This window comes from Eschrichtius robustus, chromosome 11, assembly GCF_028021215.1.
Source record: "Eschrichtius robustus isolate mEscRob2 chromosome 11, mEscRob2.pri, whole genome shotgun sequence".
NCBI lineage: Eukaryota > Metazoa > Chordata > Mammalia > Artiodactyla > Eschrichtiidae > Eschrichtius > Eschrichtius robustus.
In genome coordinates, this window is record NC_090834.1 from 107325688 (window position 1) to 107394644 (window position 68957).

At 53.2% G+C, this 68957-nt stretch overlaps 3 protein-coding genes across 5 annotated transcripts in view; 2 read left to right on the forward strand and 1 right to left on the reverse strand.

Annotated features, from left to right (window-relative positions):
- TIGD3 (tigger transposable element derived 3) overlaps positions 1-630 on the forward strand; it is a 2892-nt gene extending 2262 nt beyond the window's left edge. The window contains exon 2 of the mRNA XM_068555719.1: positions 1-630. This exon is cut by the window's left edge and continues 1125 nt beyond it. Coding sequence (XP_068411820.1) covers positions 1-307 — 307 coding nt within the window. The 3' untranslated portion in view covers positions 308-630.
- A 9546-nt stretch (positions 631-10176) lies between these two features.
- Positions 10177-15520, reverse strand: SLC25A45 (solute carrier family 25 member 45). 3 transcript variants are annotated; one of them, XM_068555670.1, is made up of 6 exons: positions 15402-15520; positions 13955-13997; positions 13693-13765; positions 13191-13369; positions 10665-10930; positions 10177-10513 (listed from the first exon to the last, which is right to left on the reverse strand). In XM_068555670.1, the coding sequence occupies exons 1-6, from the start codon at positions 15436-15438 to the stop codon at positions 10245-10247; spliced, it is 867 nt and encodes a 288-aa protein (XP_068411771.1). In that variant the 5' UTR covers positions 15439-15520; the 3' UTR covers positions 10177-10244. The 3 variants fall into 3 exon arrangements, with proteins under 3 accessions (XP_068411771.1, XP_068411773.1, XP_068411772.1); XM_068555672.1 differs by lacking the exon at positions 13191-13369 and having other exon boundaries at positions 10665-10923; XM_068555671.1 differs by lacking the exon at positions 13693-13765 and having other exon boundaries at positions 13954-13997.
- A 4834-nt stretch (positions 15521-20354) lies between these two features.
- On the forward strand, positions 20355-42991 carry FRMD8 (FERM domain containing 8). Its single transcript, XM_068555837.1, has 11 exons — positions 20355-20479; positions 20784-20868; positions 22316-22483; positions 25204-25305; positions 25659-25717; positions 25847-26013; positions 28495-28719; positions 31131-31254; positions 32177-32320; positions 38342-38546; positions 41215-42991. Exons 2-11 carry the CDS (start codon positions 20784-20786, stop codon positions 41331-41333), a joined length of 1398 nt encoding a protein of 465 aa, XP_068411938.1. The 5' UTR covers positions 20355-20479; the 3' UTR covers positions 41334-42991.
- Positions 42992-68957: the final 25966 nt, after the last annotated feature.

Below are 68957 nucleotides of genomic sequence, written 5' to 3' on the forward strand. Positions count from 1 at the left end.
GCCCCTGGCCCCGCACACAGCCTCGGAGATGCCACCCGTCCCCGGTGGGCTGAGCCTCGAGGAGTTTTCCCGCTTTGTGGACCTGGAGGGTGAGGAGCCTGTGTCTGGAGGGTGCAAAGAGGAGGTGGGCACTGAAGACCAGGAGGGGGGCGGAGAGGACGGCTTCGAGCCCCTGCCCACCAAAGCTGACGCGCTCCGGGCTCTGGGCACGTTGAGGAGGTGGTTTGAGTGCAATGGCACCGCCCCTGAGCTATTTGAAAATTTCTACGCCTGTGAGGAGGAGGTGGAGCGACTCTGCTGCCTGTGAAGGGCCCTTCCAGCCGGAACCCCCTCCTCTCCTGTTTCCCATGGAAACGCCCTCTCTCAGAAGGCAGATGGGGGGCTGGTCTCTTTCCCGTGGAAATGGAGCTTTTGTGAAAGGTGTTGAAGGGAGACAAGTTGGGAGACTAAGTCTAAGCTCTGAGCGAAAGTTCTCCAAGCCCCGAGAAGAGGGTCTAAAGATGGGGTGTCAGGGAGTGAAGCTAGGCTGCATAGTTTCTGAACCTCTGTGGAGTCAGGGACTTGGGAAGGTGGAATTCGGGCTTTACAGACAGGTCGATCCCTTGAATTCTGTGTTAAAAACAGTTCTGCTTCTGGAAATAAAGTTTTTAATCAGAAAAGAGGCCAGGGTGTTATTTTCATGGGAGAAGGGTGAAAACTTTCAACTCAGATTTTTAAAATTGATTGCTGAGGGTTGCTGCAACGCGGCTGTCCGGAGCTGTCTGCGGATGACCAGTAGTGAACCTCTTCTGGCAGGAGGGACTCCCAGGACGTGGGGACTCCTCATGGGCAAACAGGCAGATCCCAAGTATTGCCCAGGACATTCTGCCGCTCTGATTTCTCTCTCAGATTGTCATGGTAGGGGTGGTGTCTGAGGAAGGAAGGGACAGGCTAGGGACTTTCTAGGGGAACAAAAAGGAGCCAGGGGAATTCCTTGGTGGTCCAGTGGTTAGGACTCTGCACTCTCGCTGCTGAGAGGGCGAGGGTTGGGTTCGATCCCTGGTCACGGAACTAAGATCCTGCAAGCCGAGTGGCCAAAAAAAAGGAGCCAGAATTTGGAATAGCCATTCATTTTTTCTTTTCATTCATGTGATCATTTCACAACATCTCTTCAGCAAGGCCTCCTGCATGACAAGGTTGCAAAGATGGTGTCCTTGCCAGGCAGGACCTTGCAGACAGTGACAGTGGAGTGTGATTAAGGGTCGTCATAAAGGCGTGTGCACAGTGCTGTGGCCCTGGGGAGCCTTGGGAGGAGGTGAGCTTTGAGCTACAGCAGAAAGACAGACAGAGGAGTGGGAAGGATAGTCCTGGCAAGGAGGATAGGGCGGCAGGCGAGGAGGCAGCAGTCCCGAGAGAGCACGGGGAGGCCCGGGAAGCAGGAGGCGCCTGTAGCCCACGAAGCCTGGTGGTGGGGCACCCCCAAAGGGTTTCACTCATGGTGGGGACAGGTCATTTGTGAGGTTCTAGAACACTGAGATGTGGAGGGTGGGTCAAAGACGTGAGACCTAGAGGCAGAGAAACTCCCACTGGTCCCAGTGACAGATGGGGAGGCCTGAGCCAGATCACGCACGGGAGCAGGATGGGAAGAGGATGGCTTACCTGGAAAGGACCAGGACTTTGGACGCAGACAGACTCTGGCTGCTGAGGAGTGCAGCTCCCCGCCAAAATCCTACATGAGGCCTTTCAGGCCGACCACAGGAATCACAAGCCAGGGCGGTGTGGTTTTCTGGGGAGCATCACAGTCAAAGACTCAGACCAGCCCGGGGACCTCCTCATGCGGCCTCAGCTCAGGCGCTTTCTAGGGGCTTCGCCAGCACCTCCTTACTGGGGGCGTGGGCTGAGACCCTTCCTCCTCTTTGATGTAGTACCTTTCACTCCCAATGCTTCTCTCCCTCCCTTCCCCCACTCCCCACCCCACTCCCACAGTCCATAAAGAGGCAGGAGACCGTGTCATCTGACCCTCCCCAGTGCTGTTCCATTGGGGAAAATGGACGCCTGGGGAGCTGGTGCCTCTTTCTGCCTCTCGGACAGTAGCGGTCAGTGAGGTCAGTGAATAAAGACCGACCGTTCTTTCAGGTTGGCTCATCGTCCTCGCTGACCACCTCAACACCTGGCAGCCCGACAGTGAGACAAAGGTGTGTCATTGTCCGCTCACTTGTAAACAGTTCTGAAGCTGCCTGCTGGCTTTCCATTTCTGCCTAAGGTCCCAAATCATTCAGCCTTTCCTCACAGAGTCTGCTTTCCTACCTGTATTCTTTTTCTTTCTTTTTTTTTTTTTTTGGCTGTGCTGGGTCTTCGTTGCAGGCTTCTTTAGTTGTGGCACACGGGCTGCAGAGCTCGCAGGCTCAGTAGTTGCAGTGTGTGGGCTTAGTTGCCCCGAGGGCTGTGGGATCTTAGTTCCCCGACCAGGGCTCAAACCTGCATCCCCTGCATTGGAAGGCGGATTCTTAACCACTGGACCACCAGGGAAGTCCCACGTGTATTCATTCAAATTGTCCTTTTTCTGAAGTCATTCCAGTTCTGACATATCTCTTTTTAAATGTTGAAGCCAAAAGTTACATGATCTCTAAAGGCCTGACCAAAGCAACCAAGGGGCAGATAAGCAATCTGTTCTCAGGTGTCGTATTCCTGTTGGAGGAGCCGGATAAGGCAAAGGGTTTTCCCGCTGACTTCTTTCCAGAGCTTGTTTTTTAAAGCCACCAGTCCCCCCCAAAAAGGGAATTCCCTGGCAGTCCAATGGTTAGGACTTGGCGCTCTCTCAGCCTGGGCCCCAGGTTCGATCACTGATCAGGGAACTAAGATCCCGCAAGCCATGCAGCGCGGCCATAAAGAAAAAGCCACCAGTCATCTCTTCTTTTCTTGCATTGATATCGCGTATCGTAGTTACATTTTGGTGGGTGGCTCCATGGGCTCATTCAAGCCGTATTTACTGAACGCTTTGCTTGTGGAGCAGGTCCTGTTCTGGGACCTGAAGCTAGTGCTGAACAAGACAGAGAGGATCCTCCTCGCTAAACCCTTCCTTTCTGGTAGAGGGGATAAAGAAAAGACAAGTAAAGAAATAAACACGGTGATTTTGGACAGCAGTAAGTGCCAAGATGAAAATAAAACAACCATGTCCTAGAGAGTGACTGGGAGAGGGGAATCAGGGAAATGTTGGGGGGAGTTGTGACTGATAAGAAGGGAACACCCATTCTTCCAAAGGAAGTGTTCTCTGCAAAGGGAACAGCAGGTACAAATATCTAAGGTTAGAAACCGCTTGACAGGTTTAAGAAACAGAAAATGAGAGAAGACCAAGCAGAGGAGGAGGGCAGAGAAGTGGGCAGGGGCCTCTGAGCTGGCAGCACTTACATTTCATTGGAAGTGAGACAGGAAGATTCTTTTTTTGGGGGGGGGAGAGTGGGGAGATTTAGACAAAGGAGGAACATGATATGTTTTATGTTTGAAAAAATCTAATTCTAGTTGCTGCGTGAAGAATACATGGCGAGGTAGGGAGCAAAAGTAGAAACCGGAAAACCAAGTAAGTTAGGGAGCTACTGCGGTTGGTGGGGCTTCCTCATGCACTGGGCATAAGGTGTAAGGAGCCAGAGGAGGCGAAGAGGACTTCGGCTATTCCCAACAGACCTAATTTGTTTTATCAAGGTCAGGCAGTCCTATCCAATTTTGCAGGTGTTGCCACATGCAAAATGGGGGACAAAGAAATTATGTGCATTATTTCAGTTGATTTGTAAGTTCCTATGTTCAGAAGGCATTCAAGGCTCCAGGGCAGCAAAGATGCATAAGACACAGTCCCTGTTCCCAAGAGGCAGAAATAATATGGGTCAGTCATGAGAATTAAACAAATTAATATTTATAAAATGTTTACTACTTGCCAGGCACTATTTTAAGCACTATATATAGGTTAGATATTATTGTTATTATTATATTCATCAGCAGCATCAGTCTTGAGAAGATGATGAACGGGATCCAGAGAGCCCCAAAGCAGAAAGATTGGTTCCCCATCTTCTTTTATCTCTGCATTGCCCTCTAATTTCTCCCATTCTACCTCCCAATTCTCTTCAGCTGTGACAATTCTTTTTCTTTCTTTTTTTTTTTTTTAAATATACGTAATCAGGGAATTCCCTGGTGGTCCAGTGGTTAGGACTTGGCGCTTTCATTGCTGTGGCTCGGGTTTAATCCCTGGTTAGGGAACTAAGATCCCACAAGCTGTGCAGCACAGCCAAAAAAAGAAAAAGAAAAAAAGAAAAAAAAAATATATATATAGTCATTTTTATACTGTCTTGTTTCTTCTCTTTTAATTCTTTTATATATTTAGATCTTTTGTGCACGGTTATTTTACATTCTGTATCTGATAAATCTAACATCTGAAATCTTTGGGGAGATAAATCTGTTGCTTTTGTTTCTCCTGAATTCATGGTGGCTCTTTTTTCCTTGTGGCTCTGGTCGCTTTTTTGTCGTGGGAATTTTTTTATTGGTTGCATTTAATCCCTGGAAAACCTGAAGATCCTGATTTGGGGGGCGCTCCTTTAGAAAAGCCTGTAGTTACTCCTTCCAGACACAAGGTGGCACTACCGTCATGATAAATTAATTTCTGGCGGGGGAAGGTGTCCCAGAGCTGAAGGACAGTGTGGTAGCAGGTACCGTGGTTCACAGGAGCCCATCTTATTCTTAATTTTTTCCCACCACAGGGAGAGGCAGTTTTCTTTGTAGGTTCCCTTTACTGGTGGGTGGAGGTTTTCTGGTCTACTCTTTCACTAAAGGTATAGCCCCTTCCAGGATCTTGACTTAATTTATGAATCTTGGGTTCAGCTACCTTAATGTCTGGGCCAAAGTCTAGTCTTCTGTGTGTTTCTTTAATCTTCAAGGTTGCAGTGTTAGCATTTGCCCCAAGGGCTGCACAGTTCCAACATGCGGTTTACACTCACTTCCTTGTTTTGAAGGGGTCTTTGGGAAGTTCCCTTACTTCTTGCAAATTTAGCAATGGTTTTAAAATCATGTTATAATGGTTTGGAATCTAGTTGCTTTAGACACATGTAGCCCTCGTGTCACTATACATGTAAATTAGTCTCCTGCAATTTCTCCTACTGTGATCGGTGCTGTAAAAATAAGTATAACATTCGATGACACGAATCCAATGAGACGCTATTTAACATGTTTGCCCAAGTTATAAACCCTTTACGTGGGACTTCCCTGGTGGCGCAGTGGTTAAGAATCCGCCTGCCAACTCAGGGGACAGTGGGTCGAGCCCTGGTCTGGGAAGATCCCACATAACGCGGAGCAACTAAGCCCACGAGCCACAACTACTGAGCCCGCGTGCCACAGCTACTGAAGCCCTCGTGCCTAGAGCCTGTGCTCCGCAACAAAGAGAAGCCACCACAATGAGAAGCCCGCACACGGCAACAAAGAGTAGCCCCCACTCACTGCAACTAGAGAAAGTCCGTGCACAGCAACAAAGACCCAACGCAGCCAAAAAATAAATAAATAAATAAATAAATGTATTTAAAAAAAAAAACCTTTACATGTGACCCTCAGACACCACCTCCATTTTCAACCTCAAAGCAGGTTCATTTACTATTTCCTCGCTCTCAGGGACTCCTCTCTGAGTCTCAAATAATGATGACCTCTAATAACATCTATTAATTCCTTAAGGAATTTAACAGGCGTAATCTGAGACCCTGCTGATGTAAAAACATCTGGCTTTTTAAAATATCTTCGGCCATTTCCTGCGTGATCTTTGTTTGTCTTTCCATCCTCCTTTCCAAGAGGAGTGAGTTGTTTTCTCACTAATCATGCCACGCTTAACCCTCACCTCACTGCAGCACTGTTCTCCGGGCCCAGCTAGCAGCCCTTGCCATAGGCCAGTGGAAGCAACTCAGGCATGGGACTGCACGGCCCGAGGGGTTCCGGCCATTGTCTCTGGTTCTAATGAGGTGCATAAAGAAAAGGAGCTCCAGCCCCTGCACAGATGCCTCTGGACAGAACCAGAGAGAGGAGACAGAAACCCATGCCCAGCAGTGCAAAGGCAAGCTTACAGGCGTCATTTCTGCCCCCAAAAGGATTTAATTAGAACAAAATCAAGGGCTTCCCTGGTGGCTCAGTGGTTGAGAATCTGCCTGCTAATGCAGGGGACATGGGTTCGAGCCCTGGTCTGGGAAGATTCCACATGCCGCGAAGCAACTAGGCCCGTGAGCCACAACTACTGAACCTGCGCGTCTGGAGCCTGTGCTCCGCAACAAGAGAGGCCACGTTAGTGAAGAGGCCCGCGCACCGCGATGAAGAGTGGCCCCTGCTTGCCACAACTAGAGAAAGCCCTTGCACAGAAACAAAGACCCAACACAGCCAAAAATAAAAATATTTTTAAAATAAATAAATAAAAGATTACTATAAAAAAACCAAAAAAACAAAATCAATAAAGGATTTTTAAATGTTATTCTCTTGCTAACTGGTAATGTGGTGAGAAATGACAAACTACAGAGGACCACTCTGACCTCCTGATCCCTCCTTGCCCCGTTTCTAAGAGCCACCTTCTGTTTCACATGCATACTGTTTGCTCCCTTTGAACCAGCCACCAGCTCCCCCGAGATGTTCCAGTAACTGCTCCCCAGCACTGCGGTGTCTGGCCTAAAATCCCTGGCACCATGATGGTCCTGGACTGGCCACTGGGGCCCAAAGATGGACCAGTTGGAAGGGATCTCAGGGGAAAATGGGGCACAGAAAGGGCAGTGACTGTCTCAGACAGACCCTGTTCTTTCACACCAGGAACATAGGCTTCCTGGATCTGTGCAGGAGTGGAGGCCACCAGAACTGGAGTCTGAGTCACTTCCATCAGACTCATAACTTCCTCAGCTAGAATGGGCAGTGTATCTCTTCTATTAGAAGCATCCAGGGACTTCCCTGGTGGTCCAGTGGGTAAGACTCCATGCTCCCAATGCAGGGGGCCCGTGTTTGATCCCTGGTGGGAGAACTAGACCCTGCATGCCACAACTAAGAGTCCGCATGCTGGAACTAAGAAGTTTGCATGCCTCAATAAAGCTCCCGCGTGCTGCAACTAAGACCCAGCGCAGCCAAAATAAATAAATAAAATAAATAATAAATATTTTTAAAAAAGAAGCATCCAGAACACGATTTCTTTTTTTTTTCTTTAACATCTTTATTGAAGTATAATTGCTTTACAATGGTGTGTTATTTTCTGCTTTATAACAAAGTGAATCAGCTATACGTATACATATATCCCCGTATCTCCTCCTTCTTGCGTCTCCCTCCTACCCTCCCTATCCCACCCCTCTAGGTGGTCACAAAGCACTGAGCTGATCTCCCTGTGCTATGCGGCTGCTTCCCACTAGCTATCTATTTTACATTTGGTAGTATATATAAGTCCATGCCACTCTCACATCGTCCCAGCTTACCCTTCCCCCTCTCCGTGTCCTCAAGTCCATTCTCTACATCTTTATTCTCTGAATCTTTATTCCTGTCCTGCCCCTAGGTTCTTCATAACCAATTTTTTTTTTTTTTTTTTTTTAGATTCCATATATATGTGTTAGCATATGGTAATTGTTTTTCTCTTTCTGACTTACTTCACTCTGTATGACAGACTCTAGGTCCATCCACCTCACTACAAATAACTCAATTTCATTTCTTTTTATGGCTGGGTAATATTCCATTGTATATATGTGCCACATCTTCTTTATCCATTCATCTGTCGATGGACACTTAGGTTGCTTCCATGTCCTGGCTATTGTAAATAGAGCTGCAATGAACATTGTGGTACATGACTCTTTTTGAATTATGGTTTTCTCAGGGTGCATGCCCAGTAGTGGGATTGCTAGGTCGTATGGTAGTTCTATTTTTAGTTTTTTAAGGAGCCTCCATACTGTTCTCCATAGTGGCTGTATCAATCTACATTCCCAGCCACAGTGCAAGAGGGTTCCCTTTTCTCCACACCCTCTCCAGCATCTATTGTTTGTAGATTTTTTTCTTTTTCTTTCTTTCTTTTTTTTGGCTACGTTGGGTCTTTTTTGTTGCTGCGCGTAGGCTTTCTCTAGTTGCGGTGAGCAGGGGCTACTCTTTGTTGCGGTGCCTGGGCTTCTCATTGCGGTGGCTTCTCTTGTTGCGGAGTGCGGGCTCTAGGCGTGAGGGCTTCAGTAGCTGTGGCACACGGGCTCAGTGGTCGTGGCTCGCGGGCTCTAGAGTGCAGGCTCAGTAGTTGTGGCGCACGGGCTTAGTTGCTCCACAGTGTGTGGGATCTTCCCAGACCAGGGCCCGAACCCGTGTCCCCTGCATTGGCAGGTGGATTCTTGACCACTGCGCCGCCAGGGAAGTCCTGCTTGTAGATTTTTTGATGATGGCCATTCTGACCGGTGTGAGATGATATCTCATTGTAGTTTTGATTTGCATTTCTCTAATGATTAATGATGTTGAGCATTCTTTCATGTGTTTGTTGGCAATCTGTATATCTTCTTTGGAGAAATGTCTGTTTAGGTCTTCTGCCCATTTTTGGATTGGGTTGTTTGTTCTTTTGTTATTGAGCTGCATGAGCTGGCAAGCGTCACTTTTGCTCACATTTCTCTAGCAAGAACCCAAGCACAAGTTCCCACTGAGGGGAACGTAGCCTCGCTCTGCAGCCACGTGCCCTGCGGCCACGCTATGACGATGGAAGAAGGGAAGAATGCCACCGTCTGTGACACACGATCCAGTAAACAAGAGCTCCGAGGAGTACGTGGGGAGGCTGAGGCTGTACGTCGAGCCCGCGTGAAATTGAACTTAGGTGACTCATGGGGGACTGTCACAAGCCCCCGGCAGAGCAGAGTAGCAGAGCAACGAGGCTCTGGAGGTGGAGGTTCAGATGCATCCAGGCGAGCTGTGTGACATACCAGCCGTGCGACCTGGGGTGGGTTACATACTGTCCCTGAGCCAAGGCCACCTCCTGTGTAAACTGTGATGATAACACCGTGATGGTTTTTATATGGAGTCCCAGTAAGTGGCAGGAATTCCAGGCATTCAGGTCACCATGAGGGGGGCCCAGTTTGATCTCAGACCACATCAGGACGTGAGTGGGTACAAACTCTGCTCACATTATTGCCAATTAAGTGAACAATTTCAGCCAGTTTTTAATTCCCATTTAGCAGTTAAGATGGGTAAAGAAAACAAGTGCCATTGATGGGCAAGGCAGACACTACTGCACTGGAGACCCCGAGAGGGGCCCGGACAGGCCAACCTCTCAATGGAGACAGGGGTGTGGTGATTGGATTCGGGGCCAGAGGTCAGGAGTGCACTTCATTTAACAAGCACTTGCTGGGCTGCTTCAAGCACTGGGCTCCGTGCTGGGAAACGATCAGAAGTATGACCCCTGACCTCAGGGAGCACCCAGTCTAATTGGGAGCTGAGAAGTAAACCCACAACCATAATAAAGCACAGGCGAAGGCTATGATCAAGGCATGCGGGCGAGCGGAGAGGTCTGCAAACCCCAGGGTCAGCTCTGGGCAGGAGGAGGCGAGCAGAGGAAGGGCTCCAGGAGACAGTGCTCAGCCTGGGTTGGAGCCGCTCAGCCCCAGGGATGGGGGAGTCACCCTGCAGGCACTGCCCACTGCTGGCCCAGAGGGAACGGACCTTCTGGGTGGGAGGCGAGGGCACAGCTTGTTCAGGGACCTCAAGCAGGACTTGGCTGCCTGAGAACAGAGGGAGAAGCAAGCTGGGGGGAAGGGGAGGCCGGGAGGAGGGGGAGTTTGGGCTTTTTCCTGAGGGTGACGAGCCACTGAAGGATTCTGGACTAGAGGAGACCGGGCTACCCTCAAGTCATGCGGGGAGAGGCTGGAAAGGAAGTGAAGGGAGAGGCAGGTGAGGATGTGTCACCAGAATCCGGGGAGCTAGGTGGTCAGCACCAGGCAGCCAAGCAGAAGTTCTGCGAGTGTGTGGGCTGGAATGTCACCAGCGCCGCTGGCTGTGAGTTTACTTCACAGACTCAGGAAGCAAAGGAATCAAGGCACGTGCTGCTGGGAGGCCCACGCCAGCCTTGGAATCTGGGTGGAGTCCAGGTCCCCAGGCCTCCTGCTCCCCGAGGCGTCTCCCCGGCCCCTCTGCGTGCTGGAGGTGCCTTGATAAAGAGGGGCTCAGCCTCTCGCATCAGAGTCACTAGCTGGTGCTTTCAACTTGGCCTCCAATCTGGGCAGGTGGGCGGTGGTCTCACTGGGGAGCTCGTCACCCAGCCAGGCTCATCCCTGGGAGTGGAGGGGGTACTCGTAGCTGAGGAAGGTGGCGGCTTTGACAGGAAAGGCACGGGCACTGTTGATGCCGAGCCCCCGGAAGAAGACCCCCAGCCCTTCCCGCCGGGCGCTGCTCACCATGCAGTCCAGCAGCCCCCGGTGCACCCTCTGCCTCAGCCCCGCCATCTGCATCCGGGGCTTGATCACGTCTAAGGGGGTAGCTGTGACCCAGGAGGTGACGCCGGCAGAGCCCCCTGCCACCAGCACTGTGCCCGAGCCTGGGGTAGAGGAACTGGGGGGGAGGGGGTCAGACTGAGGAACGAAGCATCCTCCCGCATCCGCAGGCTGCCTCCCCATCCTCCAGGGCTCAGTCCAGCTCCCCTCCCCCACTCCTCTCTGTCCTCCACCCTCTCATGCCCCTTCGCTTACTGGGGTTCTGGCCATCCGGCGTGAATTGGCGACACAGCCATTCATAGGTGACGAAATAGATTCCCAGGGTGGGGTTGTCCCGCAGCGTCAGGGCCCAGGCTCCCCGGAACAGCCCCCGGGGCCCCTCGGCCTGGAAGATGGAGGCCGCGCAGTGCACGGGCCCCCGGTACTGGGGTGGGGGGCTCCCTGACTTCCCCTTGGGCTCTGTCTGGTTTTGTAGCCAGACTTTGATGAGGTCAAAAGGGGCCAAGCAGTAGGCCTGTAGGGAAAGAAGCATGAAGGGCCTGGGTGGAGCTTTGGACGGGAACAGTCCCTCCCTCTGATCTCAACGGCGGGGGGGGGGGGGGGGGAAGGCAGCAGGCAGCCAGGGCAGCATGTTCCTTCAGAATCTCGCCCGCTCTCAGCCTCTCCCACGTGCAGTGGGCGATGGGCCAGAGCCCCCTCCCTTAGCATCAGGCCCCTGCCAGCAAGGGACACTGCCTCTCCCCTCAGCCGAACTTGCTGGCATGCACGCGGTGCTTAAGAAAGGGAGTTCCCTGGCAGTCCAGTGGTTAGGACTCGGTGCTTTCATTTCAGTGGCTCAGGATCAAAAAAAAAAAAAAAGGATTCAGTCTTTCAGTCTGTGCCCACGAAACAGCAGGGGACTGACCCCTCCCCAGGGTTAAGGAGGGCACCTCAACTTCATAGATTCCCCCTTCCCCACCTCCTGCAGGACACCTCTCAGAGGCCCCTGGGTGGAGAAGCGCCTCTCGCAAACCCCCAAGCGCTAGTGTCCCAACAGAAGGTGGGTGACAGGGTGGGATCTGCGGGTCCTTGAACTTTATCACCTGGCTGGGGCAGACAGGACACAGATTCGGGGTCATGTTAGTGCTGGGGACGTGGAGGGAGGTTGTGGGGAGGGGCCGAGGTGTGGGTCAGGGACACAACTAGGTCAAGATCAGCTGTGAAAGTTCAGGTGAGAACTGAGGTCCAAGCTGAGGTTAGCATATCATTTATGGGCTTATGTGGTTTTTGTTTTTTTCTTTCGTGGAAGGTACACAAGTTCAGTTCCTCAGCCCTGGAGATGGCTGATGGCAGTGGAGGCTGGCGGTTGGCTCCGGTGATCTTTAGAGGGTGGCAGTTTGCTTATTTCCTCCCCTGCAGGAAGGGCAGTGGGTTGGGGTCCCCCCTGTGAGATGGCGCCCTGATGGCACCCTCCCAGCAGAGCCTGCGGGCAGTGCTGAGCTGAGGGCTGCTCCAGGGGGTAAGCTCCTGGGGGTGAGTAAATGGCTGGGCGGGCTACAGCCCCTCCCCTCCCCATCCTGTGCCCACAGGGGCAGTGGGGACATCAGACATTGCTGCTCTGTACAACAGTGTCAGCCTTAGCCGAGTCAGAAGCAACTTTTGTACACAAAAGAGGTTGTCATTCCCTGGCCCGTGCTACAGAGTCTTCCTTGCCACCTCCACGTGAAAATACATTTTCCGTTCCAAGACGCTGTTAACCAGAGCCGTGCGCTTGGTGGCAAATGGGGCTCCAGCCGGTCCCTGGACCCCATCCCCATCAGTGACCCGACAGGCCCCAGTTCTGCCATCTGTTCTGCTTTCCAAGGAGCCAGAGGGGAGGAGGACGGAGGAGCTGGGCCCGGCTGAGCCTAACTCAGGCCACTTAGCCTGGGGGCTCCTTCTCTTCGTTGTTTTTGTGGGGTGCAGGTCTCAGGGCTTGGGAAATATGCAGGCATGAGCCCCACACAAGGGGCAGAAGCAAAGCCAGGGCCTTTTGGGTCTCATGAATGATTAATTCATTTAGTGAGCTCCTAACTCTGTCCTTTGTCCTTGCTCTCTGCCTTGGTACGTGTACAGGAGCATCAGGGCAGGTGTCGAGTAGAGGGCGACCTAGGGCCCTGGCTGGATTGTGGGATGGAGCCAGGTGCACGCCCTCTGCCTCTGAGCTCAGGCCCCCACTTAGCTGGGGATCCCCCTGGTGCCTGGAGGCCCCTCTTCCCTCCACCCCACCCCTCGAAAGCCCAGTCCTTAAGCACTGAGAACAAAGACCAGAACCAAATGATTAGAGTCACTTTATTATAACACCCTGAGCCTCTCCCAGCGAGATCTGTGGACAGGCCCCGGGTGAGGCTCACAGATGGAAGCAGACCCCTCCAGAGGTGGGCAAGCCCTGCCAGCCTCAGAGGGTGGCATCAACTGCTTCTCCATCACGTCCTCTTGGCACTGTCTCCCCCCCACCCCAGCTCTCTCTACCTTCTGCCCCCTCTGTTCTCCATGACCCTCCCCTACAGACCTGCAGCCTGGAAGGCCACAGCTCAGCCAGTCAGGGTCCCGGGGAGCAGCCAGGAGCAGGCAATTCTCCCACAGCAACTCGTGTTCCCCTCGGGAAGGCCTGGGGTCTGCAGCCGTGGGTCGCCAGAGGGGCCTGGGAGGGAAAGGAGTGAACTGGCCATCACCGTGCCTGTGCCTGTGTATGTGACCACGAGCGCGTGCGCTTGCCCCAGTGTGTGCACGTGTCCCCATGCCGCCCCCTCACCTGCAGGAACGCCCCCTGCGCAGCCAGCTATGAAGACGTGCGTATAGCTGGGCAGCTGGGCCCACCGCTCCTGGTGGGAGGCGGCCGTCAGTGCCAGCAGGGCGTTGCTGTAGACCCCGAACAGGACAGAGCTGACCACAGCTATGCTGGAGATGGGGAAGCCCATTCCCTTGAAGAAGCCCAGGAGCTGCAGAGAGACACGGGATACTAGCTGGGTGGGTGCTGTGGGAGCCTCACCCTTGCCCTTTCTGGGCCTGGCAGGGCCTCCTCTGGCTGGAAACTGCTCCTGGGCCCGGCCACAGGGAGGTGGAAGCAGGCTAAGGCTGGGGGTGGCCTCAGCTCCACTTTGGGGGCATTAAGCTACTGCTCAGCCCCCCAGGGGCTCCAGATTTGGGTCTTCTTTCTCTCTTCCATGGTCAGAGTTCTGTGGGCGGGGAGGGGAGAAGGAAGCTGGCACCGACTACCCAGAGGTCTCCCGCCCCAAAGCCCCCCAAAAAGCCAGCCACCCACCGACTCGTGGCGGTAAGTCTTGGCCATACAATCAACGATGCCCCAGTATGTGGTCTGGGTCTGCAGCCGCACCCGGACAGGGAGGACAGAGCAGGTGGGCAGGCTGGGCATCCTGCCCAGCTCATCCCTCGGCCCCTCTGAGCGGGATGCCAGCAGGGCAGGAGAAGCGGAAGAGAGCCTCCGTCAGCCAGGCCCTGCTCTCTCCCTGATGTCTGGTTCAGGTGACGTCTTTCATTCCTCGGGTGCCTCCCCTGGACTCACCTTTACAGTGTCAAAGGGGTGTCCCAGGACCAAGCCCAGAGCTCCTGTGGTGACAAGAAGGTGCTATGAGTGAGGACCCTCGGGCCAGGCCGAGGAAGCAAGTTTGTACCCAGAGGGGAGCGGGATTCAGGCAGGAGGAAGCGGGGCAGGGCTTGCCTGCCAGACTCCAAAGAAACGCCAGCTGCCCCTTGCACCCTCCCCCACTCCAGGCACTGGGCTAGGAAGGTGTGGGGACAGGGAACAGCGGAGAGGACCCTGGCCCTGCCTGGAGGGCGCACAGGCAGAGGGGAGGAGCCAACCCCAGACGCCCAGTGTCCTCGCCCAGACCTGACACCCGAGCATCTTGCTGACTCATCTAACTGGGGGACTCCGGGGCTCCTGCCTCGCTGCCAGCTCGGCTCCCTCCTGCTGTCCAGGGCAGGGCCTTGATGCCGGACCGGCCCTCCCAGCGCTCTGCCCTGCAGCCGGCAGTGCAGAGCTGGGGGCCCTTAGAGGAGTCTATTTTTTTTTTAATTTATTTATTTTTAATTAATTATTTTTTTTTTGGCTGTGTTGGGTCTTTGTTGCTGTGCGTGGGCTTTCTCTAGTTGCGGCGAGCGGGAGCTACTCTTCCTTGCAGTGCGCGGGCTTCTCACTGTGGTGGCTTCTCTTGTTGCGGAGCACGGGCTCTACGCGTGCGGGCTTCAGTAGTTGTGGTGCACAGGCTCAGTAGTTGTGGCTCGCAAGCTCTAGAGTGCAGGCTCAGCAGTTGTGGCGCATAGGCTGAGTTGCTCCGCGGCATGTGGGATCTTCCCGGACCAGGGCTTGAACACGTGTCCCCTGCATTGGCAGGCGGATTCTCAACCACTGAGCCACCAGGGAGGCCCCCTTAGAGGAGTCTTACTGGCACCAGGGGAGGAGGGCCCAGCCCCCAGCGTCTCCCCACCTCCTGGTCCTGCCCTCCATAGCGGACGCTGGTCCCTGAGCTTTCAGTGAGGTCACAGCCCCGGGAGGCAGGTTCAGATGTCTCTTTCTGCAGAGAGAAATGTCACCCAGACGCTGGACTGGGTCCACAGCACAGCTGGCCTCAGGGCACGTTGCCAGGTAGGGCAGAGGCCCAAAGGGGAATGCAGGACAGCAGGTGAGGTCAAAGGTGAACTTCCTTTCTGAGCCCTGGAGAGTGGCTCCGGCGGTGCAGGTGCGTCTGGGAGAGCGCTCAGCATGGCACCTGGGCACTTGGCAGGTATCCAGGTTGTTGGGGCAGCCTGGGGACTGGGCAGCAGCACCCGCCCACCTGCGCCTTCCTCTCCTCTCTCCTCCAGCAACTCCCAGGAGGCTCCAGGACGGCTGGCTCTGGGTGCTCCAAGGCCACCAGGACTTTGGCTTCAGCTCCTCCTATGTCACCCACCTTCCCCAGGAAATGACCCGTAATTGGGGTTACTATGACAGAAGGAAGAAAAGTGTCTCACCAGAGATCCAGCCGGCCACAAACTCCTCCACGGGCATTGTCTGGCAGGGGCGGGCACTGGTGGCTCCAGCAGAGGGGACGCTGGTGAAAGTGTAATTCCACCCTCCCCCTGACCCTGGACTGATAATCTGCTACTAATGTTTAACCCTGGGTGAGGGCCCAGTGCCAAGACCAGGACGGGAAGTGAGCCAACGCAGGCGGCCTGGTGGCCTGGAGCTGTGCAGAGCTTGAAATCTCACAGGGCAGGGAGGATGGCCCACGGTGGCCTGACCCCCCCCTTGCCGGCCAGCAATGGCCTCGCAGTGTGACTAGGCCTGGCAGCTGGGTTCAGGCGCTGGTGGGGCCCCTCCAGGGCTGCCTCAGTCAGCCAGGGTTTAAGAAGCCAGCCCGGCCTGGCCCAAGCAAGGCCCGCGGCGGTGGGCCTTGGCCACAGGGAGGCAGGCCCAGCAGGGAGGAGTGACTCACCGGGGCCCAAAGCCGCCTTCTCCAGGGGTTGTTTACGACTGACTCCCTTGCGTGTGTCAGAAACAGCCTCCCTCGCCTTCCCCTCCCCATGCCTCTTCCCGGGGGAAGGCTGGGGACTCGGTGTATAAAGGGTAGTGTGTCTCTCTGCCTGGGGGTGACCGGGCTATGACTTCCCACTTCTCTTCGGACAACAACCCAGACTGACAGGACAGGGACCTGAATCCCTCCCTTCCTCTCTGCTTCCTTAGACCAACTTCCTCTGTCGCCAGTTCATTAAACAAGTGCTATAGCATGAATGATTTTTTAAAAATAAATTTATTTATTTACTTATTTTTGGCTGCGTTGGATCTTCGTTGCTGCGCGCGGGCTTTCTCTAGTTGCGGTGAGCGGGGGCTACTCTTCATTGCGGTGCACGGGCTTCTCATTGCGGTGGCTTCTCTCGTTTCAGAGCTCAGGCTCTAGGCGCGTGGGCTTCAGTAGTTGTGGCACGCAGGCTCAGTAGTTGTGGCTCGTGGGCTCTAGAGCACAGGCTCAGTAGTTGTGGCGCACGGGCTTAGTTGCTCTGCGGCATGTGGGATCTTCCCGGACCAGCGCGCTCGAACCCGTGTCCCCTGCATTGGCAGGCGGATTCTTAACCACTGTGCCACCAGGGAAGTCCCAGCATGAATGATTATTCCACTCACCTTCTTGCTCTGTTATGAACTGAGTATGGTTAAATACAGTTACTCTTTGTTTTGAAAATGCTATTTTGTATCATTTAAACATTTGTTGCCACTTTGCTGTACACCAGAAAGTAGCACAACATTGTAAATCAACTATACTTCAATTAAGAAAAAATTCGTTGCCTCTTTTTATAAATCAGATGATTGCTCACCTGTTGTGTTTTCCGCTAAGTGTCTGGTATTTTTATTTTTCCTACTCTGTCATCTTTCTCTGCCCCAGAAGGGGGGCAGTGTACATGGGGTGGAAGCCAGCACAGGCTGTGGCATCTTCTAAACCGGGTTCCAGCCTCAGCCGCCCCGGGCAGCCGGGTGATCTGTGGCCAGGCACACACTTTGAGGTTCTCTGCTCCCATGTCATTTGGGAGGCTTGGGAGGTCATTAAAGGGGGTTTCCAGGTGTTAGTGTTGTCGACGAAAATAATCAATACACAATCTATAACAGGAATTGAAAAGAGTTTTATTTGAGCCAAACTGAGGACTATAGCCCAGAAGACAGCCTCTCAGATAACTCTGAGGGACTGCTCCGGAGAAGCATGGTTTTCAGCACAGCCATCAAAAAACCCCCAAAAAACAAAAAAACCAAAGCCTTTCTAGGCTCCAAGTGCCCTCGAGGTGCCACCCCTGCTCTCTGACTTCCTCCGGCCACACTGGCTTCCTTCTCTTCTTGCAACAGGCTCCCGCCCCCCGGCCTTCACACGGGCTGCTCCCTCTTCCAGTCGGCCTCCTCTTGCCTGGGCTCAGACTCACCTGCGCAGCAAGCCCGCCCTAACTGGCTCGCTGAATGCTGCCATCTGCCCCACCTGCCCAGCATTCCAGGTGTCCCTTCCCTGGTCCAACCTTTTCTTTCACTCATCACCTTCTGACACACTATGCAATTAACTTGTTGTCTGTCTGAGCAGGGATCTCTGGCTGTTTTGTCCACTAATGTTATCTTAAAGGCTTAGAACTATGTGTGGCACAGCGTAGGCAATGAAGGAGAAATGAATGAGTGGACAAGTGAGGGAACAGCATTAGTGGGCTGCCCTGCAGCCAGCCCTGGGTCTCCAATTCTCTGTCCCCATCTCCAACAGGACCCAAAGAATGTAAAGTCCTCCAAATAGCCCCAATCTGCCCCTGCAGATCTCTTACAGCTCTTAGTTTCCCATCAAATGCCCAAGGACCAGTCCTGCTGATGCGTCTCCTCTCCCGCTGCTGCCAAAGCAGAACACATCCACCCCCACCACATTCTCGTGGGTGGACAGGTTCTAGGAAGCAGGGTTCCGTCTCTGACCCCCTCCCCCTGCAGCTGCCCAGGGCCCCTGGGGTTGCCCCCAAAGACCTTCCCGAGTACTGGTCTCTCGCGGAAGCTGGGCTGTTATCCTAGTTCTGCAGCTCACTGTCTCCTGAGTGATGCTGGGCAATCCCTCTGTGGGCCTTTATTGTTTGCAAAAGTAAAGGACCAGCCCAGCAGATTGCTGAGTCTAAGGCCTCTTGGCTCTAAAGGCCTTCAGGCTGCCCTGTCACTTCAGAATGGGTCCCACTCTCTTCTCTAATCCCACTACACCTCCCCAGCTCAAAGGAGACCCATTGCCACTCCCCAGAGGCTGGCAGAAGGGCAGCCCCACCCCTGACTAGTTCTTCTCCAATCCTCCAGCAAGTTCCACCAGCTTGACCCTCTGCCGGAGCAGAGCTCTGATCTTGACATTCTGTAGCTCACGACCTCCAAAATGGCCTCACTGGCTGCTAAACCCACCACAGCCCTACCCCTGGTGTTCATACCCCAACCTCCAGGTGCAACCCCACCTTCCCACCTGCTGTGCTCTGATGGCCCAGGGCTTCCCTGGTGTCCTAACCATGCTCCCACACCTCCCGCTACCTGGAACGCCTTCAGGAATCTCTTCCAGCGCCGCTCCCCGCTGGATCTGGGTTCCAGTCTCCTCACCACCACCACACGTACTGCCAGACGTCAGCTTTGTTACTGAACCTTACTGATCCTGTTTTCTCATAAAATGGAAATATAATACTCACCTCTTAACTTAGTGTGTTATAAAGATTAAAGCACTTAGAAAAGGGTCCAGCACATTGTATATGCTCTGCAAATGGCAGCTACTATTGTTCTCATCTCCACTCCCAAGGTCCATGAGGATGACATGAGGAAACACACGGGAAAGTACAGTAGGTGCTCAGGAATTGAGGACGCTGCTCTTCCTGCTTGTGACATTTTATAGCTCTTAAGGCAATTCTGTCATCTTATGTAGCTTTAAACATGCATCTCTCAGGACTTCCCTGGTGGTCCAGTGGTTAAGACTCCACGCTCCCAATGCAGGGGCCCCTTGTTCCATCCCTGGTCAAGGAACTAGATCCCGCATGCCTCACGGTGCAGCCAAATAAATAAATATTTAATTAAATAAATAAACATGCATCTCTCCTGGGCTTCTTTCTCTCTCCTCTCTCCCTCCACTCCCCAGTGAAACCCCTGAGGGCAGGGGCCACGTCTCACCCAGGTCTCCATCCTCTGCCCCAGCCCAGGCCGCACACCCAGTAAGCACTCAACACACTGAACTGTGCTCACACTTCAGTCCAGCTGGTTTAGGGAGGCCACCAAGCCACTGTGGCCTGTCCCAGAGCTGAGAACCTGGAGGGAGATGCCGATTCCCACTGCTCACATCTGAGCTTCCTTGAGCCCTTAGATCATGCTGGGAAGGAAAACATGATGTAATGGGCCAATCGTGGGGCAGTGTGGGTCCCGCAGGGCAGGCAAAGAGCTGTTTCAAATACTGAGGAAACTTGGACTGGGTTAGGAGCTGGAGCTGCCTTCCAATGCGCTGGAATCAGGGCAGGGCGAGCCCTCTACCTTCCACCCCCCCACCCTCCTGATCCCCCAGCCCATTGTTGTCACTTAGAACAACCTCTGGCTACTCTGGCTTAGGAAGGCGCCGTATGGACCTGTTTTTCTCTCTGAGGCACCTCTACACCTCAGGCACACACATGCTGGCCTTGCCAGGACATACATGTTAGTGACATGACCCTGGGGATAAGTGGTTTCACACCTGCTTCTTCGGGGCCCCAATGCCTCTCCCAGCCTGCGAACGACGCAAGGTGTCCCAGGCTGTGTGTCCAAGATAGTGAAGGCTCATGTGACTGCTCCCTGGAATAACAGGTGTGCCCAGCCTGGATTTCTGACATGTAATCTGAGGATCTCTGGAAGTCATCGAGTACAACCTCTTCATTTTACAGAGGAGGGAACTGAGGCCCGGAAGCGAAGGGGCTTGTCCAGGATGAGCCGGGACAGGGACCCTGTCTCCTGACCACCGCGGACAGCCTATCACCCCTCACGGCCTCGAGGCGCTGCAGTACAGGCGGCGGCTTGCGTCACCTTTACCCAACGCCCAGCACAGTGTGGCTCCATGATACGCACCCACGAAGCATCTCCCTTTTACAGGTGAGGGGACCGGCCCAAAGTCACACGCGTTTGAGCACCAGAGCTCGCGCCCCCATTCCCGATTTCCTTGAACCTTCGCCACACCCTGTTACCGGCCAATAGACGGGACCCGTATGTGTGGGCCACTGGCCCCCCCAGTCACTCGGGTAGGTGGCGATGCAGTTTCGTAACGCAACCACAAGAAGCTGGAGGCGTGAGACCGCGATAGCCGCGAGCGGGCAAGGGGCGTGAGCGCGTGGGCGGCAGGCAGGGCGCGTGCGCGGCGGCTTCGAGCTCCGATTGGCTCCTGCGGGCCGGAGAGGCGGGGCCGTGTGCGGCGCTTCCTCCGCCTCTGCTTCCGCGTAGCAGCCCCGGGAGCTGGAGACTAAGCGGGATTCAGAGTGCCGGCCGGCTGTGAGGCCGGGGCAGCAGCTGGCGGCCAGGGTCAGGGCAGGAACCTGGACTGAGGCGGCGGGCGCTGCGTCTCTGCGAGGTGAGAGAGCGGCGACGCCCTGCACAGGCCCCCGCCCCGGACAGGGGTGCGCCGTGCCGTGCCTGGGCACCCCGGCGAACCGAACTTAACCCGTCTTCTGACCACCACGGCCCCAACCCCTTCCACCTGCCCCGACCTCCAGTTGGCGGAGGACTCCCACCCCTCACCCCGCTAGTCAGCACACCAGTGCCTCCAGCCCTGGTTGTTCACCTTCGTAGATCAGTTCGGGACCCCTTCCTTACTCAGTGAGAGCTTGAAGGGCTCCGGACTCTCCAGTAGCTGCTTTTTCTCTTTTCCTCTGCAGATGGACGGGACAGAAGACAATGCTGGGCAGCCCGGCCCCGCTGATCGGTCCCATCGAAGCAGCGTGTCCTCCGTGGGAGCCCGAGGTGGGTCCCTGTCCCCAGTCTTCTCCCCGCTGTACCCTTCTAGGGCCCCAGCCCTGAGGAAGTGGCCCTGGCTTGTCATCTCTTTCACTGAAGAGAATCTTATTTATTAATTAACAAATAAGGTCTGTTGAGGTGTGGAAAAGTGACAAGTCAGTCCGGGGACCTGGGCTCTGTCACTAGGCTACTGGCTGAGTTGGGTACCCTTCTTGAATCTCTATTTCCTCACTTGTAAAATCTTAGGTAGCCATGAAATTCAAACGAAATCTCATGAATGAAAAATGACATATTCACTTTCTTTGTTTGGTAAATAGCCTTTTGAAAGCAGAGATCATTATCTACATTTTATAGGAAGGAAATTGGGCCCTAGAGAGGTTAAGTGACAGGATACTGGAGCCTTCACTGTCCCAGATTTCCCTTTGAATTTCAGCCTCCTGGACATTATTTTATGATCTCTCAAGAGAGTAGCTGTTAGAGCAGGACAGACTGGGGATCCAAAAAGCACTTTCATTTGTGTTAGTAATAAACTGTACCTTTGCGTTTCACAGGCTTCATCTTATTTGATTCACAGAAGCTCGTGGTGGGGGGGGTGCGGGGGGGTTGGTATTAGCCGTACTTTGCACCTGAGGCATTTGACACACTGACTTACTGAAATCAGTCAACTAGCCAGAGGCCAGGCAGGATTGGAACCCGAGTATATTGGCCTCGAAGCTGAGTGCTTCTTCATGGTACCTGTGGTTCCAGTGATGGAGATTTGAATCTGGCTGCTCTTTCAAGGGTCTCCTTTTGGCTCCAGGCTCCAAATAGGCATCCCACAGGCTGTCACAAGGGAACACTCAACTTTTTGGATTGTACTTCCGTTTAACACTGAAAGGCCATCGTGTTGAGTCCCGAGTCTTAAAGAGTCCTAAGGAAGCTGAGCCCTGGAACTTGCTTTACCCTGGGATGGCCTTGAGAATCTTCTGTCCCCATGTTAGCTTGGGTCAGAGAGAGATAGTGATTTGCTTAAGGATAATAGCTCTCTCCCTCCCTGCTTGATTTACTAACTACTGTAACCTCAGGATGGGTTCAATCTATCTCTGCCTCAGTCCCACCTGCATAATGTTCTCCTTCAGGGAAGAAGCACACCAGAGTCCTTGGGGCTGCCAGGGGAGTGTGTGTGGGTGCAGCAGCCAGCCCTAATTTGAACTTTTGGGGGTCACGGTGGGTCTAGGCTGGTCCCTGGGCTGGAATTGCTGGGTTTCTGGGTGGTTTGAGGGTCTTCAGTAAGTCCTAACAGCACTCTTCACGGGGTCCTTCGGGGATGCTGGGGCTCTGCCTCTGGAATGTAGCCTTGGTCACCCCAAGGGGTGCAGGGTGGGGGCTGCAGCCCCAGGGCGGGGAGTGGAGGGTGCCTGGTTGGCATGCCTGGGCAGTGGGCCCAGCTGACCCTGCCTGGCCTCCATTGCAGCAGCCGACGTGCTGGTGTACCTGGCGGATGACACAGTGGTGCCCCTGGCCATGGAGAACCTGCCCTCGCTCACTGCCCACGAGCTGCATCAGACCGTCCGTGAGGTCCTGCAGCTCCCGGATGTTGCCCTGGATGCCTTTGCGCTCTGGCTTGTCTCCCCTCTGCTGGGTAAGACTTGGCTGGCAGTGAGAAGCCCAGGCGGAAGGGCTGGAAGGGCGCTGACCGGTGGGGAAGGAGGGGGCAGCTTCTGGAACCTCTGGCCGCTATACATCAGGGGAAGGTGGGACTTGTTTATGTCCTGGAGCTAGCCTTGGCTTTCAGGACCCAGAGCCCTGAGAGGTGGCCTGGCTCCTCTGCCCCCGCCTCTCCTTTCTTTGTGCTGGAGGCAGAGGAGGGGCCAAGCCTACCCCTCAGCCTCAGTGCTGCTGGAGCCTGAGCATCAGGAGGGGTGGGGGCGGCGGACAGGGAGGGAGGGGGTGCGTGTTCACCGAGCACGTGGTCTGTGCCACAGCCTGAGCTGGCATTTTGCAAGCAGAGTTTCACCTTATCCTCATGGCCCAGCCTGGTCATGCAGATGAAGAAATTGAGGTTTGGAGCCGTGGGACCAGTGAGTGGTGGGACCAAGATCAGAATGGAAGCCTGGGTGGCCCCCAGCCAGCCTCCTTGAGCTGCATCCTGCTCGGTGGAGGCAGGGAGGAAGGTGGGGCCCGGCCCAGGAAGCAGCCACCCCTGAGGATGAGACTTTTCCTGAGGGTGGGGAGGATGAGTGGGAACCCAGCTTCTCTGCAAGGGGTCTCCAGCCTTGCCTGGTTTCTGGCCCGTGATCACCCTGTCCGGCCCTTTCAGGCTGAGATCCCAAGGTGGGCGGGTGGAGTGGGGATGAGGGCAGTGGGGGCCCTCCAGCCCGCAGGCCTGGGGGACATGAGGTGGGGGGGAGCGGGGAGCTCCCTGGGGCCTCAGAATAGGGCTGCTAGCCTGCTGGCTTGGTCAGGAGAGGGGCCAGGAGAGGATGCCCCAGCTGGTGCCGGGACCAGGCATGTTTTCTGTGCTCATTCTCCTCCCTTGTAGAGGAACAGGGGCAAGAAGGGTGTGCCTGGTTCCTGGGCCCCTAGGAGTTTGTGCCTGTGCCCTGGAGGGAGGGTGTGCCCGCTTGGTAGGAGAGGGAGTGCCTGTCTCCCCACCCCCACCCTCTAGTGGGAGCTTCCTGCCCAGCTGCCGCTCTCGCCCACCCTCTTCCTGCTGGTCGGGTCTCTGGTCTCTTTCGGCCGCTCCCCACCCAGCTCAGCTGCCCCTCCTTCACCCTTCTGGCTGCTGGTCAGGACCGCGGGCCCCTTGGCTTGTGTCTCTGGAAAGCTGGGGGTGGTTTCGTGGGGCCCCTGCCCTGCCTCAGACGCCCTGTCCCTGCAGTGGGGCAGCTTATTTCCTCCCCCACTCCCTCGTCGTCGCATTCCTGCTCCCCCGTCACCGGAACATGAATGGGCTGCCTGTGTGGCCAGTGGGTCACCCTGGGGCACCGCCCCATCCCAGAGGCCCCAGCACGGAGTCAGCGCCCACTTTGTTCGCAGGCTGGGTTCAGGAAGGCTGAAAGGCCACTTCAGCTTTGACTCGGGCCCTCAGAGCTCTTGGGCCCGCACCACACCCTGAGTGGGTGAGGCGGTGACATATGCCCCAGGGACGGGGTGCTGTCTGCTGGAGCCGCCCTTCAAGCTGGATGTTTGGGAGGGTTTGACCTTCTCCATGCCACTGTCACTCTGCATGGAAAAGGGCTCCAGGGACTGTCGGTCTCGTTGGGGTGACAGCCTCCAGGCAGGAAGGCCCCATCTGGAAGCGTGGGACGGCAGGGTCAGCGCAGGCCTCTTCTGATAACGGGAGTCCCCTGAGCTGCTGGGGCTCGGGGTGAGGCTGGCTGGGGACCGTGGACAGTGTCCCGGGGTCCCAGCTAGCCAGTTACCTCATTCGTCTCGCAAGTATGTGCAGAGCAACCCGCCCACAACCTCGTGCCGGGCAGAGAGCTAGATGCTAGGGGTCCGGTGGGGAACAGGAGTGAAAGTGTCCCTGCCCTCAGGGGACTCACCGTCTAAAGTGTGCTGGGAAGGCTTGCCAGGAGCAAGTTGCCAGGAGTGCTTCCTGGTGGAGCCACTGATTCTGGTGGCAGCTGGGTGGCATGGCGTTGAGGCAGGGAGCTTGCAGGATGGAAGATCAGCTGGAGCCCAGAGCCCCCGGGGGAGATGCTGGGGTGGAGGCTGGCCGGGGCGAGGCCCAGGCAGGGCCAGGAGCAGGGGAGAACAGCCCCTTGGGCCTTTGGGCCTCAGTTACCAGCTTTGGGCTCTGCTTCCTAACGGCGGTGCTGGGGCCATCTGTACCACCGGCCCCAGCACCTTCCGTCTGCCACAGCCTCTCGGCTCCAGCCCATCCTGGGCACCGTAGGGAACAGTCAGAGACTGACCCTGCCTGGAACCTGACCCCCTCTCACTTGCTGTGTGGCTTTGTTTTTTTGTTTGTTTGGGGTTTTTTTTGTTTCTTTGGCTGAGCCATGCAGCACGCGGGATCTTAATTCCCAGACCAGGGATCGAACCTGCGCCCCCTGCAGTGGAAGCGCGGAGTCTTAACCGCTGGACCACCAGGGAAGTCCCTGTTGTGTGACTTTGGACAAGCACCTTAACTTCTCTGAGCCTCATTTTTCTTCTCTGAGCCTCATTTTCATTGGATGAAATGAGGGTAGGGTTATTGCAGGGCAGTTGCCTTTAACCACTTGAAATGGTTTTGGACACTTCGTACCTACTTCAGTTAATATTGGTCATGACTGCGTCCTCGTTGCATTGTTGTTGTTAGCGGGTGGCAGTTGCACTGGTCAGGGCTTCATGGCCGCTTCCCCTGTCGTCCTGCAGAGGTGCAGCTGAAGCCCAAGCACCAGCCCTACAAGCTGGGCCGCCAGTGGCAGGAACTGCTGCTGCGATTCACCGACGCCCCGGACGATGACGTGGCCATGGGTCAGTGCTGCTGCCTGTGTGTCCCCGTCTCAGGGGCCCCCCGGGGTCTGGAGCACGGGCTCCGGGCCCAGCCAGGCCTCCCCTGGCAGGTGGAGCTGCCCTGGCTGAGAGGCAGGGCCGGCATCTCCCCCGGAGGAGGGAGGGATCCCTGAGAGGAGCCCAGGAGGGGTGGGCTGGGGGGGCAGTGAGCAGCTTGAGATAAGCCACGCCCCCTGTCTCTGCACAGCCCGGGGATTTTCTCAGTGGTGGTGGAGGAGGCTTGGGGACTGGAGACTGGACCAGCTGGGGAGAGGGCAGAGCTGGCTGCGTGGGGCGTGGGGTGGCCGGCCGGTGACCCCCTCCTCTCTCCCCAGATGAGCCTTCCCTGCAGTTCCGGAGGAACGTGTTTTTCCCCAAACGGCGGGAGCTCCAGGTGAGGCAGGGATTCCCAGGCGGTACCACCCAGGTCTGGTGCCCTGTGTCCAGCCTCCCCTTGTCCTGACCCCTGGACACTGGTGCCCCACCCAGCTGAGCCACCCCTCCCTGCCACACCGGCCTGCAGATCCACAACAAGGAGGTCCTGCGGCTGCTCTACGAGGAGGCCAAGAGCAACGTGCTGGCCGCTCGGTACCCATGCGACGTGGAGGACTGCGAGGCCCTGGGCGCCCTGGTGTGCCGCGTGCAGCTCGGGCCCTACCAGCCTGGCCAGCCCACTGCCTGTGCCCTGAGGTGAGGGCCAGCGTGACCAGAGGCAGGGGCCCGAGGTGGGGAGGGTGACCTCGGAATCCTGGGTACAAGTGGTCTTGCCAGGTCCTGGAGTCAGGGGGCCCTGACGCTGTGTGACCTTGGGTGAGGCACCCCACCTCTCCGAACCTCCTTCTCCTCGTCTGCTCTAGGCTGAGGGGCCTGGGCAGTGGGAAACGGGGGAAGTGACGTCCGTGAGAGGACCCCCAGAGGTGTGTGAGGGTGGAGCCCGGCCTCCGCGTGAGGTCAGGGGGAGTTGGGCTTGTTCTTTTTGTGGGTCGCAGCCAGGGAGTGGCCAAATACTGAGTCCCAGTTGTCAGTGACAGTCTCACTTAGTCTCAGACTCCAGGGACGAGGCCCCACTTCCTGGATGCTCCAGTGTGCCGGCTCTGTGCTTCCTACCCGTCTCTCTAGAAGCCGTGCTCTTTGCTGTGTGAATTGGCAGGGCCTGGGGGGCCTGGGGTCATGACGATTGAGTCTACCTGGAAGCAGACCAGGCTGTCTCTGACCTCTGTGAACAATGATCTTGAGGTTTAGAGATACTTCCAAAGAAGATAAACTTTTTTTTTTTTTTAAACTGGTAACAGTTATGTAGTTTTTTTTTTTTAATTTTAAAGAAAAATTTATTTATTTTATTTATTTTTGGCTACATTGGGTCTTCGTTGCTGCACGCGGGCTTTCTCTACTTGCGGCGAGCGGGGGCTACTCTTCCTTGCGGTGTGCGGGCTTCTCATTGCGGTGGCTTCTCTTGCTGCGGATCGCTGGCTATAAGACGCGCGGGCTTCAGTAGTTGTGGCGCATGGGCTCAGTAGTTGCGGCTCGGCTCTAGAGCGCAGGCTCAGTAGTTGTGGCGCACGGGCTTAGTTGCTCCGCGGCATGTGAGATCTTCCCGGATCAGGGCTCGACCCCGTGTCCCCTGCATTGGCAGGCGGATTCTTAACCACTGCACCACCAGGGAAGCCCTGAAGATGAACTTTGAACACAGCCTGTCCTAGACCCAGGGCTCCAACCCACACCAGCCCTTCAGGGTGCAGTTGTGTTGGGGTGGGAGGATGCACAGAGACAGGGCCCTGTGTCGGGGCCCAGCAGGGGCCACCATGGGCTCAGTGGAGCCTGAGTGATCCCAGCTGAGCTGGCTGGAGGCTGGCAGCCGTAGAAATCCTGGCTCTCGTGATGGGCATGTCTGGTCCTATTGCAAGTGACAGCGAATCCAGCTCAGACTATTTGGACTTGAGGGAGTTTGTCAAGAAATGGATGGGTCTGGGGTGATTGAGATGCAGGGGCTCCGGTTGGGTACCCCCAACCCCAAGACCCTGTCCTCACTCTCCTCGCCCAGCCCTGTGTCCTCTGGGCCAGTTCGCACTCAGGCTCTTGCCTCGTGGTGGCCCAGTGGCCACAATAGTTGCACGTTGGCAAGGAGAGACCTCGTCCCTCACGTGACCAGAGTCCTAAGACTCATCTGGTGACTGGGCCCAGGTCCACCCAAAGGAGACAGAGTGGCCAGGGTGCTGATTGGCTGAGGCCCAGATCCTCCCTTAGGACCTGCCATGAGCCTGCACAGACCCTGTGGACTGAGAGTGGGAAGGTGGGATTTCCAATGATGAGTGGGCGCTGTGGCTGGAAGCAGGGATGTCGGGGGACAGATGATGAAGATGCCCATGGCAGCCCTGAGAAGTGGGGGCAGCCCCCTGGATGCCCCTCCTCATGCCTCTCTGGGCATCAGGGTCTTTCCTTGCGTCAGCCCTGCTGCAGGGCCAGCCATCTCTTCCCATGGCCCGGGGTGTTGGTCCTCCAGAAGCCCCCGCAGGGACCCCTCCCCTCTTCGGTGACAGTGACAACCTCGGCCATACTTGTTTGGCACCCACCACATGCCATGCACATGCCAGCGCCCGTCCATGTGAGTAGGGATCCGTGTCCTTATTTAAACGTGGAGACATAGGCTTGGAGAGGGCGCTCACTGCTCGTAGGCTGGGCCCCGGCTGCAGTCCACCTGGAAGGGCCAGTGCCTGGCCAGAGTCAGGGGGCTGCCTGAGGGGGAAGAACGGTGCCGTCACGCCAGGATGCTTCCCGACTCTGTGTGTGTGATTGAAAATGCCCTTTCCTTCATGAACCTGTGCTGATGAGTTGTAGGTTGGTGGTTTTTTTACCTCCCTATTTGGCAGAACAGAACATTGATAGCTCTAGGTCACTTGGACCATTTCTTGGTTGTAAAATCACCAGTTTAGAAATCGAAACCTTCCTCTGGCCACAGTCTGCTTCTGGGGTGGGCCTGGTTTCAGCTCTCATCCCGGTCTCCTGACTTCTCCTTCAGGCCTCTCATGCTGCAGGGATCTCGGCAGTGGGCTCTCTGGGGGTCCATGTGCAGGGCGCCCCCTGCCCTCCCCACGCCCTGGTAACCTCGGCGCCTCCCCAGCCCGCAGGCATGGAGCCGTCCTCATGCCGGGCCCCGTTTTCCTTCCTCCACAGGGAGAAGCTGGACTCCTTCCTCCCTGCCCACCTCTGTAAGCGGGGCCACGGGCTCTTCGCTGCCCTCCGGGGCCGTGGGACCAAGGCCGGAACTGGCGAGCAGGGCCTGCTGAACGCCTACAGCAGGGTGAAGGAGGTGGCCGGCAGCGAGAGCGAGCACGAGGCCTCCCTCAGCCCCCACTACCGCGCCTACCTCCTCAAGTGCCACGAGCTGCCCTTCTACGGGTGAGCGGCTCCCTGGCCGCGGCCACAGCCCCAGGCCCCCTGTCCCTCCCTCGCGACCCGTGAGCCCATCTCCGTTCCCACTGAGCTCTGTCCTCACGCGAGGTGTGTCCGGATGCCAGCACCTTGGGCCCCGCGGGTCCCAGGCTGGACACTCATCCTCCCCCTTCCCCGTCACGGGCTAGGACACCGGACAGGTCCTCTCCTTCCTCCTGCCGCAGCCACGTGGTCCACGGACCTGCCCACCTCCCCCTCAGCCAGCTCTCATTCATGCAGGCACGTCTAGCCAATAGCTCCTGTGTGCCTACTGTGCGCCAGCACCCTCTAGGTGCTGGAGACACCTCGGTAAACAAAAGAGAGCGCCATCCCTGCCCGTGAAGAGGCCGTTCTAGTGGCGAGAGAGACAGCAGTAGAAGCAGAGAACAGACTGCAGGTGGGCACGGGGGCAGCGGGATGGCCCGTGAGGACAGTCACCATACTCCACAGGGTACTGTGCCCAGGCCGCGTGGTGGTGCCGCAGGAGGGGAGACACGGCCAGATTCCAGAGACGTTGAGGGTGGAGTTGAAGGAACTTGCAAGATGTGCGGTACAGGACGTGAAGGAGAGCAGGCAGAGAGGACTCCAGGTTTCTGTCTGAGCAGCTGCAGGGTGGCGTGGTCATCAGCTGAGACAGGATGGTGTGTGGCGGGGGGCAGGTCAGGGAAGGTCGGGGGCTTGTCCTTGGATGTGTTGATTTTGAGACGCTCTCCAGCGACCCAGGTGGCGATCCTAGCGGGGATTTGGGTTTCTGAGTCTAGAGTTGGGTACTTGGTGAGTCATCAGCATGCAGGTGCTGTTTGAAACCAGGAGCCCCAGGAAGTGAGTGTGGACCAGGCAAAGAAGGAGCCCGGCCAGCAAGGCGGGAGGGTCTACACCAGCCCAGTGGAAGGAGGTGTTGAGGAGGAGGGAGTGACCAAGCCTCAGGTGCTGCTGCTTCAAGGTCAAGTTCAACTGGTCCCGAGTGGCTGATAGTTGACCTTGGCTCCAGCATCTTGGGGGTAGCAGTGGGTGGAGGACAATGAGAAAAAGAATCAGTGAGTGTAACCAGCTCTCTCAGGAGCTGCGCTGTGAGACGGAGCCCAGGGGCGGAGCAGCAGTGTGGGCGTGGGGCGGCAAAAGGTCTTTAGCTTTTATGGTGAGTGAGATGCGTGTGTGCTGATAGGATCGAATAGAGAGTGAAAAATTGAGGTGCGGGCGGGCAAGTGGCCGCTCTTTGGGTTGCTTCAGTTCCTCAGCGGATTAGGAGCCCCAGCCCTGAACCGAGCCTGTGGGAGTCTTCCCGGAGTGGGAGCACCGGGCCGTGCTCGGCGCTGCTCTTGGAACTGAAGGTAGAGCGTGCTTGTCTCCAGTCCTGTCCTCGCGGCTGCAGGATTTTTTTTTTTTTTAAATAAATTTATTTTATTTTTTTATTATTTTTGGCTGGGTTGGGTCTTCGTTGCTGTGCACGGGCTTTCTCTAGTTGCAGCGAGCGTGGGCTGCTCTTCGTTGCGGTGCGTGGGCTTCTCATTGCAGTGGTTTCTCTTGTTGTGGAGCACAGGCTCTAGGCACGTGGGCTTCAGTAGTTGCAGCACGCGGGCTCAGTAGTTGTGGCTCGCGGGCTCTAGAGCGCAGGCTCAGTAGTTGCGGCGCACAGGCTTAGTTGCTCCGCAGCATGTGGGATCTTCCTGGACCAGGGCTCGAACCCGTGTCCCCTGCATTGGCAGGCGGATTCTTAACCACTGCGCCACCATAGAAGCCTGGGGCTGCAGGATTTAACTAGGGCTCTGGCTTAGCCAGGGGTGAGGGCGTGTGGGCGAAGGCCCAGGGCAGCCAGAGAGGAAGAGGCCATGGCGGGGCAGGATGGAGGGGGGACAGCTCAGCGGGTGGGCGTCCCAAGGCTGATGCACCCTTTCCCTTTCTCAGTGTCGAGTCCTGAAGCTGCTTCCCTGCCTGGGCAGCCCCTGGGGGACGGTGGGCAGCGGGGCTCTCCCAGCCTCCAGCAACCACAGCCCCCAGACCCTGAGCCCTCGGGCTCCTGGCTGTTCCCTGAACGTAGCTTGCTCTGTCCCACACCCGGGCTCATGCTCTGCCCTCTGCCTGCAGTGCCCACCCTTCGCCGTGCCACCCAGTTCGTCCTCTGCCTGTTCAAACCCGCCTGTCCTGCCTGATCAGCTCAGATGCCACCACCTCCACGAAGCCTCCCTCTCGCCGTCCCCTCAGTTTCTCCCTCCCCTGGGGTGGGTTTCCATTTAACCTTCAGTCACCCAAACAGCTTAAGCTTCTCAGGTGCCTGGGACAGGGCCTGGCCAGAGCATCCCCTGGTGGGTGAACCCAGACCCTGGGCCATCTGTTCTCGCTGCTGGAGGGGACAGCCTAACACCACTTTCCCTCCCCAGGTCTGCCTTTTTCCACGGCGAGATTGACAAGCCAGCCCAGGGCTTTTTGCACCGCGGCGGGCAAAAGCCAGTGTCTGTGGCCATCAGTCTGGAGGGCGTGCATGTCATTGACAGCAGGGAGAAGGTACCTGCTGCTCCTCCAGGGTGGGACCTGGAGTGGGGGCCTCACTGCAGAGGAAGGGAGTGGGGTCATTACCCAGGCCTTCCTGGTTCCCTCGGGCTTCTGGTTGGCCTGGGAGCAGGGTGGGCGGCCTGTCTGGCCTCCTTCCCTCAGATGTCCCTGGGGCTTCCACTGTCATCCTGGGGGCTTCCCTGGGTCTGCTGTGGGTCAGCCTTTCTGCCCAGCCTGCTAGGCAGGGTGGTGGCCGGGACAGGGGGAGGCTGCAGCTGGTGGAGAGAGGCTGGTAGGGCCTGGCCGCTCTGCCTGGCCAGTGGCTGGAGACTAGCTGGTGGTTTTCCCAGAAAGCCCTGCGACTGGGAGCCCGCCTGGCTGGCTGAGTCCTGCTCCTCTCCCGCATGTGGTGCTGGGTGTCTCGGCTGCCTGGGTAGAAGGTGGTGTCGGCAGCCTGCCCTGTGGGCCTCTCTGCACCTGGGCAGGGGTCCCTGATAAGCCAGCAGAGAAGTTTGGGGGAGACTTCTGGTTGTCCCCAGAGAGGGATCCCAGCCCTTCCTGGGCATCTGTGCCCCAGCATGCCAGGCCCAGATCGGGCCTCCTGCTGAGATGCTACCCAGCTGATCTCAGGGGGAAGGTCTCCCCTCCCCACCTTCCTTCCCCCGAGTCACTGCCCCAGCTGTCAGGAGCTTGACCCGCTGATGAGAAGTGCGTGGTTTAGGGGGTCTCATGCTCCCTGGACCACAGCCTCCTTTGAGGGTCTGATGGAAGCGGGGCTTCTTCTCCTGAGAGAAGCTCACACCTGAGCTTAGGCTCAGCCTTGGAGGTAAATAGCCTGGCCAGGTGTATCCTCCTGGTGATGCCCACGTGGGATGGGGCAGGGGAGCAGGCCTCTGCCCAGAGGAGTCCAGGCTCTGTGTCTCCCGCTGGCCAGCATGTCCTGCTGGGCCTGCGCTTCCAGGAGCTGTCGTGGGACCACACCTCTCCCGAGGAGGAAGAGTCTGCCCTGTGGCTGGAGTTCGACGGGGACAGCGAGGGCACGCCGGTCAACAAGCTCCTCAAGGTCTACTCCAAGCAGGTAGTGGTGGGTGCTGCCTGCGCCGGGGCTGGGGATGGGGCTCAGGGGTCCCAGACTACTGGAGGCTCCAGGCTGGGTGGCAAGGAGGTGAGAGGGCTGCTGAGGGCCTGGGGACCAGGCGGCCGGCTCCTGCTGACCGGGAGCCACCCTTGCGGGTTCAGGAGGCCCGGCCAGCTGGCGGGGCAGCTGCCGTCGGGGCAGTGGTTGGTGGAGGGCTGCCCGGTGCTGTGTGACCAGCCCGCACTGGCTCCCTCGGTCCTTGAGCCCCCGGTGAGCGGGGCTCTCAGTTGACGAGCAGGCATGGAATGGCTGAGACCCCTCTTTGCCTTTGTTTCACTTTCATCTGTTTGGCACCTGGTCTTCCCACCTGAACCTTCATCCCCGCCCCTTCCCCTCCCACCCTGGTTTCTCCAGGAGGGCCCTTCCAGGACTCAGGGCCTCGTTGCTCTCCGCCCCAAGCACAGAGACGGGCTCCAGGGACTCCTGTGAAAGCACGTGCCCCCTCCTGCCGCCACCTCGGGCCCCCAGGCCCACCACAGCTGGGCTTCTCCCGTTGCTCCCTCTGCACCTTCCTTCCCACCACTGCATCCACTGCTCCAACCCCAGCAGCCTCTGCCCTGCCACACCCGCTACCCGCTACCCGGGTGCCTGCTCTCGCTCCTGCAGGCTCCTCCCGCCTCCTGCCTTCCCCCGCCCCAGTCTCCCCTGCTGGGCCTCCTCTCCAGGGCCTCGCAAGGGAGTTCTCTCCCTGTCTAGCTCTTCCCTCTCTCATCTTTGAACACTCGGCCGTCCCAACCTTTATGCTGATGACATCATATTTTCTACATCACTCTTAGTTCCCTGATCAGGGATCAAACCCATGCCCCCTGTAGTGGAAGTGCGGAGTCCTAACCACTGGACCGCCAAGGAATTCTGTAGACTTCTTTTTTAAGTAAACATTTTATTGAATTATAATATACATGCAGAAAAGTGCCCAACTCTCTTTTTTTTTAAATGTATAAATCTATTTATTTATTTATTTATTTATTTTTGGCTGCGTTGGGTCCTGGTTGCTGTGCACGGGCTTTCTTTAGATGCGGCAAGAGGGGGCTACTCTTCGTTGCGGTGCGCGGGCTTCTCATTGCAGTGGCTTCTCTTGTTGCGGAGCATGGGCTCTAGGCACGCAGGCTTCAGTAGTTGGGGCACACGGGCTCAGTAGTTGTAGCTCGCAGGCTCTAGAGGGCAGGCTCAGTAGCTGTGGCGCACAGGCTTAGTTGCTCCACGGCATGTGGGATCTTCCCGGACCAGGGCTCGAACCCATGTCCCCTGCATTGGCAGGCGGATTCTTAACCACTGCACCACCAGGGAAGCCCCCCATCTCTTAATCTCAACAAATTCCCCCAAAGAAACTCGTGTAACACCTTTCAGATTAAGAAAGACCCCTTGAGCCCTCTCCCAGCCTTGCCCCCCACCAGTGGACCTCCGCATCCTGACTTGTGTCACCCCAGAGTCGTTCTGCCTGGTTTTGAGCCTTAGGGCAGTGGGTTCCCACAGTGTGTTCTGTTCTGCCCGGTGTCTTGCGCTCAGCCCTGTGTCTGTGAGCTCCGTCCTCGTCCCCACTGCAGGTGGCAGTGCTTTGGTCTTGCATGCGGCTCTCGGGTGTTCCCACATGTGAATTTGTTAGTGTTGACTTTTCCGTCCCATTGCGGACGGGCACTTGGGTCTCCAGTTCGGGACTGTTGCAAACAACGCTGCGTGATCGGTGTTGCACACGTCCTCTGTGTGCGCCCAGGTGCGTGCCCAGGAGCCGACAGGCCGGGTCGCAGGTAGGCGCCGTGCTCGGCGCTCGCCCACGGTGGCCGCATGCTGGCTGCTCCAGTAGTTAGTATTGTCATCTTGAACGTTCAGCCAGTCTGGTGGGTGAGGAGGGGTATCTCCTTGTGTTTTCTTCCTTTATTATTTAGTCAACTTTATTGAGGTATAATTTACAGTAAGAGTGAGTTTTAACACGTTCACACACCCTTGTAACCACTGCCACCGCAGGCAAGCTATGGAGCCGCTTATTTGCCATCCATGTATCTTCCTAGAGGCGAAATGTCTATTCACATCTTTTGCCCATTTTTTAATTGGCATTATTTCCATCACCCCCAAATCTCCGTGTGGTTTTAATTGGCAACACACAAACACACACACACACACACACTAATGAGGTTGAGCATCTTTTATGTGTGTATCCACCATCTGGATATCCAGTTTGTTGAAGTCTTTTGCCAATTTTTCTTTGGGGTTGTGCTTTTTTTTTTAAATTGTTTTGTACATTCCGCTTCTGATTGAAGACTCATCTCTTCACCTGCTACTTGACACCTCCCCTTAGCCATCCCTAGAGTTTAGCTTTCTCCAGAATGTCATATAAACACATGCATCACATTTATCCAGGAGAAATGGAGATATATGTCCACACAAGACTTATACTGAGATATTCATAGCAGCTTCGTTTGTCATAACCAAAGAATTGGAAACAACATACATGTCTGTCAGCTGGTAGATAGATAAACAAATAGTGGTCCAGCCCTACAGTATATATACTGTATGCAGCCCTTTGACGCTGGCCTCTTTCACTAAGCTTCATGCTCCTGAGATTCATCCACATTTCGTGGTATAACAGTTCGTTCCTTTTGATTGTTGAATAGTATTCCAGTGTATGGATACACTACAGGTCAGCTCTTCACCCACTTGTTTGGGTTGTTTCCAGTTTGGGGCTTTTGTGAATAAAGCTGCTCTAAGCATTTGTGTACAGGCTATTGTGTGGGCGTATGCCTTCATTTCTCTTGCATAAATACCTAGGAATGGGATTACTGGATTGTATGATAAACATATGATCAGCTTTACTAGAAACTACCAAACGGTTTTCCAAAGTGACTGTACCATTTTGTCATCCCACCAGCAATGTCTGAGAGTTCCAGTAGCTCCGCATCCTTACCCAGCACTTGGTGTTATCAGTTTTTGTTTGTTTGTTTGCCATTCTAATAACTGTATGGTAGTGATAAGTCATTGTGGTTTTAATTTGCATTTTCATAATGAGTAATGATGTTGATCATCCATCCGTGTGTTCATTTGCTATCCATTGGTCTTCTTTGATGGAATGTCTGTTCAAATCATTTGTCCATTTTTTTTCTTTTTTAATTTTTTTTTTTAACATCTTTGTTGGAGTATAATTGCTTCACCATGGTGTGCCAGTTTCCGCTCTACAGCAAAGTGAATCAGCTATACATACACACATATCCCCATATCTCCTCCCTCTTGTGTCTCCCTCCCACCCTCCCTATCCCACCCCTCTAGGTGGTCACAAAGCACCCAGCGGATCTCCCTGTGCTATGTGGCTGCTTCCTACTAGCTATCTATTTTACATTTGGTAGTGTATATATGTCCATGCCACTCTCTCACTTCGTCCCAGCTTACCCTTCCCCCTCCCCGTGTCCTCAAGTCCATTCTCTACATCTGCATCTTTATTCCTGTCCTGCCCCTAGGTTCTTCATAACCAATTTTTTGTTGTTGTTTTTAGATTCCATATATATGTGTTAGCATACGGTAATTGTTTTTCTTTTTCTGACTTACTTCACTCTGTATGACAGACTCTAGGTCCATCCACCTCACTACAAATAACTCAATTTCGTTTCTTTTTATGGCTGGGTAATATTCCATTGTATATATGGCCCACATCTTCTTTATCCATTCACCTGTCGATGGACACTTAGGTTGTTTCCATGTCCTGGCTATTGTAAATAGAGCTGCAATGAACATTGTGGTACATGACTCTTTTTGAATTATAGTTTTCTCAGGGTGTATGCCCAGTAGTGGGATTGCTGGGTCGTATGGTAGTTCTATTTTTAGTTTTTTAAGGAGCCTCCATACTGTTCTCCATAGTGGCCGTATCAACTTACGTTCCCACCAACAGTGCAAGAGGGTTCCCCTTGTCCATTTTTTTTTTCCTTTGTCCATTTTTAAAATTGGGTTATTTTGTTTTCTTACCGAGCTCTAAGAGTTCATTATGTATTCTGCCTACCAGTCCCTTATCTGATACATATTTTGCAAATGTCTTCTTTCAGTCTATAACTTGATTTTTTTTCCTAAAAAATGTCTTTTAAAAAGATGTTCTTAAATCTTCCAGTCTATTTATTTTATATCTCCATTTATTTGTCTTTGATTTCTTTCACTAACATTTTATGGTTTTCAGCATACAAGTCTTATGCATCTTTTATTAGATTTATCTCCCCCTCCCCCTTTTTTGGTGCTACCAGAGATGGTACTATTTTTAATTTCAATTTCCAGTTATTCATTGTGGTGTATAGAAATGCAGCTGATTCTCTTACCATATATCCTTTTATCCTGTAACCCTGTTAAACTTACTCACTATTTCTAGTATCTTTTTTGCAGATTCTTTGTGATTTTCTGTGTGGACAGTTAACATTGTCTATGAACAGGGACAATTGTATTCTAACTTTCCAGTCTGCATGCCTCTCAGTTGTCTTGGCTGATAGCACTGCCTCGGATCCCCGTTAACGGTGGTGAGTAGGTGTGAGCAGACATCCTTGACTTGAGGGGAAGGCATTCAGTCTTTTTTTTTTTTAATATAAATTTATTTATTTATTTTTGGCTGTGTTGGGTCTTTGTTGCTGCTTGCGGGCTTTCTCTAGTTGCGGTGAGCCGGGGCTACTCTTCGTTGTGGTGCACGGGCTTCTCATTGCGGTGGCCTCTCTTGTTGCGGAGCGCGGGCTCCAAGCGTGTGGGCTTCAGTAGTTGTGGCACGCGGGCTCTAGAGCGCAGGCTCAGCAGTTGTGGCGCACGGGCTTAGTTGCTCTGCGGCATGTGGGATCTTCCCGGACCAGGGCTCGAACCCGTGTCCCCTGCATTGGCAGGCGGATTCTTAACCACTGCGCCACCAGGGAAGCCCAAGCATTCAGTCTTGCTCTGAGTAAGTGTGGTGTTAGCTGTGCGTTTTTCATAGACGCCCGTCATCAGGTTAAGGAAGTTCCCGTCCATTTCTAGTTTGCTGAGTTTTATCCCGAATGGATATTTCATTTTCTCGGATGTGGCTGAGGTACAATGGCCGCGTCCCCGAACCTCAGGAGCATCAAGCGGTGTTAGAGAAACTCAGAGGGCTCAGGGCCTGTCCCCACCGGCTGCCCGCTGTCCGGCGCCCCTCTCAGCTCAGCGCAGTTCCCTCAGGGAGGAGAGGAGGCCGGTGTGGAGCCCGGACCCGCCTGTGCACGGTTTCCTGCCCTGCTCCTCCTGCGCAGGGCGGCTTGTGTGGCTCTGGGGAGGCCTCGGGCCACCCCGACGGGCAGGTGGGCACCGGCTGCCCCCTTGGCCTCTGACCCTGCTCCCCAGCGGGTTCTCTTCTTACGACACGAGGCAGGCATGTGTCCACCTCAGTCCCTGCTGTGTCCTGCCGCCTGCAGCGGGGTGACACTTCATAAACACGTGCTGCCTAAGCGACACCACCTGCTGGCAGCTTTCTGTCTGTGGGTCTGCGATCCCCTGCCATCCCCACCATATGGTGCCCAGACCGTGCCCGCTGACATCTGGTCACATCACCTTTTATGTCAACATGCATAGTGTTTCCAGTTTGTTGAGAAGACGTCACTTTAGAAGAATGTGCCCAGAGGGAGCCGCCTTCCCCACCCGGTGACCTCACCACCGCCTTCTCCTTGGCTGCGGGTTCTTCTCTCAGCAAACGCACATGCCGAGAGCCCTGCCCTCCTCCTCCCTCCCGACCTGCGCCTTCTAACTGCGTTCCTTCTTTCCCACCCCATTTCTGACCCCTGAAGTCCCCCCACATGGGAGGCCTCCCCTGCCCCTGGCCCACAGAGCACACCCCCCCCTTCCTTCCTTGCGTAAAGGGTGTTGGTTTCCTCACTGCCTCCCCCACCAGAGGGCAGGGGGCTGTGGGTTCGGTTCATCTGGCTCTGCAGCAGGTAGGGAGAGGTGGGCCTGGGCCAGGGCTCCCCCCCAGGCCTCACGCCGGCCCCCTCTCCCCCCCAGGCCGAACTGATGAGCAGCCTCATCGAGTACTGCATCGAGCTGAGCCAGGCCGCGGAGCCCGCCGCCCCCCAGGAGAGTGCGGCCGGCGCCGCCTCGGCCCCTGGCAACTCACCACACGCCACTCAACGCCCCCAGCTGCGGAGGCAGGGCAGCGTGGTGTGCAGCCGGATCCAGCATCTCTCCACCATCGACTACGTGGAGGAGGGTGAGTGACCCCCTCGCGGTGTACATGTGTACCTACACACGGGCACACGCACGCCATGGGGAGCTCTGGAGGGTAGGGAGGTGGGGAGCAATTCCAGACCCAGTGAGTTAGCCTCCAGCGGCAGGACCTGGCTTGGGGGGTGGGGGGCAGGCTGGGCACCAGTGTCCCATTGTCTGGACTCTGCGACAGGGAATCTGAGGCCTCCGGGGCTCCGGCAGTAAGAGCCCTTTTCCATCCCTTCTCACTGCTGCGTCCGCAGACGTGTACAGATGTGAAAAGCTAGAAACTACCGGTGTCTGTTATTAAAGGTGTGGGTACAGGAACGATGGGCCCACACCCTCTGGGATCAGTGCAGCTGGTAAAGATGCCATACGTACCCTAGTGCACTGTGGTGTCTTGGATCGAGTCCCAGAACAGACAGCGGACATTGTGGAAGAACAGGTGAAATCCACAGGTTTGCAGCTTAGTTAATAAAGCTGTACCAGTGTTCTTAGCTGTGACACGGACTGTGGTAACAGACGGACCGTGCTAACACAGGAGAGGCTTATGAGGATATGCAGGAATTCTGTGTATTATCTTTGCAACTTTTCTGTAAGTCTAGAATTATTCCAAAATAAAAAGGGGTTTTTTGGGGGGTTTTTTGGTTTTCAAATGGCAAGATGTTCACAAAATAGCACTGAGTAGAAAAAATCAGGTACTAGGAGAAAATCAGGTACGAGTACTAGGTACTAGGTGCTCATTAGCATGCGAGACAGCGTCCACGTGCACAAGGAGGGAGAGACCCCTCTGCAGCCATCAGCTGCTGTAACTTTCCTTTTTTATTTGTGCTTCTTTCTGGCATTTAAATTTTTACAAGCATGTCATTTTTATCATCGGAAAAAGCAAAATAATTTATAATTTTTCTCTGACACACTTGTTACCACAGTTGCTGTCTTCCTCTCCTAGTGAGCTCAGCCCCTTCCACCCCCATCCCCTGTCGTTGGACATCATAGTTACAGTTGACCCTTGAACAACACCGGTTTGTGCTGCACGGATCCACTTACATGCGGGTCTTTTTCAGTAGTAAATACTGTAGTACTACACGATCCATGGTTGGTTGAGTCGGTGGATAAGGAGGAACCACGGGTATACGAAGGGCCAACTATAAGTTATACTCAGATTTTCGACTGCGCAGAGGGTTGGCATTGTCCGAGGGCTGACTGTATTTCTGGTTCTCAGCTACTACAAACAACATACCTGTAGCCAAATCCTTACCTGGAATCTGAACTGTTTCCTCAGGATAAATTCCTAGAAATGGGGTTGCTGGGTCAAAGTGTGTGCCCACTGTACCCGTCCCAGGAGAAAAGGAGGCACCTGCCTTCCCCACCCTCACCCACGATGGGTGTTATCGTCCTGAGGGGCAGAGAACTCATTGGAGTTGGGGTTTGGATGCTGGTGAAGTGGGATCATTTTTACATGCTTGATCACGTACAGTTTCTTCATGCATTACTGTTCATTTCTGTTGCCTATTTTTCTTTTGTTGCTTGATTTTTTAAATTAACGTCTTAGGTTAATATGGTGTATTTGTTAGAATTAATGAACCGATATGATGCAGTATTATTAACTGAAGTCCTTAGTTTTAACCTAACGTCCTTTTTCAGTCCCAGGGTCCCGTCCAGGACACCACACTACATTTGGTTATCATGTCTCCTTAGGCTCCTCTTGGCTGTGACAAGTTACTCAGACTTTCCTTGTTTTTTGATGACCTTGACAGTCTTGAGGCGTACTTGTCGGGGATATCGTAGGATGCCCCTTTATTGGAATTTCTCTTATGATTTTCTCATTATTAGACAGGGTTATGGGTTTTGGGGAGGAAGATCACAGAGGTAACATGCCATTTTTACTACATCATATCAAAGGTACCTTATCAACACGATTTATGACTGTTAATATTAACCTTGATCACCTGGCTTGAAATTTTTAACTTTTAAGAAGTCTTTTTAGGGACTTCCCTGGCGGTCCAGTGGTTAGGACTCCAGGCTTCCACTGCCGGGGCCCTGGTTGGGGAACTAAGATCCCGCAAGCCTCGTAGTGAGGCCAAAAAAAGGAAGTCTTTTTATCTCATTGAGGGTTACCTTCAGCCAGTAGTATATGTTATAGGTATTTTGTGGTTTTGGTCTGTTCTTTTCTTCTTCTTCTTTTTTTTTTTTGTAATTGAATTATAGTTGACATACAATATATTATATATTGTGATATATATAGTGATTTTGACAAACATAGTGATTCAGTATTTTTATATGTTACGAAATGATCATAAGTCTAGTTACCATCTGTCACCATACAGAGTTATTACAATATTATTGACCATATTCCGTATGCTGTATATTACATCCCTGTGACTTACAGCTGGAAGTTTGTACACCTCTCTGGTCTCTTCTTGAACAGGTTTAGACAGCACAGCAGGCCCAGCATCAAACGCAAACCCTGGTGGCCTCTGATTTGGAGGCTGGCCACCCACCCCACGTGTCCTGTCTCTGGTGGGAGAGCTGGGGTGGGGCTGAGGCTCACAAAGCCGGCAGGAGTGAAGAGGGGAGCTCATCCTGAACAGTCTCCAGAAGGGGCTCCCCTGGGGCTGGGCCCCCTTCCCGGGGAGCCCTCCCCTCAGTGTGTCCCTCTTGCTCCCTGACAGGCGAGCAGATCAAGCGGGTGAAACCGAAGCGCAGCACGTCCTTCTTCAGCCGGCAACTCTCCCTGGGCCAGGGGAGCTACACCGTGGTGCAGCCCACCGAGAGCCTGGAGCAGGGCTGAGGGCCGCAGTGCCTGGCAGGAGGGCATGGGGGCAGCCCCCGGGCCTGGCCCAGCATCATGCTACCTGAGGGGGAGCGCTGGGAGGAGGGCAGCCTCAGCGTGTGGACAAGTCACTTCTGTACCTGGGACGCTGCCCGGGCTGTGCTGTGCAGAGCCAGCTGGGGGCTGCTGCAGGGTCCCTCCTGCAGCCTGCCTGCCCTCCCTCCGGACGCCAGGCCCCGCTGCAGTCTCAGGACCAATCTGACCAGGTTCCGGCCGCCCCCTCCCACCCAGGGACTCGCCTTTGTACCCCTCTCAAAACAGACAGTATCCCCTGCCCTGAAGTCCCCGCTTGAGGCAGGTGTCCCCACTGGAGGAGGAATAGGGCTCAGGACACTTGGGCGTACTGTGTGTCTTTGGTCTTTCCCCTGGACTTTGGTGACCACACCCCCGCATTCCTTCTGCTGCATTCCAGCCCACACCACCAGGCTGGGACGTGGCCCTGCAGGGAGAGGGCAGGGGACCTCCCTGGATTGAAACACAGCAGGAACAGAGAAGGTGAGGCCCCCACCAAGCCCTCCCCGGCTGGATGGAACTGGATGGCCCCTGCGCCCTTCACTCAGGCCTCTCTTGCGGGCAGGAGACACTCTGACCAGAAGGAAAGTGTGCTTGCTCATCTTTGGTGATGTCACTGTGCTGGGAGCTGGCTGTCCTGTGGACCAACAAGTCCACTGGACCCACACTCCACACCCGGAGGAGCTCCCAAACCCCCTTGGGCTGCAGGTTTTAGTTTTGATCTTTCTTTGTCTGCTTCGGTTCCATGAAGCTGTGAACTTGGGCAACTCACAAGGATGCTGCCGCCGGCCTTGGAGCCGCTGGCGCTCCTTCCAGGATGGCGCTGTGGTTTCACCCGGCCTGAGCCAGGGGGCCGGCCCATGCACGGGAAACCCCAGGACGGGAGTGGTCTCCTCCTTCCCGAGGACCTTGTAGGGAGGCTGGATGTGGCCTGGGCATGGCTCTTCCCACACCCACCTGCCTTCCCCCAGATGAGCTGGCCTCGGGGAGGGCCTCCCAGCCCTCGGGCTCCTCCGTGGTAGGTCCCTGGCTTTCCTGAGTGCTTCCTGGGACTTGAGGCAGTCCCAGCTCAGCACAGGCTTTGCTTTGTCTTCCCTTCCCAGGGGAGAATGTGGGAGAGGAAATGTGAATCTCTTGTCTCCGGATTTCCAGTCACCTCCTTCTCCCTTTGGTGACTCTTGAACACTCCAGATGTTTCGAGGTGGCTTGTCTTTCAGCAGTAGGGACTTCGTTATCTGTCATCATAAATAGGCATTTCCAGTCTTTTGGAATGTCCTAGCCAAAGGACATCTCATCTCTCCTCCTGGAGTCCCTCCCTGGCTCCCAGCCCTCTGGTTATCTTATCCCACTCACTGTTTTGATGCCAGGTGAATTCTTATCTGATGGGTTGAGGGGCCTGAGGATGTGTGTGTGTGTGTGTGTGTACACACAGATTACTTGTTTTGACTCTTCAGCCTCTTTTTCCTATTTTCTTAGCATCCATTGTGCCTTAACTTTTTCTGCCTGCCCTTTCGGGCAAAGCAGTATTTTACTAAATGTCCTTTGAATATTCTTATCCCTTCGTATCATGTGACTTATTAATAATAAAATCAATTTCCAGCAAATTTTGGGGTGGTTTATGATATGAAATAACGAGAGTGTGTTAATTACAGCCTGGGAGTTAATTATAGGCTGTGTATTTGCTTTTCATCAAATGTGCATGAAGGAATGCAGCCCGCTGGGCTTGCCAAGCTAGACACAGTTGGAGAACCCAGAGTAAAGCTTTTTAGTCTCAGCGGTTGGTGAGGGACTCCCAGGGTGGGAAGGTCCAAGAGGGCTTTTGGGGTTCATGGTGGGAGCCAAGGTGACAGCTCTGCAAGGAGCAGGGGAACGAGGAGCTGGCGGTGGGCAGGCAGACGCTTTGTCCCTGTCCAGTGAACCTAACTGGCCCAGCCTGCTGGACCCTGTGCTGTCAGCTCACACCTCACACTCTGGGCTTGGGACCCAGGGCCCAGTCTGGATGCCAGTGCCTCAGGGGGGAGGCCAGAGAACCCAGGAGGTCTGGGGGGTTCTCCTGCCAGCCCTGAGGTCTCCTCGTGCCCCGGGCCTGGCCAGGAGGCAGTCTGTTTCCCACAGGTGCTGTTGGCGGGTGGGCACGGGACAGCACGAGACCCACACACCAGAGCACTGGGAGCCCCGCAGGAGGCAGCAGTGGTGACTGTGGGCTTGGGCCCTGGAGGGTGGGCACTGTCTGGGGGCTTGGGGTTCACACTGAACATTTCAGGAGCTGGAAGGAGCAAGCCACGTGTCGCGGTAATAGTGCAGTTCCGGGACTAGGGCCCCTCCCCTTGGGCGTCTGTGACAGTGAATGGGGTCCTCTGCGTGGCATGGGCAGCAGGACACCACGGTCGTGGGCACTTACATGAGGCATCTTGAGCCTCTTCTTCTTGATGGGAATGATAATAGTACCCACCTCCTAGGGTTATTGGGGTGCTTCAGGGTCTGGTGTTGACAGGCACTCGATAGGCATTAGCTATTTTCATCATCTCTAAAAGTCCTGTATCTGGGAAGCTGGGTGGGAGAAAGGGATCCATCTGAGAGGCCAGGCCCTGCCGATGGCACACACCCCCCCCGCTGTGGTGGGGAAGGGAGCGCCGACTGCCTGGGGCCTGGCAGGCCTGGAGCCCTTCCTCTCACCCAGGCCCCTCTGCCCTCACCACCTGCGCTAGTTTCCTAGGGCTGGTGTAGCGAATGACCACAACCTTTTATTTCATTTTTTTGGCCGCTTGCAGGATCTTAGTTCCCTGACCACGGATTGAAGCCGGGTCCACAGCAGTGAAAGCTCCGAGTCCTAACCACTGGACTGCCAGGGTATTCCCAACCATGGTCTTTTAAAACAACACACAGTGGGGACTTCCCTGGCAGTCTAGTGGTTGAGACTTCCCCTTCCAATGCAGGGGGTGTGGGTTCGATCCCTGGCTGGGGAGCTGGGATGCCACATGCCTCGCAGCTGGGAAGCCAAAACGTAAAACAGAGGCAATGTTGTAGTAAATTCAATAAAGACTTTTTAAATGGTCCACATCAAAAAAATAAGTAAATCTTTAAAAAAATAAGTAAAACAACACACAGGGAATTCCCTGGTGGTCCAGTGATCAGGACTCCATGCTTTCACTGCCGAGGGCTGGGGTTCTATCCCTGGTCGGGGAAGTAAGATCCCACAAGCCGCGTGCTGTGGCCAAATAAATAAATAAATATAAAACAACCACATTCAGGATCTCACAGTTCTGGACATCATAGTCTGAAATGAGTCTCCCTGGGCTGAGATCAAGGTGTCGGCAGGGCTGCATTCCTTCTGGAGGCTGCGGGGAGAATCCATTCCCTTTGCTCGTGGCCCCTTCCTCCATCTTCAAAGCCAGTCATGAAACCTAACATTCATAGGCCCCGGGGTTAGGACGCAGACGTCTTGGGGGGCCTTTTTCTGTCCACCACACCATGTTCTCTGCCATGGGCCCCCCTGCTTTGTGCTCCGGGCAGCGATGCTTGCCTCTTCTCTGCCCGGCTCTGACAAGGCCTCCCTGCGCTGTGGCCTGGTTGTCAGGTGAGAAGGAGCGGCTGCCAGTCTGTGCGAAGGCTCAGCAGACTCAGCGACCCCCTCCCAGGGCCGCGGAGGCACTTGTGCTCCAGGCTGGCCTCTCTGTGGCTAGCTCCGCCCAGGCCTCCTCCCCAGGACCACCGCCCAGTCTCCCCCTAGTTCTGCAGGTGTTTCATGGGCATAAATTCAGAACGCGTCTCTCCCACCCCACAGGCGCACACCATTTCAGCCGCCAGCGGGCTCTCCTCCACAGAAGGGCCTTTGTGCTCTCCTGTGCCCACCAGGCTGGCAGAAGGAGAGAAGGGGGCACTGCCCACCCAGACCACCTCACTGTGCTTGTCGTTCCCCTGCCCCGCCCCCTTCTCCCAGGCTCAGCTCAGCCTTCACTGCTCGTGGCGTGCCGGCCACGGCCATTGCTCCAGGTGCAGCTGGAGAGAGACCGGCCAAGCCCTGGGGACCCCGCCTTGTGTCCTGGAGGGGGACGTGCACACGCGAAGACGGAGAGGCCTCTTGTTCTCTGAGGGCCGGGAGCCCATGATCCCAATTCCATGCACCCGTGAGATGGCCAAAGGGGACAGGGCGGGGAGCCCCGCTGGGAACCAGATCCTGGTGGGCAAACTGGCTCCGCGTGGCCGGCAGGGTGGGTCCTGCAAGGTCCCCTGCGAGTCAGCTTCCTGGTCTGTGACGCACTCTGCCCCCCTCCCTTCCATGCAGGTGGGGCGTTTTCCCACCGCCTCCCCATGGGCACCCCAAGGCCGGGCCCCGGTTTACCCATCCCCACGAGGCAGCACTGGCCCAAGTCCAGGCTCCGTCGCAGCGGGTGCTCAGCAATGTGGACAGGACAGTGAGGGCAGCAGCATCGACTCCGGGCCTCCCTCCCCCACCCTCTGCACACAGACGCGGGCCTGCGCGGGGCTGAGTCACCTGGACTGAATGAAGTTCAAGCTTCAGGGCCCTTTCTTTGGCAGGAGTCCCTTCCGAGTCCCTGGGAGGGCCTAGCAGTGTGTTCTATGGTTTTGTAAAATTTTTGAAAAAGTAGGATTTAAATAATTTTCTTTTTTTTTTTTTTGGCCGCGCCACGTGGCTTGTGGGATCTTAGTTCCCTGACCAGGGATTGAACCCGGGCGCCTGGCAGTGAAAGCGCTGAATCCTAACCACTGGACTGCCAGGGAATTCCCTAAATAATTATTTTTTTTAAAGGGGGCCCCTAAAATTATTATTTTTTTAAAATATATATATATATATTTTTTTTTTTTTAATTTATTTTTGGCTGTGCTGGGTCTTCGTTTCTGTGCGAGGGCTTTCTCTAGTTGCGGCAAGCGGGGGCCACTCTTCATCGCGGTGCGCGGGCCCCTCACTATCGTGGCCTCTCTTGTTGCGGAGCACAGGCTCCAGACGCGCAGGCTCAGTAGTTGTGGCGCACGGGCTTAGTTGCTCTGCGGTATGTGGGATCTTCCCAGACCAGGGCTCGAACCCGTGTCCCCTGCACTGGCAGGCAGATTCTCAACCACTGCGCCACCAGGGAAGCCCCCCTAAAATTATTTAAGCTTCAGGCCATACAAGTCCTGGATTGGTCCCCGCCCACCAGACACACTGGCTCCACTTGTTTCTAGAACATGCCCTGCAATCTCCCTGCTCTGGGCCTTTGCTCTCCAACTGCCTCCCCATGTTGGCTTCTCAGCACACCCAGCCCATTCCCTTCACCCTGGCCTGTGAGACTGGATGGCTGTCCTCCCCTGGGAACAGACTGGTCACTCAGTCACCCTGTTTATTGTTAAGTCTCCTCTGTCCCTGCTGTGCAGCCTTTGGTGAGTTACATCACGTTTCTGGGCCTCCATTCCCTCATCTCTACACTGGGGTGGCACTACCTACTTCTTCAGGCTAGTGGCGGAGGTATGATGCCTGTCTAATGGTTTCTTCTCCCACCCCCCAAGGGCAGAGTGTGGTGCTCTCACACATGTGCAAATGAGAGGCAGGCACCTGGTTTCCAGACGTGGGGCGGGGCGAAGTGGTCCGCAGGGTCAGCAACCCCTCCCATCGTTGTGGGGCCACAGGTCAGCTCCCTGACCTCAAGTTTCTTCATCTGTGAAATGGAGACAATCACCCCTGCTTTCCAAGGTTGTGGGCGACACACGTGAAAGCATCTGCGGCCTGCATGGCTGCCTCTGTGTGTGATCCTGTCAAGTTCATTCAGTCACTGATCCCTTGAGACCCCCCTCGCGCCAGGACTCATTTTCATGCACCCTTCGTTCCCTCCTGCATGAGTTTCCTGGAGCTGCCATGACAAAGCACCTCAAACTGGGGGCTGAAAACAAGACATTTATTGTCTCAGGTTCTGGAAGCTACAAGTGCAAAGCAAAGATGTTGGTTGGCAGGGCCACGTTCCCTCTGAAAGCTGTAGGGGAATCCTTCCTTGTTCCTTCCAAGCTTCTGGCGCTTTGCTGGCAACCTTTGGCCTTCCTTGGCTTGCAGCTGCATAAATCCAATCTCTGCCTTCATCATCACGTGGCTCCTCCCTGTGTGTCCGTCTTCACGTGGAGTGTGTCTGTCTTTTGGGGGTTGGGGGGTATCGTATTAGTTTGCTGGGCTGCTGTAATAAAGCACCACAGACCGCGTGAACAGAAATCTATTTTCTGTCTTTGGGGCTAGAAGTCTGAGATCAAGGTGTCGGCAGGGTTGATTCCTTCTGAGGCCTCTCTCCTTGGCTTGCAGATGGCCGTCTTCTCCCTGTGTCATCACATGGTCTTCCCTCTGTGTGTATCTGTGTCATAATCTCCTCTTCTTATAAGGATGCCAGTCATGTTGGATCAGGGGCCCACCTTACTCCACTTTGTCTTAACTACATCTGCAAGGACCCTATTTCCAACTCAGGTCATAGTCTGAGGTCCTGAGGGTTAGGACTTCAAATTTTTTTTTTTTTTTTTTTGGTGGGGAGGATACAATTCAATCCAAAATACCACCCTGATGGTTTATTGTCTTGGTCTTCTTTGGGGCTTTTGAGAAGCAGTAGTGGCCTACCCCAGCCAGCCTGGCACATACAGCCTGGCTCAGCCAGCACCTGGCTCCAGTGGCCCCCCAGACCAGAATAGGCCCAGCCGAGGCTGCCCATGGAGGTCGGGGCAGTGGGACAGGGTCTTCCCAGCCCACAGACACCCCCTAACCAACTCTGCTGGTTGCCTAGCAGAGATCACTAGGACAATCAACACAGGCAATCCCATTGTCCCTTCTGAGGCTGGGGCATTTCTGGGTCATCCTCCACCACTTACAGCCTCTGGGACACTCCTGTAGGCCTTCCCATTTCTGGCCTCTCTGGGCTAGCTGGGTACAGGCAGCCCTGGCCACACTGCAGCTCACCAGGAGGCCAGCTCAGATCCATCCACAGGAGGAGGGCTTCCTGCTTTGAGCTGCAGTGGCCCAGCAGCATGCTGACACATGGAGAGATCCACAGGAGGCCAGAGGCCCCACTGGATTCAGAAAAGCTACAGCTGGGCAACCAAGGAAGCTTACATGCTCAATCTGAAAAGATATAAGGCTCAAGAGACAAGATCATATAAAGCTGGGAAGGAGTGGGCTGGAGTGACCGTGCCAGGGAAGTCTGACGTGTGTTAGTGAGTGACAAGGATTCTACATGCCCTTGCACAGGGAGTTGCAGAATTAATGACCAAGTTGCCCAAGAGGATGTCAGCTCAGAGTTCAGTCAGCTTTTCAGGGGACACTGGGGATGGGAACACAAAGGACCAGGAAATCAAACCACTTTGCACATACATGATAGCCCTGATAGATGAGCCGGCCACACCCAACACAAGACAAAGGGGAACAGACCACGGATGGGGTGGCAGTCAGTGATCGGGGAAGGCTTCCTGGAGGAGGGGGCTGAAAGGTTCAGTAGGATAGAGACAAGTGGAGCAAAGTGAGAGGGTAAGGGGGCAGGGCAGTGGAGCCAAGCAAAGCGTGGCTGTGACCTTGATGCTGATGGGCACTGAAAGCTCTGAGCCAAGGAAAGACAGATTCTCACTGCTCCTCCTTCTTCCAGGCCAGAAGGATGCCTTAGAGCCACCTGGCCCTTTCTCCCTGCCCAAATCATCCCATTTCAGAGAAGGCAGGCAGGCTACCCAACATCACCCAGAACTGGGGTGTTGGGGCCGGGCCTGGGTCAGAACTTCAGTTTTAGGCAGTAAGTCTGGTGCCCCGTGGTCCCCTGCTTTTCTGGCCCCCACCAGTTGACAATTCTGGGCGGAGGGTGGGGGGGTGGTGTTTGGAGGGGAGTTGGCCACGGTCACTGTCTGTAGGGTGCTGGTCCGGCTGTGGCCGGCAGGGGGCAGTTGAGCCCGCCCTTTCCTCCTCCAGCCTAGCTGCAGAGGTGGAGCCGGCACCTCCTGTCCAGATCTACACAGCATGGAACCCAGGGCAGAATCTGGGGTCCTTGGGTCTGGCGCTGCATGCCCACCCCCTCTCAGAGTGGGACCCCTGGCTCCTGACCGCTGCCACCTTCCTCTGGTCCCTTCCTCTGATCAGGGGTCCCGGACCTCCAAGAGCACCAGAAAGAGGGTTTTCCCCCTGTGGTCCCCAGTTGGTGAGGGGACCCACATTTTCCAAAGATCAGGATGCATGTCCCAAAAACAGATTCTGCTCTGGAATTTTTTTTTGGTTTTTTGTGAAATGAAAATCGAGTCAAAATATTTAAAACAAGGGCTATATGGGGGAATCCGGGAAGTGGGGTGGGCACACCCTGGGGCTAGTCATCTCCCCCCGGCTCCACCGCTTGCCCACAGGAGCTGACTGTCCCAAGCCCCTGCCCGCCAGGCACCCCCCTTCCCAGCAGTCCCGCCCCTCTCTCAGCACCTCCTCCCCTCCCTCACCCATACTGAGTTCTTTGGCTGTTTTATTTTATTTTAAATTATTTATTTATTTATTTTTGGCTGCGTTGGGTCTTCATTGCTGCACGTGCGTGGGCTTTCTCTAGTTGCACGAGCGGGGGCTACTCTTCGTTGTGGTGTGCGTGCTTCTCATTGCGGTGGCTTCTCTTGTTGCAGAGCACAGGCTCTAGGCACGCGGGCTTCAGTAGTTGTGGTGCGTGGGCTCAGTAGTTGTGGCTCGCGGGCTCTAGAGCGCAGGCTCAGTAGTTGTGGCACACAGGCTTAGTTGCTCTGTGACATGTGGGATCTTCCCGGACCAGGCCTCAAACCCGTGTCCCCTGCATTGGCAGGCGGATTCGCAACCACTGCGCCACCAGGGAAGTCCTCTTCAGCTATTCTAAACTACTTGTCAAAGGTATAATTTGCAAGTGGGAGAATAATAATAGTCCCCGCTCTTCCCAGGACTTCTGTGTCCCCTGCCCATTTGACCTTTGCATTTGGGGGTGGGCCATGACTGCTGGCTCTCTGGGTCAGTAAGAGCACAGGCCTCCCTCAGAGCATTAAGGTCAGCAGCCTCCAGGGGCAGAAGGACCACTCGGAGGGGTTCGCTCTGCCCACAGAAGCCACGGCACCACACACACGTCTCTCGCGGATGCCACTCAGGCAGGCCAAGGGGAGTCAGAACAGAAAAGTCTCCTTCAGAGGTTCAAGGCCAGTCTGAACAACCAGCGCTCCAGTGGGGTCACGTGGCGGAGAAACAGGCCTGGGCATGAAGACGTTTCCATCCACAGGGATGCAGCTGAAGCGGGCCCCGGCAGTGGGGGAGGCAGGCGGGCCCAGGAGACAGAGAGTGTTTCCTGGGGGGCTGTGCAGCCCTAGGCGTGGGAGGTGGCGTGCGTCAGCACCACCGGGCTCATGAGCCAGAGGAACTGTGGCCAGGATTCCTGATGGGTAGGGCTTGGGGCGAGGCTGGCAAGATGGACACAGGCCAAAGGGTGGGGCCTACAAAAGCTGGGACTTGCTCAGTCGGCAACAGGGAGGCTGGCCAAGGAGGTCTGGGGGCCACTGGTGGGGCAACGCCTGTGAGACCAGCTCCCTCATTCCACAGGCCTTCCCTCGGCTGGGGACGGGGGTCTGGGGAGTGAGGACACAAGCGCTCCGGTGGGGGAGGGAGACAAGCGGGTCCGGTGCGCACGTAGGGGCAGGGGCTTCAGGACACAGGGAGGGGACCATGAGACAGTGAAGGTGCTGGCAGGAGAAGGGCAGTGTGAGCTCCAGGCAGGAGGCCAGCTGGGGCAAGGCTCAGGGACAAGGGTAGTGGGGTAGGAGGGCTGGGGCCCCGAGGGCCTGATGCCCTTGTACGGGGCAGGGAGTCCCAAAGATGAGATGCAGGAGACTGACACCATCAAAGTGATTTCCTGGAGCCAAGGCCCGAGGCCCGAGGCCTGGCCCTAAGCGCAGGGGGGCTCGTGGTTGGAGCTGCAGCAGTGGCTAGGTAAGGGCTTCAGGAACCCAGAGCCCACAGGCCCTGCGACCCCCAGAGGAGGCATGGGTCATGTGTGAGAAGCCCTCTCCTAACTCAGGATACCCTCACTGCTCCTCCCCTCTCCTTTTGACACACATGGACCCCAAAAATGAGAGCATGAAATTCAGGTGGGCTGGCCCACTTCCTCCTCTGCTTTATAAACCAGGGCCTGGGGAGTATCCACCCCGACGCCCTCTCCCTCGAATGCCTCCTGCCAGCGTTGGCCGAGAGACGCTCCCCTGGTTTTTTAGCTGCGCCAGACACTTCGTGTGAGCTGCTGGGCCCAGGCCACAGGGAGCAGCGCCTCCCCTTTCTCCTCCTCTCCAGACCTGGGAGTCCAGGGCTGGACAGGCCCCCAGATCTGGGCCTGTCATTGAGTTTGTGGGCCTGCTGCTGACCTGAGAACTCATTTCCTTCCTTCAATCAGTCCCGAAACATCACAAATATTTACTGAGAGCCTCACAGTGGATAGTGACCTTTACTGTAATATTGATAATTGTTTGGTCAACACATTGATGGAGGTCTGCTCCATGCCAGGGCCATTTCAGGGACTGCTGGACACAGAGATCCGGGGGAGGACAAAACAGACAGAAACCCCTCACTTGAGGAGCTCAAGTCCCAGTTGGACAGGATTGGGGGGCTCAATGAGAAGGTGACCTCTGAGCAGAGGCCGGAAGGAGCTGAGGGAGGGATGGGCCAGGAGGCCACTGGGTGAAGCGCTTTCAGGCAGAACAGTATTCATCAGAATTATGAAGTGAGCACAACAAGGAAAGCGCGCTGGGGGAGGTTAAGGGCCTGCCAGGGTCATGCTGCAAGGGGGGGTAGGGGGACCTGGCCAGAGCCCAGGCTGAGGCCCTGCTTCCTGCCAAGGCAGGAGAGGCCAGTGGGCGTTGGGCGGGGAGTTCCTGTTTGTTGTTCCTGCTGGGCTGCTGTGAGGTGAGCCAAGGCAGGAAGGGCTCTCAGCCAGCACGCGGTGACTATGCAGTTCCTCACCCAGGCTCACCCAGGCCCTGAAACCAGGGGCCTCAGGGCTCAGAAGGAAAAGGCCTCAGACAAGAGTCTCCTGTGAGTGGAGAGCCCAAGGTGATCCAGGAGGCCACGGTTCTGGAACTGGACCTGTGGGGATGGCGGCAGGGCTCTGGCACATTCTCTAGTGGCAGCAGCAATACTGTCATCCTTCTACCCATCTTGAACCTGAAGTATCACCTCTTTCTCACTCTTCCTTTTTTTTTTTTTTTTTTGGTTGTGCTGTGCAGCTTATGGGGTCTTGGTTTCCTGACCATGGATTGAACCCGTGCCCCCTTCTGTGGAGGTACAGAGTCCTAACCACTGGACCGCCAGGGAAGTCCCTCACCCCTCTTCTTCTGTCTCCTGGGTCCTTTCTTGGGCTGATGTGAGTTCGGAAGCAACAGAGCTGAGCTAGCTTCAGAACAAGAATGGGAGGTGACCATGGCTGTGAGAAAAGGCTTGGAGCCTGGGTCCTGACCCTGAAATCTGGATGTTGCCCAAGGGGTCCTTCCTCTCCTCCTTACCCCTCCAACCCTGAGCCCTAAGTGGGCCGCCCAGGAACGAGCAGGCTTCTGCCACCCACCTGGGTGGGGCAGACCTATCACCACCCAGCCCCACCCAGGGAACCAAGGTCCTCTTGTTTACTGCTGTTTACTGGAACAGCTTGTTTTGATCTAGAAAAATCTGCTGACGCACTGGCTGCCCTGCCCTCCCCCTCTGTCAGGGTGGAAGTATTTTTAGCCCCATTTGCAGAGGAAGAGGCAGAACCCAAGCCCCACATTTATCCACCTTACTGTGAGTACTGCCTTGGCCCCTTCAGGCAGGACAGAGAGGTCCCTGTGTGGTTTTCTACCCTCATCTCTCCTCAAACACATTCCATCTCCAAAGAACTCCGAGGCCAGGAGAAACTGAAACCAGGACCCGCTGAAACTGTGCCATTTTGGCCTTGAAAATGGAGTCGGGCCCCTCCAGACACAAGGGCACAAAGCAGGGCCTTAGTTCCTTTTGTGTTGGGACTCCTAAGCTTTGTAGTATCCTAATGCTTTGTGTGTTGCTAATTCCACTTACTCCTGCTCTAAATCTAAGATAGTTTGCTTCTGGAATTTGGGAATAATATGTGTGAATGAGGAAGGTTATTAGACCAAGTAGAAAACAGCAAGCTGAGACATCAAGTTGGGCCTGGGAAGCTGACACACAGCAATGACCAGCTCCTCTCAGGCACCACCCGCGTAGATAAATACAGGGCTGGGCCCACAGTCTGGCACAGTGACACAGCACAGAAGGCACTTGCTTGATATTACACACACCTCCCGGCCTTTCTAGAACACTCTGACAAGCAATTCCCTCTTTCCACACTGTTCTTTCAGGCCAAGTCTTCCCAACCCACCCCTAGCAATGTTGCCAGTACAAGACGGATGAGGCAGATCTTGGGGAAAAGTGAGCTGCCAGAATCTTTTCCTGGCAGGAGAGGGCAGCTGAGCAGCCCTGTGAACAATCCTGGGCTTGCCACATACTCGACGTTCTGTGACAAGGGTCACAGGAGAGTCACCAGTTTTCCAAGGACTCAGGGAGGGTGCCCCAGCTGGGCCCGGCCCCGCCTGCAGATGCCATCTCGTAGAGGCAGGGGAAAAAACCTGCCCCAGTTTCTCCCTTGCTGCCAAGGGAGCCTGTTGTCACAGGCGGGTTTGTTTGGGGTGTGGGTGGTTATCCTGGGAGGAGACAGGCCCTTCTCAGTTGTTTGGCACCACTGTCCTTCCAGCTGTGCGCAGGGGGCCAGGGCTGAGAGGAGGCCCCGGGGGGGTCTGGGGCTGTGGCTCCTCCTCCCTCTGGTCCCACACTGGCAAGGGAGACGCCAACGACCCATTTCAAAATGGGTCCCCTTGGTGGAGGGGACAAGAGCTCACCGGTTTGCTTTTGCCTCCGCTTTGGGAGACCCAGGTTGGGGGCCTGCTCCACGTGGGCAGCCAGCGAACAGTGCCCCGGGCAGCCACCAGACGGGCTCCCTGAGGACCATCACAGGCTGTAAACTGACCTGGATAAACTAGTTTTTCCCCCCAAATCTCCTTTTTCCCCACCTCGCAATCCAAAAGGAAAGCGGGCTGAACGTCTATACTCTTTTGGTCTTGTTGCCACCGTGCGATTACACGTATTGTTTTCTGCACAAACAAGATCTTGCTTTCCACTACCTTGCATCTGCCTTTTCCCATTTAATACGTAATGAATAATCATCAAGTATTCTTACCCAGCAGGGACTTTTCTGAGGAAATACTTCAAGCCTCCAAGCCCCTGGTAACAGAGAATAACAAAGCCACGACACACGCCCCTCAAGCTACCAAGCAGCAACGCGGTGGCTTAACTTTTTTTTTAAATTTATTTTTGGATGCGTTGGGTCTTGGTTGCCGCACACGGGCTTTCTCTAGTTGCGGCAAGCAGGGGCTACTCTGCGCTGCGGTGCACAGGCTTCTCATTGCGGTGGCTTCTCTTGTTACGGAACACAGGCCCTAGGCGCGTGGGCTTCAGTAGTTGTGGCACGTGGGCTCAGTAGTTGTGGTGCACGGGCTTAGTTGCTCCGCAGCATGTGGGATCTTCCCGGACCAGGGCTCGAACCCCTGTACCCCTGCACTGGCAGGCGGATTCTTAACCACTGCGCCACCAGGGAAGCCTTGAGCTTAACTTTTTAATGAACTTTTAAAATTAAAAATCACAGCAGGGTTTCTTAACCAGCGACACTAAGCACAGTTACGGGTGCGGCTCCCCGTAGGAGTGTCCCTGGATCCAGCCCCGCGGAGCTCGGGCCGCCCCACCCCCACCCCCACCCCCCACCGCAACCGGCGCGCCTCAGCACTGACATCACAGGCGCTCACGAGGCCCAGCCGACGCCCGAGGAGTCACGCGCCTCCACCCCACCCCCACCCCGCCGCGGGGAGTGATGCGCCCTCTGCAGAGATCCCTCCGCCGCCGCCTGGAATTTTCCAGACGCTCTGCCGGCCCTTCTTTCGGGCTGCTTCTGGGCGGGGTGACCTGAGGCGACCCCAGAAGTTCCCTTCGACTCCAGCCCGCCTCCGCCATCTAGCCCCACCATCTCCAGGACCGGGATGCCTCCCCACCCCTGCCACCATCACCGGCCGAAAAGAGGACTTACCCCCCTCTCCCCGTTGGAATCCGCCTCCCCAAGTGACCTTGACATCTGTCGTCGATCTCAGGAAGCATTTGCTAAGGAGAGTGGGGGATAACTGGAGAATCCGAGAAGGTGGACACCCCGGAAGAACGGGAGCCGCCCCGAATCGTCTCCTTGGCCAGGGTCGGGGAGGGACTTTTTTTTCCGGTGGCAGTGGAGGAGTCGTCCCGTTGAGCAATGCCCCGGGTAACGCGGCCCAGCCTATAAAAGCAAAAGTTGTGGCCCGTCCAGCAGGAGTTAGCGAAAGGGAGGGCTGGGGCCTGGGCTTAGTTTTGGGGGAGGAGTTGGCCAGTTTAGGGTCTTAGGGGACAGGTGGGGGAGATGGCAGAGTTAGATGGGACTGGGGGGGTGGGGGGGTGCCAGGAGAAGGAAGGTTAAAGGGGAGACTAGATGTTGGGGGAACTGTGCTGGGAAGAGCTGCGTCGGAAGTGCCCACAGTAACCCGGGGGAAGGACAACACCCCAGGCCTGGCTGTCGCAGCTGCCTGCTGGAGAAGGGGATCCTGACCTCTAGAAGGGCGCCGCTCCTTTGTAGGCTGAGCGGCCCCCAGTGCCCTGGTTTGTATGAAAGGAGGAAGGCAGAGAGACAGGAGGAGGAGGCTGATGGTCTCGCGGCCCTTGCTGGAGGCACACTTGGGCAGTCGACGCCCTGAAAATGAGCAGGAAGGAAGGCAGTGGGGTACAGGGACGCAGATGGGCAGGGAGGGCAGAACTTGAACTTGTCAATACCAGCAGCCCCCTTTTTTTCCAGACAGAGGGTTGTGAACCCGCCTGGGGATGAGGTCTGGTGTTGTGGAAACTGAACTTAGCTTCGCGGGGCTGACAGTTCTGGCCCAGGGCGGTATGTAATTCTGGCTCGGCCTGGGACATGGTCCAGCCAGACCCAGCTGGGTGGAACCCAGGTCTGGGTGTGAGGGTGGTCTAGGGAGTGATGGAGGTCAGGTGCCATCCTGAGTGGTTACTGGTATGGCGCCTCGTGTATCTGACAGGCGGGAGCTGTAGGCAGACAAAATTGACGCCCACTTTATTTTCCAGGTGGCAGTGCACCCCTTTGGACTTTTCCTCTAGGTTCCATGCTTATCTCTTCTGTGACCTCACTCTGCCCCTCCTCCTCCCTCTAACTCTCTCGAGGTTACCCCTTCACTTAAAACGTTGCTTCTGGTAATCTGGTAAGCCGGGAAAGTTGCTGGAGTCCCTGCCGGAGTCGGTGTTGTCGGTAATCGTGAAGGAGGAGAGGCGCCCCCAGCGGAGACTCTGGGTGGGCGGGTTGGTCTTGCTTGCTGGTGGAGAGGGTGGGGATTGAAGGTGCACCCTTGGGTGGACCCACAGCGATGGTACCAGCTGAACGCTACAAAAATGCTTCATAGACCGTGGTTTGTTACTATAGTGTTCATCATGGCGAGCTGATGGCACCAGGAGAATGGAGCCCCTGGCCAGTGTGCGTCGTAGCAGTGCAGGAGGGGAGACCCTGGAGGAGGAGAGAGCCCGCCTAAATTGATGTCTACAGATTGAATTTCCAGAGGCTTAGGAGGAGGAGGAGTTCTCCAATGTCCTGTTTCCAGGCTTTGCTCAGGAATCCCTGTATTCATTCAGGAGACCATCCTTTAAGGTTTTCAGATGAGCTTATGAGGGGGCAATCTTTAAAAGTCCAAAGCAGATGCATCCGGGGCCTTCAGCAGATGTGCTGCTTTGAGTGTGTAATCCAGGAGCAGCGATCTCTGGGCACGTGAATGCCAGCAGGCACCTCTCCTGTTCTGGGGTGGAGGTTTTCAGATGCTGCATCTTCTAAATTCAGCCTCCTGTTGTACTAGTTCTGTGCTACGAACCTTGCTTCCAGAGGACTCTTAAGCTGTAGAACATTTTAACGCGATGCCACAACACAGAGTGCTGCCTTGTAGATGGAGCTTGCAGATGGATCCCAGTGACCCTCTCATCTACCCGCCTGCCTTCCTGTGCATTGGTCGGAGGAATTCTTAGTGTGATGATAATCTGTGTGTTGGGAAAGTGTTCAAGATTGAAATGCCTTAGGCAAATACTTAAGTGAGCCAACTGGCAAATTGAGGGGGTCATTGTACTGTGCTGGAGGTACGAGTTGGTCATGCCCAAATTGTGATAGAAATGGCAGGTCTAGTTTGGGCATTCCTACTAAGAAGGGAGTGGTCAGGGTACCCATAGTGATCTTTGATTCACCTTGCTCTATGTACTTTTTAACTTCAATTTTACTTGATTAGATTTCAGAGTAATCTTAGTGTTCAAATGGGAGGACCCTGAGGTGAGGGGTGGTGGGGAGGGAAAAGCCTGCCGCAGGTGCTGGGAGGGGTGGGTGTGAAGAAAGGGAGAAGGGGGGAGGGTTGTGGTTAGGTGTGGGTTGTAGAGGGTGGGAGTGGTAGGGAATGTGGGTTGAAGGGAATTCTCTTGAGAAAAGATCAGTAGGCAGAGCTTTGGGGAATTATATAGAGCTCATGGGCGAAGAAAATACCAGTTAATAGTAAGTTGTTAATGCTAGTTAAATTGTTGCTTGGAAGCACAAAAAAAAAGTTGCTTGGAAAGTTTCTAAAATGCTTAGAACTCTGCTAAGTGCAGGAGAAAGCAAAATTGTTTTGCTTTGCTGCAAGATGGGGAAGACTGAAAAGGTAACTGAAGACCTGGTTATTGGTGATTTGAAAGATTGGTGTCAGAAACTTGCATCAGCAGGTTAACATCCTTCACTGCTTTCAAGCTTAAGTGGTTTATCTGGAGGTGTGTGGTATTTGGGAGAGGTCTTCGAAAAGACTTTAAATACCCATATTGTGGGCTTTTAAAGTAAGCTTGAGATTTTGGAGTGCACTTAAGATGGTGAGATGTACTCTTCTGGGTTTGCAACATTTTTATTCACTGAGGTTTTGCAGTTGAAAACTTGAGCAAAGTGAAAATGCAATGATTTCTAAAGGAATTTTGTGTTACTTCCTGCCTTATAAGCACATCTCTTTTTCTTTGTGATGAGTATTAGAAACAGCAAGAGTTTTCGTTTTCGTCGTCATTGTAACAAGGAGAACTTAATGACTTTTTGTGATCACTGTAAAATTACTGTAATATTTGGTAGCAAACAATCCATGTAGGCTTGCTAAGGTTACAGTTAGTAATCCACTGTATCTTTAGTTTGAATGTTTGTGTTTTTTAAGTGATAACCGTACTGGAGGGGAAACTATCGACCAAAATCTGTTTGGGAAATAAGCAAAACTGGGGATGGGGAGGCGCTTTATTACTAGATTATGGTCTGTGAAAATTCAGGGAACGATCTGAATCCTTTGTGATAAAGTAATACCAGTGGCTTTTTTATCATGTCCCTCTTCCCATTGAATTTCACTTTGAAAATTTTAAATCCCCAATATTTATGACACTTGGGATCTTTCCGGGTTCTCTTTTTAATGTTTAAAAATATGTTGACATGATAGTTCAGTTCTTAACCCGTGATTTGGGCATGATACAGTAACTGTCATTGGAATTTAAAGAATGCTAGTCATGCATGTATGGGGAAATGTGTTCCGGTAAGCTGTTGTGAAATTGAAACTGTAAAAGTAGGAGGAAAAAGTACTTTTATGTTGCTCTGTATGGGAAGAACCAGTCTTGTTACACCATGTATGTGACTACTAATCGTTTTTCTTCCCCTTTACAGCATGAATAAAGGTTTGAGTTCTAAACTCATTAGAATTGTTTGTATTGCTATGTTATATTTTTTCAACCCTGATCTTGTCTATCAAGTTGCCTTCGTAAAGAGACTGTGGAGTTAGGTGCCCACCAGCAAGCTGCCTGTGTGGGGCTCACGGCCCTGCCAAGAGTGGGCACTGCTGATCTTGTCTGTGTATCAAGTTGCCTTCATAATGAAGTTGAATGTACCTTCATATTGTAGATTTAGGCCTAGATTCACTAAAGTAGCTCCAGATTGAGGGCATTGAGTGGGGTGTGGTAACCTCAAACAACTGGTAATCCTGAATGGCCTGTAGTCTGGTAGATGGGGAGGGGCTCTGCTCGCTGGGAGTGTGTGATGGTTGCGCAGAATGTGATGTCAAACCACCAAGCCAATGAAGGTCAATGTCAAGGTGGGGGAGTACTTCGTAACATCCTGGAATTTTACCTGGTTATATTTCCAAATGGTATTGTCAAAAAGGGGACCACTTTATTCCTGTTTGCTTGGAGGAAACAAACTAAATAGAACGGACATGTAATATGTATTTGACATATTTGTGGCCTTTGGGAGGCCGGAATGTATCTGGGATTTGGGTTTAACGCACATAATTCTCATTTTACTAAAGAATTTGACGTTGGCTTAAATTTTTTCCTTTCGGTGAGTGATAAAAGAATTTGGGCTAAGTTGTGTAACTGCTGTGCTAAGCAGGCCAGGACCATGCACAGGGCGTGAGTAGAGCGTTTGGAATCCAGAGTATGTGTTGTGATTCTAAGTTGATCCTGTGTCCTGGGTGGGGAAGGCGCAGCAGCAATGCGTCCTGGGAGGTCATTCTTGTACCACTGTTCTGTGTTCATTCTTTGGGGCCCTAAGGTTTTGCTTCCCAGGAGACAAACTTTGGGCTTGGAATAGAAACCACTGCCAGCCTCTGCTGAGGCTATTGTTTCCAAGGGAGTGGAAAGGGGAATGGGACAGGCTGTGCTGTGACCAAAACAAAGGGCTGGGAGAGCATCTGTTGTCCTCACTGGCGCCTCCTGTTTGCCTGCCTCTCTGTCCACGTGAACCCTCACGTGTTTGCTCCTGAGACACTGTGGAGTTAGGTGCCCACTAGCAAGCTGCCTGTCCGGGGCTCACGGCCCTGCCAGGAGTGGGCACCGCTGTGCAGCTTCGAGGATCCTTCCCCTGCTCGCCACCCCGTTCCTCAATTTCCCCAGAACAGTCTAGGCTTCCCTTCCTACCTTACCCTTCTTGCTTCTTACCCCGTCCTCCTCCACCTGCCTTGCCCCCTTTTCAGAACTTGTTTCTCCTCCTGTTTTTATATGGTGATTACTAAACTCTTGCTTCCAGACTTGAGGGTAATTGCAACCAACGCCTCTGGGTACTGTTTCTTAGCGACTGTGGTGGGCTGATAAAGAATTTCTCCACAGGGGTGTAAATGTTTGTCATTGGAAGGGGTTGTAAAGTGGGGCCTGATAGTACAGGGCACAGCAGGCAGCTGAAGGCCATGCCCATGCCCTCCTGGCCTCTGCTCTGTCTGGGGCCCCTGGGCCTGTTCTTTACCCTTCATTATCCTCTGGTCGGGTGGGATGGTGGGATAGGTCGCAGGTGTTGATGACAGCGTTGGTGATCTTTGCTAATCAGCTTGCATCCTCGTACATAGATCTGACCTCAGCCTTCCCTCTGAACTCTCAGAGGTGATCTGACCTCAGCCTTCCCTCTGAACACTCAGAGGTGGTGGATGGTACAATGAAATTCAGTGAGTGGGCTTGTGGAAGTTAGGTAGAAAATGGTGATCTGATGCAAATTAAAAGTGATGGGGTATAAGAATAGCAAGAGTTGAATTTGGAAGTTCTTTCAAAAAGGAATAGCCTGAGAGGAAGTATTGGTTGAGGCTCCTCTGTGGGCCCAGGTTGGACACACTAACTGCAGAAATGGCCTGTGTTACCAAAGGGGTTGGATGGTAACTGCCCTTCCCCACCCCCTGACCTCACCCCGTTGTCTGCCCTTGGTTTGTCTTTCAGGCCGTGAAGGGACTCCTAGGACCTCTTAGGCATGCCAGGGCTAACCTCTCTGACTGTACTTTAGTTTCTGGAGGAAATGTTAACCTCTGGCCTTGAGCAGTACTTGTTACTGTGCAGTGCTGACATTAAATGAAATGCCAAAACAGGCTTCAGGTATTTGTGGTATGTTTTAAATGTTCATATTTAACACAAAAATATACTGATGCAGTTTGGAAATGGCAAGAGGAAGATAGCAAAAATAAGAAAGATGTGAAGATGTGCGTCCCAGGGAGTGTGGCCTTGACCTTCCTCTGGGTGAGGGCAGCCCCCTCTACCACCTTGTCTTCTGCGTAGGACACTGCCTGCTGGAGGCCTCTACCCTCCGGGGCCCCTCAGTGCTGCACCGACTTCCCTCTCTTTTCTTTTAAATAACTCTTAGTTGAGTTCTCATGTTGTAAAAAGGGTTTATTATTGTAAGGTTTACAAATAAGAAAATTGATATAAACAAAATCCTCAGTAATCTATTGACAATTGTTCTTGGCATCTTTGCTTCTAGAGGTTTTTTCCCCTATGCATAGGATATATGCCTTTTTATACAGAAGTGGAATTATACTGTAAATTCTGTTGTGCAACTCTTTTCACTTAATATACAATGAACATCTTTTCCTGGCACTGGAAGCATCTTTTGTAGTGACATAATGTCTATTGTATGCCTCTATCAATTTAGTCTCATTTAGATGACATATGAGTTATTTTCCAGTTTTTCTTCTCTAAGGAAGTAATGGTATGATGACCCCTGTAGCTCAAACTTTTATCACATCTGATATTTCTTTGGGATACATGAATACATTTCTACATGTGACTTGCCTATGTCAGACTTCTTAAGACTTTAGGGTCCTATTGCTAAATTGCCCTCCAGGGAGGGATTTTGTAAATTAGCGTTTTCACTCTTGAGGTGAACCTAGCTGTCTCCCCTTTTTCTCAGAGTGGGTAGTGTCATACTAAAAACCTTTGCTTCCTGGGTGGATCCAGGCTGCTTTACCAGTGTGTGTGAGCACTGTTAGTGACACTGAATATCTGTGTGTTGATTGGCCATCTGCAGTGTTATTATGCGTGTGCATGTGTGACTTTACACTTCTTAATGGTTCATTTTTCTATTGATTGTTTTGTAAAAGCACTTACATATTAATAATGCTTCGTATGTTTGATGCAAATATTTTTCCCAGTTTGTAGGTTGCCTTTTCATTTGTTTATTGTGTTTCAAACACACAAAAGTAACAGTTTTTCTGAGGTTGTCACTCTTTATGGTTTCTGTACTCGTGTTATGCTTAGATCTCTCCTACCCCAAAAGTATATACATATTAATCTGTATTATTTTGTGACAGTTGTATGGTTTCATTTTTTACATGTTTACAATCCAACCGGAGTTTACTGTGCAGCCTGTTGTGTGTGTGTAGTAGGGGAGACTTGCTCTCTCCCAGCGCCCACCCCCCTGTGGCCAGATGATGGAGTGGCAGAGAGCGCCGCCAGCTGGGAGGCTTGTTGTCACAACGGGAAGGTTCACTGAAGACCAGAGGGGCAGGTGGCTGCTGTGTTAACTGCGCCCAGCAGGCAACCCTGGGTGGGGGCGGGGTGGTCAAAAGCAGGTGCAGAAAGACAGATGTGGTTCTGCTCCTGACTGGGGAGCTTTATGACTGGGAGCACATTACTGAACCTCGCCGGGCCTGTTTTCCTCACCTGTGAAATGGGGGAAACGGACGTCTATATTTCAGCCACTCCTCGCTGAGCACGTACGGTGATCCCTTCTTGTCCTTCATTGCCCAGCCTCAGATCAGTCTGCTTCCTTCTGGTTCCCTCTCCTCGTCCTCTAGTTGCCCGCCTTGCTCTGGGCCTTTTATGTAATGTAATCCGTGTGCGTGTTCTGGACTGTTCTGGTATTACACTTAATTTTGTTTGCATCCACATTTCCGTATATCAGCAGAGTCCACAAACTCATTGGAAGTGGTTTTTTCTCAGGATTGTTAAATTCTCCCACAGGAATTCCACGGAGGGCTTCTAGAGGTCTGTGAGTGCTCTGAAACTGTATGTGCATTTTTCTATGGAAAGCATAAGCTTGCTGAAGGGGGCCATGACCTCCAAAAATATCATTCAGTTGCATCGTTTTATCCTATTGTGCTTATGCTCTAGGATGTTGAGCCGGTCTCTTAAGTTGTAAACAGTGTTTTGACTATTTTCGATTGTGGTGCTATGAGCATCTGTAAGTTTTGTGAAAATATGTAAATATGTATTGGTACAAGTATATGCATACATTTCTCTTCTCTAGGGTGGCATTGCCTGGTCACTGAGTACGCATGGTTTTCTAACTCTTGCCACAGACTCTCAGATACTCTCCAGAAACCTTACACTTCTCGTGTGAGTTTATCCATTTCCCTTCATAATCGCTAACATCAGGTTTTTCTATTTTATTTATTGCTACTTTCTAAAAAAATGTGTGGTAAAATATGTATAACATGAATTTCACCATCTTAACCATTCTACTGTACAGTTCAGTAGTGTTAAATATATTCACATTGTTGTGAATATAACCAATCTCCAGAACTTTCTCATCTTGCAAAATTGAAGCTCTATACCCATTAAACTCCTCATTCATTCCCTTCTCTCCCAGCCCCTGGCAACCTCCATTCTACTTCTCTGTTTCTATGAGTTTGATACTGGGTACCTCATATTAAGTGGAATCATACAGTATTTGTCTTTTTGTGACTGGCTTATTTTACTTAGCATAATGTTCTCTAGGTTCATCTGTGTTGTAGCATGTGTCAAGATTTTTTTCCTTTTTAAAAGAGTATTCCATTGTATGTACATACCACATCTTGTTTATCCATTCATCCATGAACATTTGGGTTGCTTCTACTTTTAAGTTATTGTGAATAATGCTGTTATGAACATGGGTGTACAGATACCTTTTTGAGACACTGCTTTCAATATTTTGGATACACACCTAGAAGTAGTATTGCTGCATCATAGGGTATTTCTATTTCTAATTTTTGGGGGAACTGCCATACTATTTTCCGTAGCAGCTGCACCATTTTACACTCCTACGGACAGTTTACAAGGTTCCACATCCTCACCAATACTTGTTTTTTAGTAGCAGCCATCCTAATGAGTGTGAAATGATATTTCATTGTGGTTTTGATTTGAACGTCCCTAATGATTAGTGGTGTTGAGCATCTTTTCATGTTATTTGGCCATTTGTATATCTTTGGAAAAATGTCTTTTCAAGTCCTTTGCCCATTTAAAAAAATGGTTTATTTTTTTGTTGCCGTTGATTTATGGGAGTTATTTATATATTTTGGATATTAACCCTTTATCAGATATGTGGTTTACAAATACGTTTTTCTATTCCATAGGTTGCCTTTTCACTGTTGTGTCCTTTGCACAGAAGTTTCTGATTTTGATGTAATTCAATTTATCTATTTTTACTTTTGTTAGCTGTGCTTTTGGCGTCACGTCCAAGAAATTGTTGCTAAATCCAATGTTATGAAGTATTTATTGCTACTTTAAAAAGTAGTGTAGTAGTCAATCTGTACTTCTGTAATTACTGTCTATTTTACCACTTGATTTACCATCTGCATTCTTCCTCTTTGACCATTTACCATATAAAATTTCTATATTGATTTTTATAAAGATCACGAAGCTTTTGCCAGTGATTGTCAAACTTAATCTCATTTTTTCCTTTTGTATTTGTGCTCAAAAAGTATCTATTATACAAAAACTTTTTAAAAATTGTTGTAACAAGTCTAATAATAACAAGAAATGAGACTGTTGGGTTTGCTTCTGATTACTTTTTCTTTAGTAGCTAAACATGTACGTACTGCCACATTACAATAAATGCTTTTCTCCATTTAAGGAGTTATGAATCCAGCCTATAAAGTGTATCTAAATTAATTACACTGATAAAGTTGAACTATCAGACTTTTACGGAGTAAATACTGTCATTGCTCTTTTGTTCCAGGTCTGTCAATATCAGCTTCTTGTAATTATCTGCTTGAATCTGCTTCTCAAATTTTTAGTCTCTAGTTTTTGTTGTTTCTAATCAAATGCAATGAATTTTAATGACTGTTGCTATTCATTATGTTATAAAATCTAGTAAGTGGAAGCTATGATACTCCTCTCAAGGCAAGAATATTCCCTCTCCTTGTTGGAACTTGAGCACACAGAACTGGGTTAATCTTTGGTTCAAGACATAATATGGCTCTCTTTTATTTGGTTCCTTGATGTTTTTAATAATGTGGCAAGCATTTTTGAATCTTCTGTTCAGTGTATAAACAGGACTTTAGACAGTAACTTCCTCTGCTTGTGTGGTCCTGGTCATCTCCCGCATCTCCCTCCCTGCCTCCCTCTAGGCCAAAGTAATCATCATCCTCAATACTAGGTTTATCTTTTACTTGCTTTCTTCTGATATAACTTCGCAAAAAGAAAAAACTTACCTAAATGTGTTTTTTAAACTATAATTTTCATTTCAGTTGTTTTTAACTTTATAGAAAAGGTATTATGTTGTATATAAGCTTACGGAATTATTCTCATTTAATGATTTTAAGATTCATCCTTTATCTTGTATGTAGTTCATTTGGAGTCTCTATCTGACTATAACAAAATTAATCGATTTTTCCCATTGCTTCTCTTATTCTGGTCAGTGTAATTGGATAAGTGGTAGGTGGATGCTCTCATGTTATACAGAATTAAAACCTGACCGACCCGGGCGGCACTACCAATATGCACCGCTGCCCTCACCCTGCCTGCTGCTTTTCCTGCCAGACCTTTTTCTGTACGTTTTTATCCACATCTAATATTAAAAGAACATAGGTTATAAGTGGGAAAATACTGTTTTATACTGTATATCATTATTGACTTGCTTTTTTCACTTAGCAGTAGGGAGAGTCACATGAGTACATGTAGAACTGCCGTCATTGTATTAAGCTGCTGTGTAGTATTCCTTCACTTGGACGTTCCACGAGTTATTTAGCCATTCGGCTACTGGTGGATATTTACACTCTTTCCAGTCCTTTTGGTTGCTGTGTGAGCATCATCATGTGTGCCCCGTGTGCCCACACATGAGTGCCCACACATGAGAGGAGGTATCAAAAAGTGGAATTGCTGGGTCAGACATTTTGCTCAATTCTGCCCTGTCGTCCTCCGGAGTAGGCGGACCCGAGTATGAAAGTATCTGTTTGTCCATATCCTCTTGGACGCTCTGTATGGCAAGCTTTTAAATTTCTGCCAGTTGCCTTCTTTGATCCGTCATGTATTCACGGTGACCCACTGAGTCTTTGATGGGTACAGTGGACTCTTGGCATCTGTGGACTTAACATTTGTGGGCTGGATGCTGATGGGGGTGCCAGAGTCCAAGGCACATAATCGTTTGTGATTTTCTTGAGGTATAATTTTTTAAATTACTCATGTCATGAGGGTCCCCAGCTGAACGGTCTGTTCCATGTCACGCTATGGCTTTGTTCTCCACTTGTCTCTGCACTGCAGCAACTCTCGAAGGGACCAAAACTTTGCAGATTTGGGTAAGTTCACGGCTCATGTTACTATACTATGTACTGTAGTAATGGATGGGACTGTGGAGTGTATGTTTGTGGCAGAATTTATTTTAATCCCTTTATAAATTACTAACCTTGCATTTAAATTTTAAACACTATGGGAAAACAATGTAGAAGATTGAAAGTTTCTCTATAGTTCTTCTCCCAAGAATAATTAGTAATGGCAACTTCATTTATATTCCTTCAGATATTTTCCCTCCATGGACATACAACAGTTTATCCTATTATTATTATGTGCTCTAAAATGGAAATATACAATATGTCCTGTTCTGCAACTACTTTATTATTTTCATGACTCTGTAATATTTAATCTTGCACATGTTGGTATAGTCATTTTAACCATTTTCCTGTTGATGGGCTTTTAAGGTTATTTCTAGGGTTTTCTGGCCTCAGCAAACAGTGCTGCAGTGAGCTTCTTATAAATACTTCTTCGTGCACATGCTACGCAAGCCCTCAGATCCTGATGCCTGCAGGAAACATGAGCTCCAGACATGCACACCTGCTCCGCACAGCCCCGCACTGCAGCCTCCCACCCTGGTGCTGTCAGGGTCTGGGGCGCTCAGTCTTGTGGGGTGGGTTGCGAGTTTCTGCTGCCAAAGTAGAATAATGCTGGCCTTCTCCTAACGTGTCGGGGAATTCAGTTGAAACTGCTTGTCCATACCAGATTTTAGCTTAAGACGGTGTCTGACTTACTTAGCACGAAACAGAAAGACCTAACAAACCTCATAGTACACTTCCCAGTGTTCTTCCCCTAAGCAGGTTGAAAAACAAACTCTTCTCGGAAAGCAATTGTGACATTTGCGAAAAGTAGCATTTGATTATGTTACTTGTTTGTTTGATCTCTTGAAGTCCTGTCACCTGGCATCTGCCTGTAGGCGTTTCTGGTCCTCGGGAAAGCAGTGTGTTCAGGTGGGGCACAGTCTGGCCTGGCTGCTGTCTGATTTAAGTACATGCTCCCTCTCTAAGGGGCCACCAAGTGCCAGGAGCACAGGTGTGAACCCGCTCTGTCTGTCACTCACCTCTTAGGATCACGAGGAACTTGAGGTTGGGAACTACAGGGCGGGCACAAGATCTACCCCAGCAGCCTTATTCTGTCCCCTGAGCTTCTGGGGTGATCCGTGCACTGTCCCCCATACTCTTCTGTCGATGAGACAACTGTGTGACCCACCGTCTGTATGTCAAATCAAGGCCCTGCCTCTGCCCTGAGCTGACCCCAAGGGCAAAGGCTCTTTTAATTTGTTTAACTTAAAGGTGTAAAAAAATGTTCAAAGTAATACCTGCACATGTTAAAGTTCAAACCCTGTAGGAGATACTGTGACATCTTTCTCTAAACCCCTGGCCTCCCTTCCCACAGAGGCAGCTACTGTGGCCAGTTAGTTGCTGGAGTTTCCTGCCAGAGAATTCTTGTACCTATTTTGCTGTGAGGTCCTGGTATACCACATGCCCTGTGTTGCACTTTGGGTGGTTCAGTTAACAGTACATCGAGGAGCTCACTGTGTATCTGTGTTCGTGGTCTGCCTTGGCTCTTCAGTATCTGTGTGGTAGTGCGTGTTTGAATTATCCATTCCCCTCTTGAGGAACAATTAAGATTGTTTCTAGCAATTTTTGCTGTATATAATGTCTATCCTGAGTATCTGTCTCCGTGTGTTTTTATGTACATGGCAACTATGTCTGTGGGGAACGTTTCCTTTGAGGGGGATTCTGGGCCACAGCCCATGCACTTTTCCAAACATGAGGGAGCTGCCAGCTTACACTCTAGGGAGGCTGTTCTGGTTGACGGTTCCCTACACCTTGTGTTCTTGAACTAGATTATTTGTCTATATGAAAAGTGAAAATAGTATTTCTTTGTAGTTTGATTTGCGTTTCTATTGGGATGTGTACTTAGGGATTTTTAAGAGCTCTTTACATATTAAAGAAGTTAACCCTTTGTCATTTGTGCTGCAAATACTCTTTGTCATTGACCTTTAAATTTTATGCTTTAAAATTTTTTGCTGTTCAGTTTTAAACATATTTATACTTACTTATGAATGTTTTCTTTCATGGCTTCTGGATTTTATGAGTAGTTCAGAAAGACTAATCCAGCTCAAGATTATTTTTTGTTAAACCTCATGTTTTGCCCAGTTCTTTTAAGGTTTTATTTTTATTTGAATCTTAGCTCTAGCTGGA

Coding starts and splice junctions, on each gene's coding strand:
- SLC25A45 (XM_068555670.1), bottom strand. CDS start 15,438: ATGCCCGTGGAGGAGTTTGTGGCCGGCTGGATCTCTG. Junction 13,766..13,954: donor CACCCCTTTGACACTGTAAA/GGTGAGTCCAGG, acceptor CCTCCCTGTCCG/GGTGCGGCTGCAGACCCAGA. Junction 10,514..10,664: donor GCCGGATGGCCAGAACCCCA/GTAAGCGAAGGG, acceptor CCTCTACCCCAG/GCTCGGGCACAGTGCTGGTG.
- FRMD8 (XM_068555837.1), top strand. CDS start 20,784: ATGGACGGGACAGAAGACAATGCTGGGCAGCCCGGCCCCGCTGATCGG. Junction 20,869..22,315: donor GTCCTCCGTGGGAGCCCGAG/GTGGGTCCCTGT, acceptor CCTCCATTGCAG/CAGCCGACGTGCTGGTGTAC. Junction 38,547..41,214: donor CATCGACTACGTGGAGGAGG/GTGAGTGACCCC, acceptor GCTCCCTGACAG/GCGAGCAGATCAAGCGGGTG.